Below are 60,948 nucleotides of genomic sequence, written 5' to 3' on the forward strand. Positions count from 1 at the left end.
TGGAGGTTCTGTTGAATGGAGATCTGATGCGGGACAGAGGAAATGCTATGCTTCTAGCTTTCATTCATTGCAGGTTTTTAAGCAGAAGTAGGATAGCCATGTGTCATTGATGCTTTAGTTCTATGATTCTATTAATGAAATGTTAAGATTGCATGTGACGATCTAGAAATCTTTATAAGTGCATATTGCTTTTCCATGAAGATTGTTCATGAAACAAGATACTGATACTTTACATCTAAAACCAACCACATATCCAACAGTACAGACATCTATTGCCCAATGTATCTTTTTATCTATTGACAAATCCAACCAGCTTGGACCTATTGCTCTTCATAGTGAGGCATTTACATTGAAACCTTGTTCAACAAACATAGCAAACCTCCTTGCTTGAGATAAGGACAATACCATCAGCATAAAATAATTATAATAACAGGGAGATTTAACAGTGGAAGAAATAAACATTAAAAACCCATTAACTTTATTGTTCACATAACAGTTCCAACTAAAGTTTGCCAGAAGGCATTGCTGTTTGACATATCTGGGTGCTGAATTTTTATTAGTCAATTGACCTCTCAAGCCCACCAAAGCTTTCAAATGTTTCCTGGAATGCAAAATTTGACTAGAAACAGGAGTTTTGGTATCAATATCAGATATGATAATTCAAAGCATCTTCCTCATGTGCAAATCAAATGCTTCAGTCAGGTCTACAAATACAACACATGAACACTCTACTGATGCAAGTGTTGTGCCGACACTATCTATTAGCTTGTGGTGCAAGGAGCCACTGGGTACTTTTCCCCCGTGCCCACCATCCTTATGGCCCCATAAGTTCCTTGCAAGGTATGTTTGCACTGCACTGGAGTTTCCCCCAAACAGAAAGGTACCCCCACCAGGTTGCAATGCTGGAGAGAATGCACAAAGGAACTCTTGCATTATCGTATATTCTGCTGCCATAGGATCAGTGTTTTATCATGCAAATGTAGAAACTTGGAAATGGGGCTCCATGGACACATGGGAAACTAGCTAACCTCATGGACACTGTATACTTCACTCAGGGCACATTACTTATGCTTCTGGGACTGCCTCTCCACTGCCAACACTTGCCATCCAACACACATGTGCAGCATTTCTCCTCTCCCGTTACTGAACACATTTGCCAAGGAAGCATTTGCGCACAATTCACACAACTCAACGCAAATTCACTCTACATGCTTGTATACTGGAGCCCAGCTTTGGTAGGGTATGAGCTCGTGCAAATTGCAGTCAAATCTGGAATGAAAGGCGCTTATCAAATACATTAGTTAAAATTCTCCACTGTTCATCCTGACCATCATTATCTGGTGAAACACAAAACTAATGAATAGCTTTGCAGCTCTGGCCATGAATATGGATCTTGCAAATGTTTTGCAGCAACTATGCTTTGCAAAAACCCTGGGGGAAATGTGATTTTTATATTGACTTTTCATGGGAGCCTTATAAATTGGCACATTTGATTTACAGAACTTGAAATATTCCATTATTTTTAGATATGGCTCTTTTTGGCCTCCATTCCAGGTTACAGTCATTTATTTTAATTGACTGGTTTAAGAATTGCAAAGGCGCGGAGTTACTTGTATCTATTAACTCTGCATCATTTCAGGCTACCAGGGCCAGTCCACATTCTTCTCTAGATAAACACCTTTAATTCTGGAGTCATGCCATTCTTACTTCATTATTCTCCTCTCTGTCATATTGATCCTGGCCCATAATATTTATCAAGTGAAAGTGGCCTGAAAACTAATGAATTGAAGCTATTATTCATGGGAAAGATATAAAACATGCAACCATAAGTTACAATCTCATGCCAGAGGATGGATGGGAGGTTGGATTGGAAAGATTTAGGGGTGAGATCCAAAGAGTTTCTTAAATGAGCAGAAGGCACATATGCCTATACGCATAGGGGGTTATCCTTCAGTACTGCTGATTCTCCTTGTAACTGCAACCCCAAGCCATTCTGTCTGGTTCTCTGACTATCCAGAGCAGCTCTTCAGGGAGTACAAGGGGTGGGAAAGCTCCAATCCACAAGCAGAACTCTGCTTCTGCTTCTCTGGAGACAGGTTAGGGTTCCTTGGAGGTTGGTCCATTAGGGCACTACTCCACCAACTCAGCCAACCCTCACCTGCCTGATTTCTTTCTTACAACCAGGCCAGGGGGCAGCACTGCCTGTCAGCTTCATCCTCCTTAGCTTCAATGTGGTCCATGCAGAACTCAGCAGGAAGGAGGATGGGTGAAACTAGAATCCATTGGCTCTGCCTGCCATTGACTCTGACTCCACCTGCCATTGCTCTCCCCACCTTCCACCCTACCACTCCCAGTGGGTGCCAGCCAGCACTGCTAGAGTTAGTAACCACTCAGTCAGCTATTCAGTGTACCAAGACTTGGTCATTTACATGGGATTTTGGTCACCAGAGAAGTAAGGCTGATAAGAATACCAGTGGCTTCTAGCCATGATGGTTGTGGACTATCTTCAGGGCAGAGTGCCGCTTATGATCAGTTGATGGGGAGCTGTCAGGCTTCAGGGGCTCTGCTTCTTCCTGCCTTGGCCGTAGATAAGCAGTACAAAGAGAAAGCAGTCTCTTACCAGTAACAGAAATGTTTAATGAATGCAGCAAAAGAATAAGCGACCCTTCTCTTTTTTTTCTTTTTTTTTGATAATATTTTTATTAATTTTCATCAAGAAAAATACATATCGCACCGCATTACAACTTTAACAAATTTTTCGTTTTTGAACTTCCTTCAGCCTCTCTGACAATCATCCAAATTAACCTTTTTAATTACACATTTCTTAAATTTGCTATTGCCTTTTGACATACCCTTCCACACCTGTTTTTCTTTCTTACAATATTTCTTAAGTTTTTACAGAGCTTCTTTAAATGCCACTAACGTTATTTCATTATCACTTATACATTCCCAATACTCCACTAGCTTCCTCCAGTCCTCGATGAACTTTTGATCTCGTAGGTATCTGATCTTCCCTGCCATTTTATCAAGTTCTGCATAGTCCATCAGCTTCATTCTCCACTCCTCCAATGTTGGTACTTGTTCCTGTTTCCATTTCTGGGCCAGTAATATTCTTGCCGCTGTTACTGCATATTGGAAAAGTTTGCAATCCTTTTTATTTATTTCATTTCCTATAATTCCTAAAAGAAAGGCCTCTGGTTTCTTAACAAATGTATATTTCAACATTTTCTTCAATTCATTATATATCAATTCCCAGAAGTTCTTCACTTTCTTACATTCCCACCACATATGGTAAAAGGTGCCATCCTTTTCTTTACATTTCCAACATTTCTTACACGTTTTATACATTTTTGCAAGTTTTACCGGTGTAATATACCATCTATACATCATTTTCATAACATTTTCCTTTAACGCAGTACATGCGGTAAATTTAATATTCTCATTCCATAATTTAATCCAGTCATTAAATTGTATATTGTATCCAAAATCTCTCGCCCATTTTATCATAACAGATTTAACTTCTTCATCCTTTGTATAAGCGACCCTTCTCAGAGCACAGATGCTCCCAATTAAGATTCCTCCCACTTCCCTCTAGTCCCTTCTGTCATCCCGTCTCCTAGCCACCTGATCTCTCAACCTTTGAATGTTTTGTGCAGCCACCTTATCTAATCTCCTAGCCTTGGGACTGAGCAGCTGCACATCTTCCAGTGAGAAAGAGTTGGTTAGCTCACTCTCTTCCTGTTCTTCTTGCTGTTCACCTTCCAGTTCTGCCCAACTATTGTCTTCCGAACTGTGCCCCTCAGCAAACCATTTTTCCAAATCAACACTACTCCACTGCTCCTGTGGAGTTTCAGGATCCTGGCCATGAGGTGTAGGTTCCCACCATTCCTCATCAGAGTTGTACTCCTCAGCCCAGTCTCTGACAGGAGCACAAGTGGGGAGAATACTTTGGCACTCATGTCCTGCTTGCAGGTTTCCCAGAGGTATCTGGTTGGACATTGTGAAACAAGGATGCTAGACTAGATGGACCCTTGGTGGGAACCCAGCAGGGCTCTTTGAAGCTCTAAGTGAAGTTCTTCAGTTTCCCCCAAAAGGCCTCTCTTTTGGCCACCTGCCTTTCTGTGATTCAAAATGTTGCTCGTGTGTTTGTGAAAATTATTCCCGTGGAGATTTCTTTAATAAAAATCACCATTATTAAGGAGGAAACTCTCAATGGTAGCACATCACTCAGGCAATAAGACAAAATCCGATGAGTGCTCTCTCGTTCAGTTGTTGCTCAGCTGACAGGTGATATGTTGACCGGTGAAAATAACAAGATCTTCACGTTGTGCCCAAAATAGCTCTCCGAGGATAAGAAATACTGATAACAGTTCGAATCCACAGCTCTAAATTATATATCTTTCTGGTGGAATGTCTGAAATTGTAGGTGCAGCCGATACAATTAGAGAAAATACTGTGATTTCATTCTATATGGTAACGGAAAGTTCTCTGCTTGCCTCTTCCACTTGCCGTTGCAGCACATGCCTCATGGTGCTAGTGACCAGTACATTATTATTTTCCATGTGCGCAAAGCTTCTGTGTTAAAAATACTACAGGAACAAATATATCTACGGTGACTTGATGCAAAGGAAGCATAAGGACTCTTTATATATATGTATAGATGCAGAACAGGGAATTTTCATCAAGTGCTGCACCTTGTCTAATTCCCACTTCCATTAAGGACATGTTCTCCTTTGCATTTAGTCATGTGAAAGCTCTCCCTTACTAATCTGTTTGGGGTAGGGTGGTGTGCATAGGACAGAGGAGGGCATAGCTTGAAAACACAGCTCAGTAAAAGTGAATCTAAGTGAGGCTGGCTGGAGACTCGAAAGATAGTTGGCTCTAAAATGGACTGATTTTAGAAGGGGGAAACCAAGGAGAGCACTTAGAGGATTTTATCATTTGCAGGTCACATAGTGCAGGGGCAAGCAACCTAAGGCCCAGGGGCCGGATGCAGCCCAGTCGCCTTCTCAATCCGGCCCGTGGATGGTCCGGGAATCAGCATGTTTTTACATGAGTAGAATGTGTCCTTTTATTTAAAATGCATCTCTGGGTTATTTGTGGGGCCTGTCTGGTGTTTTTACATGTGTAGAATGTGTGCTTTTGTTTAAAATGAATCTCTGGGTTAGTTGTGGGGCATAGGAATTCGTTCATTTCCCCCCCAAAAAAATATAGTCCGGCCCATCACATGGTCTGAGGGACGGTGGACCGGCCTACGGCTGAAGAAGGTTGCTGACATAGTGGTTCCGTCCAGTGGCATCAATCCCTTAATTGGCATTTATCTGTGGATATGAACGTACTATATATAAAAATAAATAGTCCCTATGTCATATTTTTTCCCAGGCAAGGCTAACCCATGAAAGCTAGATTTATTTAAGAAGAGCATAAATATTCCATCTGCACCAGGTGCTGTAAACTGCCACACATAGATAAGTAATTCACTTAGATCTCCAGATGAAGTCTCTGAGTAATAGATTTTATGTGTTACTTTCTGATTTAACTGTTAAGCTATACCCAAAGAATTCTGCAGCTACCTCCCAACAGGAAAATGCATAAAATGTATCCCAAGTAAAGATGGTAGTAATTCACATTTACTAACTTGTCATAAAAATTAGGTTTCTACACTTCAGCTGAAGAATTTGGTGGTTTTCTGCTTGTTTACCCTGTTTCCAGACTTGATAGTGTGGCTGTGATATCAATGCGCTTACAGGTGTATTAACTGTATCACAGACAGTTCTGAGCATAAATAAAAGCATACACTATGTAACCTGAGTTCCATGAACCAATATGATAACAGTCAAATATTTTCCCCCAAAGGCAAATAGCCATCACAGTTCTGCTTTCATTTTCATCCAGGCATTGTTATTCAGGTCAGTACCTACTTAGCATCAATAATGGTACTGCATTTTATTCTCCTTAGCTTCTACCTCCGAATCGTCCTCCTTCCCCATCACAGCTCTGGGCAGGGGGGAAGGAATGTTCCTTCCTATATACTGAGCCTCTAAGGACTTCTAGCAAATGCACTGCTCCATATGGAGAAGAGGTGCCTAGTTTTGGCAGAGAGCTGTTGAGTCAGTGGAAGTGGTTCACAGGTCAGTTCAGGCCATGTTTTCGCTAGTCTATTCACTTGAGTCTGAGGAAAAGGCAGCTATAATTTTGGATATTCTCATGTTGGTTTGCTTTTCAAAATCAAATTCTATTCCAAGCGAATCATTAGACAAACACTCAAGCAAGGTTCTTTTTTTTAAAAAATGACAAACCTTCTGTTGTCTTTGAGGATCTCCTGACACAAATAATTTGTTTGACTATATTTTTTTCTGATGGAAAAATAGCATATGCCCCCTTTTTCTCTCCAAATGCTGCAATGATTTGCAACCTTTTACCATGCAAAATAAAAATAAAAATGAAGTATTAAAAAAAAATCCTCTTACAAATCTCTGCAGAATGAAAACGTTAAGGAATACTTTTTCAAAATGCAGGAGAAAAACCATATGCAGCTTGCTCTCTTCTCTCCGAATTCCCTCTGTTGCAAATCCTGAGATTCTGAAGCATCTGGGATCTCTTACACTTCTGTAGTTAACCTTGAGCTGACACCTATTCATGGTATTGTTTCTGAATACATACCATCTAATGAAGCCTTTCTATACAATGCGTCTGAAATGGTGAGGCCTTTTGTAATGCAAGTTCAGAGTTTCTAGGGAGTGGAAACTGGACTAGTAATTTTATGATTGGCAGAAATTCAGACAAGACACAAGTATTGTTACTCGACCACTAGTTCACTTGACCAGATTCTTGCAAATGGGCTGCTCCCCTTAAAGGATGGGGGACCTGAGGACTTCCAGATGTTGTTGTGTTACAACTCCCATCATCCCTGGCCATTGGCCCTGCTGGCTGGAGTCAAAGGGAGTTGGAGACCAAGCCCATGCCCTATTCCTGGCTGAAGTGGAAGGCTGGGGATTGCTTTGAGGTCCAACTTTATCTGTGATGTCCAAGTTGCCTGGGAGACCTGTGTTCGAAACCTCACTCAGCCATGACACTCACTATATGACACTGGGGTAATTTCTAAGGTTTTATTTTGGTGAATGAAGTTTGCTGCCTGCAATCCTCTGTCCATCTACCTGAGAGTCAGTTGCATCAGGCCCCTCCCTTAATTGAACAGGAAAAGAAGCCATAGAATGGTTGACTTAGTACAATAAGCCTGCAACTTATGCAACTGTGTGCATTCAGTTTTAAGCACATGGCAAAAGGGGGGGGGCAGAAAGCTGGAATTACTCATGAGGGAGGAAGATGGGAACCTAGGCACCACGCACATGACCTCCTAGGTGCCCCACAGGTTGAGGTTCCACCAACCTCCATCTCTGCTTTCATTCAGATAAAAATTTCTTTTCCTCAAACCTATCCTTGATGGCAGTTTTTCCATTAGTTATTCTGGTTCTTGTGTTAATCAGTGTTTAAGCATTCTATGTTATGATTTTACATGAGCCACCTTGAGCATTGAGAAATGGATGGCATGGGACTATCTGGGAAGCACTATGCACCTAGGCTCATTCCCTATAATGGCCACTGGAGTAAACATGGTACGCCGGCTGTAGATGATGGTCCATTCATCGGTTTTTATTATTCCCACTAGCAACCAGGCTCACCCAGGTGGTAGACAGAAGGCAATCCTTCTCCTTTTCATGACTAAACAGCAGGCAACAACAGTGTTCTCCCTCAGCTTTTGCCCAAGCAGCACGAACAACTTTGCAAACTGACAGCACCTTCAGTGCAGCTATTGCCAAAGCTTGGCAGCTTGCATAGTATGGAAGCTTTCTGGCAGAAAGCAGCTTTCTCGTAAAGCAGAAACACAACACAGCTCATTCACCCTGTTTCTCACCGCAAACAGAATTTGGAAGCCTCACCGGCTCAGCAAACATGCTTTGGCAGTGAGATCCTTGAAAATTAGGTTCACCATTGTGCTCTTGAGTGGAGACCATGGGACCATATCCAGGATGCCAGAAAAGGCATCATGGGATTTTTGAAATGACCAGCCTGATTCTCATGCAACTTCTTTGAAAGATCAATATGCACACTTCAACAGTGTTTACACCAGCACAATGTTTCCAAGAACAGAGCCTATGTGACACTGACTTTTAGTGAATTTTAGAAGCGGACAGGGTTAGTCTAGTTTCACTGATTATGCCAAGGCAAATTATGAACTCATCCGGTTCAGAAGCCACCCTATTATGAAATGCCCCAAAGCCCTCTGAATTTTGCTGTGGCTTATAATGAGGTTTACTGACATTATCAGACCTCTGCTGCTGCTTCTGCTGCTGCTCCCCATTTTCCAACAACAACAATCTTACACGTTAGAAGGAGGATGGGATGATTGGCATAGGAGGCAGTTTGCTAGGGAGTGGATAGGCTTGTCACTGCCTGCTTAATAGGAAATAATACTCCTGAGTGTCTGGGTGGTATCCCGCTGCCTTGTGGAATATCTTCAGGATAAGAAAGGGCTAAGGAGTCAACCCTACACAAATCTAGAGTGGAGTCCCTAAGACAGTTGGATGGGGCCTTGCACGCCTCCTTCCAGCAATTCCTGCAGCCAAGCTGGGGTCAAATATATTGCTCTGCTTTCCTTTGGACCATATCAGTGAAGCCAAGAGGGGGTCTTGTCATCGGGGCAGCACACAGTGCCCGGGCTTCCACCCAAGGGAGGTCACATCAGTGATGCTAACACAGCCATTTGACTTCACCCCTGGAAGAATTGCCAACAACACCACACCTCCATAGCCCCATTTCCTGATGTTGGAGCATGGGATCTGCAGTGACCTCAGCCTCCAGAAGACAATACAGTCATACCTCGGGTTACAGACACTTCGGGTTGCGTGATTTCGGATTGCGCACCGCGCCGAACCCGAAAGTACTGGAAAGGGTTACTTCTGGGTTTTGGCGCTTGCACATGTGCAGAAACACCAAATCATGACCCGTGCGTGCGCAGACGCAATGCTGCGGGTTGCAAATGCTGCGGGTTGTGAACATGCTTCCCGCACGGATCACGTTCGCAACCCGAGCGTCCACTGTATTTGAAAACTGCCCTCTGCAATGATCCCATATCACTGTATCATAAGAATAAGCTCAAAGTGGGCTGCAAGACTGTTCTAGTGCAGAACAGAAATCCTTCCCTTGTGATTATGCTAAAATGTGTATTATGCTAAATGGATCATTGGGTGGGGCTACCTTGGAAATTATCTGAAAACTGAAATGAAATCATTAATATGTGGAGAATGATGCATTACCAAAAATGTAGGAATGCCAGGTTACAACTTGCATATCACTCAGAATATAGCTGCCGCCTCAGTATTTACCAAACCTGGGTCTCCAGCTGTTGTTGAACTACAACTCCCATCATCCCTGACCACTGGTCCTGCTAGCTAGGGGTGATGGGAGTTGTAGTCCAACAATAGCTGGAGACCCAAGTTTGAGAAACACAGGCTGATGCATGTCATATAATTCTTAAAGCTGCCCTTACACACAGTGCATGTTAGCAGCTGAATCTGCAGCTCATGGCCTAAATGGGGTTGCTGGGTGGCCTCGGGAGATATGGACCCTTAGTTGTGCATCCTCCAGACTAAGAGTGTCTCTCCCTTGCTGTAAATGCTGCTTTCCTCACCTTTTTCTTCACGGAGTCTGTCAGGAGCTTTCGTGAATATGGGAAAACTGCTCTCTGTCTCGTGCCTCCCTTCTTCCTCCTTCTGCAGAGACCGCTGACAGCATTACAAAACAGCTCAACCTGGAAATGCACTTTAACTCATCTTGGAGAACAATTTAGGCTAGAGCTGCCCAGATTCCATGTTGGATGACATGCTGTAATCCTCACTAATTAAACGAAGTCAGTCGTTCATTATGGTTAATTTCATATTGCAAGTCAGCAACTGTCACTCTCCGTTGCAATATTCATGGCTAATAGTCAGGAGGAAGTGAAAAGCAATCCTTTTGCTTTCCCTCCATTAATAAAATTTGGGCTGAGCATGTTGATGCACTGGATACACATTATGGGCCCAGGTAGGGATTCCTGCATATATTGGGAGTGTCCTTAGGAGATGTCCCACCCACCTTGTCCTTTCCTAGGTCTTGCACTCCCTCTCCCAAGCTGGAATTAAGATTGCTGGAAGAAATATCAACAACCTCAGATGACACAACCTTGATGGCAGAAAGTGAGGAGGAATTAAAGAACCTTTTAATGAGGGTAAAAGTGGTGAGCGCAAAATATGGTCTGAAGCTCAACATCAAAAAAACAAAGATCATGGCCACTGGTCCCATCACCTCCTGGCAAATAGAAGGGGAAGAAATGGAGGCAGTGAGAGATTTTACTTTCTTGGGCTCCATGATCACTGCAGATGGTGACAGCAGTCACAAAATTAAAAGACGCCTGCTTCTTGGGAGAAAAGCAATGACAAACCTATACAGCATAATAAAAAGCAGAGACAGCCCCTTGCCAACAAAGGTCCGTATAGTTAAAGCTATGGTTTTCCCAGTAGTGATGTATGGAAGTGAGAGCTGGACCATAAAGAAGGCTGATTGTTGAAGAATTGATGCTTTTGAATTATGGTGCTGGAGGAGACTCTTGAGAGTCCCATGGACTGCAAGAAGATCAAACGTATCCATTCTGAAGGAAATCAGCCCTGAGTGCTCACTGGAAGGACAGATCCTGAAGCTGAGGCTCCATTACTTTGGCCACCTCATGAGAAGAGAAGACTCCCTGGAAAAGACCCTGATGTTGGGAAAGATGGAGGGCACAAGGAGAAGGGGATGACAGAGGACGAGATGGTTGGACGGTGTTCTCGAAGCTACCAGCATGAGTTTGACCAAACTGCAGGAGACAGTGGGAGACAGGAGTGCCTAGCATGCTCTGGTCCATGGGATCATGAAGAGTTGGACACGACTCAACAACAGGCTCCTATGATGTAAGTAATGGGCCCTGCCTGCTATATAAAGGGCCCCATTACCTTCAATAGCTTAGGGCCTCATCAAACATAAATCCAGCCCTGCCCTCTCCTACCCATCTGCTGTGGAGCAAAATTGACGTTTGTCTAAAGGGAAACCTTGCAGGAGTTCTCCATGTCAAATTCTCATTCCTGACAGATTAGGAACATAGGAAACTGCTTTATACTGAGTCAGCATATTAGTTCATCCAGCTCAATATTGCTGCCACTTCCTGGCAGCTGCTCAATGGAGTTTCATGCAAAGGACATTCCCAGTCCCACCTGGAGATGCCAATGATTGAATATTGGACCTTCTGCATGCCAAGCAGATTCTCTACCACTGAGCCACAACCCTTGCTCATACTTTATCTTAAGCTGGTCCCCGAAAAGGACACGGGCACGTGAGGGGAGTTTTGTTGCCTGAGGCTGTGAGCAGAACTGATTCCTCCTGTGACCCAATGGCCTCACGGAAGACTGCATCCACAGGCAAGAGGAAAATCCACAAGAAGGGAGCCGCAGCACAGGTAGGGAGAGCAGATGGCGGGAGAGAGAGAAGGAGGGAAGGTGTTGGGGTGAGGGAAGGGAGGGAGGGAGGGAGGGAGGTCGGAAGGAAGGAAGGAAGGAAGGAAGGAAGGAAGGAAGGAAGGAGAGAACTTGGGGCATTCATTATTTTTTCAATGAGTTGTGGGTTAAGAAAAGCACTGCTGGATTCTATAAAAGGCACATCAGGTCCAGCAGCCAGTTCCTATAGGCCATCCAGATGTCTATGGGAATCCTGCAAAGAAGGACCTGAGAAGAACAGACCTCTCTCCACTTGTGATTTCCAACCACTTCTATTCAAAGACATGCTGACTCCAACAGCCCGGGCAGAACATGGTCATTGTGGCTAGCAGGTATCGATGCTGGTCTTAACATCAGAGAAAGGTGCACATCTATGGAATAAGAGCGAATCATCATCGCAAAATTATTCTTCTCATTTTGTGGCTGTTTCCTGCTTATGACCTCTCTTGAGATGTGCCACTTGCGCTCTTATTCATCAAGAATGCAGTCAAGTATAGCACAATCCGGGCTGCAAGCAAGTTGTTTACTAAAGGAGCTGCTCCTCCTCGATACTCTCCACCAATCTGGCCGTCTTGAGGGATGCCACATTCCCTTACATAAAAGATGATGCGCCGGAAACACAGCCGGTTGCTAATGAGGCACCTGACTTTGATTCCTCTGCTTTTCATTTCAGAAGGATGGGGTGAGAAATCAAGATCCTGCGTATAATGAGAAATGGCTATAATTTAAATATGAGACAGCAAAAAGTGGTGGATTCCAAAGAGGAATCGAGAGTGGTGAGTAGGAGATGAATGACAAATTGGGAAATTTCCCCCTATTGTGAAATAGCCTAAGAACATAACATTGCTGGGCTTTGTGCTCAGTGGTTCCCAATAAGTACTGTTTCTCAAAAGCCAAGCCATGGACACCCTGCAACTAGTGTCCAAATGTCTAAATTTGAACTCCCTCTTGAGCCTGATGCCCAGGCTAAAAGGCCTTCCTGCCCACTTGCCCCCCTCTTACTGCCTTCCAGGAACTGGACTGAAGAGGGAGAGATTGAGGAGGAATGGTGGAAGTCGCCCCCGCTCTTCTCCTGGAGCTTCCAGAGGAGAGGAAGGCAGTATTGAATTAAAGCAGTGGTTGGAGGAAGGTCACAGCTCAGAGACAGGTGAACAGAAGAGTTGGGAGGTGTTATCACTGGAGAGTATGTCTGACACACACACCCTTCTCCCAGAACTCGGCATTCATTGAGGATACAAGAGCAAAGGATTCAGAGACAATTAGCCCCTGGCATCCACCGTAAAGGGGAAGTGCTGTTGCTAGGAAAGGAGGCGGGAGGAGCTCAGTTGGAGCAACGCTATTAATGGGAGGCAGACTGCATTCCTTGCCTTTTGCCATGAAGATTGAATAAATTCATTAGTAAGAACTCTTTGTTTTTCTCTACTCCTTGCGGCCACGGGGGGGGGGGAGAATTCCCTGGAGTGTGACAGCCAGGAAGGGACAGTGGTGGACTTTGGGCTTTCACATTTCAGCAGCACCCAGTGTGATGCCAAAATTCAGCACCCCCTCACCTCTCGCCTTCAGTTCCACGTAACTGTTGCGCCGTCCCCTCAGCTCAGAGCCCAGCGTGAGCAAACCACTCACACTTTCCTAAATCCACCTCTGGAAGGGACACCATGATGTTCTGGTTCACCAAAGAAAGAGGTGCACAAACTTTGCAGTAATAGTAGCTAGAATACTATTAGCCCAAAAATGGAAGCAAGAAGAATTGCCAACGATTGAAGAATGGAGGATGAAGTTGATGGACTATGCAGAATTAGACAAATTAACAGGAAGGATCCGAAACCGGCGGGACCAGAAATTCACCGAAGACTGGAGTAAATTTACGAACTATATGAAAAGTATTTGTGATGATCAGACGACGTTTGCAGGTTTGCAAAAAGTTCTGTGAGGAGTATTTTAGGAAATATTGTAAAAATGGAAAAGGGGTGATGATAAGTTAAGTGAGGTAAAGACAATATAAAATTAAGTAATGCATAAAAAGAGGTGAAGATGGAAGATCATCGGAGGGGCTGATGGAAGTCCAAAAAGAGTGTATTTGTAATAATTTGTGTGGTACGTTTTATAATTTGTATGTTAAAATTAATAAAAATGTATTTAAAAAAAGAAAGAAAGAAAGAGGTGCACGAACTTGATTTCAAGGTGACCCCAAGGCCATGTTCCCACTGAGGCAAGAATAAACCAGTGTCTGAGCTATGCCATTTCACACAGGTGAGCACTGATAGAAAGGTCACAAATGGATGTGACCTGATGCTCCATTTTGAAAAGAGAAAAAGAAATTACCTTCACAGGTAATTGTCACAGGCATGTCAGGAAGAAGGGTTGTAGGTTAACCTTCTCAGTGACACCTAATTTCCTGTACGAAGATAACTGGGATGGTGGGTAGTATCATGAAACATGTAGAGGTCCCACTCAGACACAGGTTTTCCACCTCAGTGAGAACAGAAGTTGCTTCCAGATTGTGTTTTTGTTTATTTTGATGTCGTTATTTGGTTAAATTGGAATTTTTATTGCTGTAGTTTCTCGTGCTTACTTTATGATAGAATTGTTGTTTATTGGACCTGTTTCTAGGATTGTGTAATTTTCTGTATATTGTTTTTCTCTGTTTATTTTTATTAGTTTGTTTCCTGAACTAGGATTGAAAACATTAAATGAAGAACGGGCTGGAAATACTGCAACTAAATAAATAAATCGTGAAAAGTCCAATCTTACGAGAAAGTGGGTTTGGTGTGCAAGGGCTCCAAATCAGTTTTAATTTCACAACACGAATTTACCAGTGTGGTAGAATCCCACCTGAAAACAGCAACTTTGTAAGCACCCAGTGTCTGAAATGCACAGGAAGGCACTGCTTCCCTAGGGACCATTCTTTGGCCTTTTCAGCATCAGATGGGAGACCTGTTGATTTTCCCAGGTCTTTTAAAACTATTTTTTGTTTCCTTTTTAATATTCTCTGGTTTTGCTTGTGAGTTTTGTTATACTACTTTAATTCTCTGCTGCTGAAGTTTTTATGTTGTCATATACTTTTCATGGCTTATAGTTCTTTAAGGCTTATGATATTTTGGTTTCTGTAAGCTGCAAATGAGTTGTGAAGGTGGGCAACAGCAACTCCGCCATGTGGGAATCCCTTGCAGATGACTGCAGTGCCTGGAGACAGGCTGTCAAGTTGTGCATCCATAGCAGTGACCAGAGGAAAAATGACCGCTGGGAGGAGCGCAGAGAAGAAACACCATGGTGCATCTGCAGCAGCACAACTGGGCACCTTCATCTGCCCCACCTGCAACAAAACATGTTTCTCCTGCATCAGTCTCTACAATCACAGCAACCATCCAACAGCTTGACCTCACTCCCATAGGCACACTCCTCCATTGTCTTCTGAGACAGATGGATGCCCACCAACCTAGCCAATGACGTGCCCTCTATGTGGCATTCCCCTACAACTCTCATCATCCCTGACCATTGGCCATGCCAGATGGGGCTGATGGGAGCTGTAGTCCCGCAATATCTGGAAGGCTCCACATTGGCTACACTTCCCACTGCAGATGTTTTGCTTCCAGTGCGTAGCGGGCAGTGGAGCAAAGCAGTGGGAAAATGACTAAGGAGGCAGAACAAGCTAGTGTAGCCCCTCCCTCATCATTTGATTCTAATTGCAATCCTAATTGTTTGAGGAGGTGAATTTCTGAACAAGACTTGTATGTTTTGAGAATGCTGTCATTATTCTGGCACTGACCTGGTTTGCATGTAATGGTAAACCATGGTTTGCTTAAGCCACGGTTTGTTTAAAAACTGTGAGTTAACTGGAAGCTGTTCCACAGATGATCAAACAAACCATGGCTCATTTTTTCAAAGTCTGGTTTCTTCTTTAGCTGCCCTTCCCTCATGCCTTTATAGTTTGGTTTGGGGTGAGATGGTTTTTTAAATAACGGTAGTTAAGAAACCCAGGTGGGGTCCTGGATTTACACATAATGTCAAGCCATAGTTAAAACAAACAAAGGCTTAAAAGCCAACAACAAACCAGGGCTGCAGATCGTAGTTTGTTGGCAGTAAACAAACCATAGTTAAGCTACTAGTCAAGGTTCACACAATGCTAAGCCATGTTTTAATAAACCATAGTTGAAGAAACCATGGTTTAGTTTTATGTGAGAACAAGGCTATTAGCTGAGATGGAGGTGAGCACTGATTTAGCCTGCCTTCCATCCAAGTTTCTTCCTCCTAGTCTGGCAGGTTTATTAAGTGCTAATGTCCAAACACGAAAAGGCATGTACAATTGTTTCAGCCATACTTCCTTCAAGTTCTGAAGGTGAAGGACAGCCTGTTTATCTGAATGCAGTTGAAGTGTGTGGGGGGAGTATATTGAAGTTCATGCGGTGAAAGAACACCAGGCTCATTTCCATGCACTTGTGAAGCCCTGAGATGAGCTCTGACTCAATGACTAGCTGAAGGAAATGAGTCATTTAAGTTTGAGTGCCCCAAAATGCATTTAGCCACTTTATTTAAAAGCCCAAGTAACTAGATTCCATTTTGATTAAATTTTCTAAAGAGAGTTAATGAAATAACTCCTGATGATGATAGCTGCAAAGTTCACCTTTAAGAGGGGGGTGACTGGAACTTACCAAAAAGCCATTATTGCTTTTATTTCATTTTGTGTGTGCCTTAAAAGATAACAGCACTCCAATTTAGTCTATCTCAGACACAGCCATCACCAAATTTTGAAATGTGGCTGGCGGTTGAGTAACAAAGTTCCCCAGCTTGGTGGGGAGGGGGAACAGCCTAAGAAGTTTCTAAACAATCCCAGAGCTTAGGCCCACCTCATAATGACTGCTTTTGGTGCACCCCCCCCCCAGATCTCCAACTTTGTTCCCAAAACTTATCTTGATGAAGGATGGGCAGCCAAAACAAGACAGTTCCTACCCACAGGCTTACAATCTCCACCACACAAGGGGAAAGGGACAGGACGGGGAGAGGAAAATCGAACTCCAAACTCAGGCACCAATTTCTAAACATTATGTTCCTATAATGACCAGCCAGCTCAGTTCTGGACAGGAGGTACCTGATGGAGCTGGGCTTTCAGCAGAGCTGATAGAATGAGCCCTGCTTCCTATCTTTCCTGCTAAGGTGGTTTGATGCCCCTCCAGATGACAGTTGAAGGAAATGAAGCCTGATAGAGCTAGTCTGTCACAGCAGAGCTTTTTACAGAACTGCCCCATGGCTCTAAGATGCATTCCCCCTCTAGATTGGTCTACCTGGTGTTTGGGCTGCAAATGCATCTCTCTCTTCATTTGAAGCTGGCCACCTGTTTGTTATACTGGTGTTTTGTTTTGCTTTGTTTTTGTTGCTGCTGTATGGCATTGTTGGCCATTGGCATTGCTTTGCTTCCATTTATTTCTCACTGAGTGCTGGAAAGGTGGCTAATCAATTATTTGCACACAGACAACCGAGAGTTCTAAATTGACTCACAATCTTGGCTGCGCTCTAGTAAATTGTTTTTGTAAAAAAATGGCATTTTAAACTAAATGAATACCGTGCACACAATCAACACCATGTTTTCTCCCCTCAGCTTTGGAAACAAATCTTAGTTAAAACAGAGCTAAGCAAATAACCGAAGGATTGCTTGTTTTTAAGGCTTGCAGCAGGAGTGGGGGACCTGTGGCCCTCCATATCTCGTTGGACTCCATCAGCCACAGCCAATGTGATCAATGGTCAGAGTTGATGGGAGCTGGGATCCAGCAGGATTGCCAAACCTTGGGAGAAAGCATCTACACAACCACAGAACCTTCCTGGCCAAGCTCTGGGAAGCTTCCTAACTTTAATCCAAACACCCAGTACAGCTACAAAGGCTTTTTACAGCCATCTATCCTCCAACTGCATCAGTCCCAGCCAGCACAGCCAAAAGTCAGAAATGACTGGAGTTGTAGTCCAAAACATCTGGAGGGCACCAAGTTAGGGATGACTTTCTGAGCTTATGTTTTTAACACTGCTTTGGCTTAGAGTTAGCCAAAACAAAATATTGCCTTATCCATTGTCCATACAATGTTCTTCTCTACATCACTGCCTTCCCACACTTTCTCCTCTCTCATACCAGAGATACTCCAAAAAGGAGAGGTTATGAGGAAAATCTGGCTTGAGGGGAAAGTGTGGGGAGGCAATGATTTAGTGAAGAACATTATATGGACAACAGAGAAATAACAGAGCTACAATAAGCTTGCCACCAGCATTAAACAACTGTGTGGATGAACCCATAATAGTTAACAAGAACTAAGGCTTGGAGACAGCATCTACTTTACAAATAGCAAACCTGAGAATCCTACAGAACTGCCACACGCTTTTGCTACCCAACCTTGTGAGGTGGATTAGGTGGGTCAAAATGTCTCCCAGTGAGCTTCATGGCTGAGTGGGAGGTTTGAACCTGGGTCTCCCTCGTCCAGGTCTAACACTCTGACCATTACACCACTGTGGCTCTTTACTAATGCTGCAGTTACTTGCTGCATTTACAGAAAAAGGCAGTACTATTGTGGTCTCGAAATAAAAAACAAAGCAAAACAACGAACCAAATCCCATCTGATTCATTGCTGAATCAGATTTCACCACAGTGGTAGAATAGTCACAGTACAGTTGTACCTTGGAAGTCAAATGGAATCTGTTCCAGAAGTCCGTTTGACTTCCAAAGCGTTTGACTTCCAAATCACGGCTTCTGAGTGGCTGCAGGAAGCTCCTGCAGCCAATCAGAAGCCACGGAAGCCCCGTCAGACGTTTGGTTTCCAAAAGAATGTCCGGAAACCAGAACACTCACTTCCAGGTTTTGATTGTTTGGGGACCAAATCGTCCAAGTTCCAGGGCGTTCGACAACCAAGGTGCAACTGTATATCCTTTGTCATTTCAATCTATTGGACCAGAGATTCAAATAATAGTGTTGGATGACACCCCAATCTCCAAGTGGTGCGAGATTCCTGGAGCTTAAGCAGGGTTCATGTTTCCTTTTGGAAATGAGGCACAGTGGAGACTGTAGTGTCTTTAGGATATATATATTATTCATGGCTCATCATTCAAGGTGATCTCATCAGGAAGCTAGCTTGGCTTATATCTGAACACTTGCTGGGTCCAGGAGTTAGAAAGGTATGGCACCCACAAACTTATAACAATACTCTTCAAATGCCCAGAAGTGGGGAATGACTTGTTCTTTGCTACCCCAGAGGACAGGAGTAGATCTGCAGGGTTAAATGACAGCTGTGTAGATTTTGGTTGATCATAAAGAACAGACTCTTAAAGGTACGGGCTCTCTCCAAGCTGAGCTAGATGCTCTGATGATTCAGTTGTTGTCTTCTTATGTTCTGTGCGTCTGATTTCAGCTAGATAATGCCCTCAGCAGGTTTGTAAAGTGCCCCAAAGAAAGGAAATCAATCTTCTATCACATACATCTTGAAGTATTATGTTTCATCCCACAGTTGTCTGGCTTTGGTAGACACCCCACTGAGAGCATAGCATGAGGTCCACAGAACAGGCGGTTAAGGATATAACTTTTTGCGCTTGCAAGCTTGAATACATTTTCTTCAGAAATGAATAGATCACATGGAGTGTGGCACACACCACACAGATCCTATGGCACATTTTGCAGAACCAAAGATTGTTCTTAATCTTTCCCAGAGAGGAATGATGGCTTACCATGTATTTTGGTCATGACCAAAAGGTCATGACCAGACCTTTCCTAGTCATCTCAGCTGGGCTTCTTTTATACCTTTTCAGTCCCAAAGGGCATCACCTGGCTCAGCTCTCTGTGGTGTGTTTTAAAAAAACAAAAACAAAATATCACTTCATTTTACAACTTTATTTATTTATTTATTTTAAGGCAGAGAAAGCCTTTAGAATTTCAAATGGATGCATTTGGAAAGGTTGAAAATTGCAGAACCGACTGGCTAGAAAATAAGAAATGGTGAATCTTCATAACACTATTACAAAGCAGCTTCTTCTGTTCCACTAAAGCCAATGTCAACACTCCTGTTTACATCATTACAACTGTGCTAATTGGGCAAAGGTGTCTTCTGTCAAAGGCACGGACCTAGCATCTTTGATAGGACAAGAGCTTTTATAAAATCCGAATTGTGTAACCTGCTTAGCAGAGAGCTCTCATTTGTGTCCCTCTAGGAGCTATTAATAATGGTGTGAAGAGAAGAGTCCTCTGAAAGATTCCTTCTCCATATTCAGCTTTGCACCTAAATCGAATGAGTTCTTATAATGAAAATAGAAATTTAATTACTTCTTCACACAAGCTTTTCCCCTTGAGCTTTCTCCAAGGCTTCCATGAATGACTAACACAGCAGAAGCTGCAAACAACGCTGGCAGTCACTGCTTGCTACCCTGTTAAGAGCAGTGACTCACTGGTACATGACGTCAAACTTCTGAAAAGAAAGGAGAGCTTAAAACAAAACATCATAACCTAAGAACTTCCAACTTCCTGTAACATGTGCACAGAGCCTTGACTTCTTGTTTGATTTGAAAATTGATTGGCAATGGAACATTCCATGACCCGAAGCTCTGACTCATAACCGAGAGTGGCCTCGGGTTACGCAGCAGAGTAGATGAATGACTTGCACTTTTGCTTTTCATTCACTGTAATATCTGGAGGGGAGAACACAAGGGAGATACTGATTTAATTTGTATCACTTATCTCTCTCTCTCTCTTTTTTCTGGGGAGCCTAAACTGGATGGATTAAAATGGTTGGCAGTCCATTGGCTCTACTTAATCTAAGTCTCAGGCACTAGACAAGTCAAGTTCAACTTTATTCATTTATTTTGTCCATTTCTAGTCCACCAAAGGTAATTACAAACATAAACCATTCAACACAATCAAACCCCAAGACTGATAAAATTTAAAAGTGAAAACATCATGTAAAAAGTATAAAACAGTCTCACTACAGGTGGGTCACCTGTTAGCCGTCTTGCATAGAACTTCCACAACAGCCTGAGCAAAGAGATTTGTCTTTATCTGTTGCCATAAAAAAATTAAACATTTTCATTAGTCGCTGCACAGAGGAGAGGACATTCCGCAATTATGGTGCCACCACAGAGAAGACCCCACCACAGAGAAGTAATTATGCCACGGCCAGAAGAAAAACGATAAGTTCCTTGTGTAATCTTATAATAAACTTAAGCATGGGCTGAATTTTACATCGTGGTTCATAATTTTGCTTATGTGAATACCCTTTTCCTAAATAGTTGCACTAATTCACATGTCCACCACATATGGTAAGTTGTGCCAGTTACCCTGAACCCTCTCCAGTATGCTGAAGAGGATGCTTGGTCTATATAGTTGAGTCTTGTAGGTGTTAGATGCCATCTATGTATTAACTTAAGGTGGCGCTGTGGGTTAAACCTAGGACTTGCCGATCAGAAGGTTGGCGGTTCGAATCCCCACCACGGGGTGAGCTCCCATTGTTCGGTCCCTGTTCCTGCCAACCTAGCAGTTTGAAAGCACGTCAAAGTGCAAGTAGATAAATAGGTACCGCTGTGGCGGGAAGGTAAACAGCGTTTCCGTGCACTGCTCTGGTTAGCCAGAAGCGGCTTAGTCATGCTGGACTCCCGGAAGCTGGACGCCGGCTCCCTCGGCCAATAAAGTGAGATGAGCGCCGCAACCCCAGAGTCAGTCACGACTGGACCTAACGGTCAGGGGTCCCTTTACCTTTTTGTATTAACTTACAAGCATTTTCTCTAATGCAGGTTGATGTTGATTTTAAAGGGGGCCCTTCATAGATTGCGCCAATCTGCTTCTTTTATTTCTGTACCTAGGTCCTTTTCCTGAGCATTGTCCAATGCCTACGTCAATGAGTATTTTGTATAAAACTGATAGTATTTGGGGGGTGTTCAGTCATATTCAGAATCAGTTTTTCAATGGTGTCAGCTGCTTGAGATTTAACTGTATCACCTGAAAGATTAATAGCCAATTCACATTACATCCCTCCATTCTTTCCATGATTTGTCCTGCTGTGAGAGAAATGTCATTTTCATAAAAGTGAATCAATCCGTACAAGCCTTTTTCTTTCCATTTCATATCCATCCGTTTTCTATCAAGTGTGTAGAAGGATGAATCAATGGTGATTCAAAGTGATGTTAATTTTGATATCCAGGCTTGCCAGATCTTCAATTCTGCTTTTTGTAAATGGGTTTGTTATCATTTCCAAGATAGTTTTGTTATGAATCGGAAAAGGGATGCCTGGTACTCTGTGTTGCACAGGTCTTTCAAATTCCAATTGTATCCATATCTTCTATTTTCCATGGTATATCATACTAATGACATTTTGTACATGGGCTGCATCATGGTATCTTTGCAAATGTGGTAGACCCAGACCCCCTCTCTGGGAATGTTGATACAATACAGTTAGTCACAGTCTAGGTCTCTTGCCCTGATGATTAAAGCTTACCATAAATTTTTGCCATTTCTTTCAGGTCCTTGCTGAAATACATTTAGGTAGAGTTTAAAGATTTCTTAAAGACTTCAAAATAAAACATTACAAAGAAGGGCAACTACAGAATGCACATTTAATGCAGCAAAATTAACAAAAAAAATTATCTTAAACATCATGTGTGACCACCTTATTAGTGTCATGAGCAGCATGAATGTGTAACAACAACAACAACAACAACAACAACAACAACAACAACAACAACAACACAACTTCTGTTGGGGCCCCTTGTCTTTGGAACTTTAGCCAAAGGAAGTAGTGAAAATTGGAAGTGAGACTCAAATATGCATCTGTCTGCTACATCTTCCAGCAACTTTTGATGTTGCCTCAGTACGTATTGATATCTCATGGGACCCTTCAGTCTTAAAATAAAACCTGATCAAAAAATCCACCTTCACCTCCCCAATCCTTCTGCTTCTTCTTTTTAAAAAAGTAATAATTCTAACAGTGCATAGAAAGTTAGGATTCTTTCCTGAGTTTTAGGCTGGTATGCGTATGTGTGGCCTCTTAAAATGGGGTGGGGCAATTGGGTAGGAGAATAGCTAAAAATATGCTACACTATATGATGCGATGCAGCCTGATAATCAGGGCACTTGTAAGCTAATGCAAGTCCTTGTCAAAATTCCAAAATATATACATTGGTGCTGCAGCATTTTATTAAGTTAATGTTATGCTGCTAATTCTCCAACAATAATAATTCCATGCTAATGGCGGTGCTGTAAAGACTGCTGAATTAGTTTATGGCAGGGGTAGGGGAAACTATTTTTTCACACTGAAGGCCACATTCCCACATAGGCAACCTTTCGGGGGCCACATGCCAGAGGTAAAAGAAAAGGGACGCCTGACCATTAGGTCCAGTCGTGACCGACTCTGGGGTTGCAGTGCTCATCTTGCTTTATTGGCCAAGGGAGCCGGCGTACAGCTTCCGGGTCATGTGGCCAGCATGACGAAGCTGCTTCTGGTGAACCAGAGCAGCGCACGGAAACACCGTTTACCTTCCCGCCAGAGTGGTACCTATTTATCTACTTGCACTTTGACGTGCTTTCGAACTGCTAGGTTGGCAGGAGCAGGGACCGAGCAATAGGAGCTCACCCCGTCGCAGGGATTCGAACCGCCGACCTTCTGATCAGCAAGTCCTAGGCTCTGTGGTTTAACCCACAGCGCCACCCGCGGCCCTTGGGCATGCCAGAGGTGGGCAGGGCCAAAGGCAAAGGTGGGCTCAGCAATGGATGCAAGTGTTACCTCTGTACAGTAGGCTAGTTTCCACACACCCTCCATCCTCCATCCTGGCATTTGCCAAACAAAAACATTCAAGAAGTGTATGAAGTAGTGCTGTCTCTCTGAGGAGGTGGTGTGGACTGGAGGCCTGGAGATAGTTCCAAGGGCCACATAGAGAGGGCCTGGGGCCACATATGACACCAGGATGTGAGGTTCCCTACCTCTGCATTATAGTATGGATTTGTAGCTCTGCATGGGGGAAACTTTGGTGGTTTTTTTAAGTGAGTGCTTCTTAGTCAACTTAAGCTTGTGTCCATGTGAAAGCTGCCTACCCAATTCCATAATTCATAGCAAAAGAGTAAGTGGTGTCTTGCACTGGAAGGAACATGGGGAGTTCCCTGCTACCATCTCAGACTCTTGGCTGATCCAGTGCTTTCTTGTCTCCTGCACTGACTGGCAGTGGATCTCGGGCATCTGGCCTTTCCCATTACCAGCTAGCTGGCTCTTTAACAGGGAACTAGCACCCACTGCAAGGCACGCGGGTGGCGCTGTGGGTTAAACCACAGAGCCTAGGACTTGCTGATCAGAAGGTCGGCGGTTCGAATCCCCATGACAGGGTGAGCTCCCGTTGCTCGGTCCCTGCTCCTGCCAACCTAGCAGTTCAAAAGCATGTCAAAGTGCAAGTAGATAAATAGGTACTCTGTGTGCTGCTCTGGTTCGCCAGAAGCGGCTTAGTCATGCTGGCCACATGACCCGGAAGCTGTACGCCAGCTCCGATGGCCAATAAAGCGAGATGAGCACCGCAACCCCAGAGTCGGTCACGACTGGACCTAATGGTCAGGGGTCCCTTTACCTTTAGCACCCACTGCAGGCAAAGCTGAGCTATGGCCCCAAGCCAACCTAGCAAAAATCAATGCAGATCCTTATGTGCAGCGGCAAGTTGCACACAGAGTGCTATGCATGAGGTCCTTTCCTGCCAAAGAAATAAAGCCACCATCTGTTTTGTCGGTGCTGAGGAGAGTAGCTGAAACCAAAGTCCCCAAGCAGGTGATCAGAGTGCCATATTGTGGATCGAGGGCCCGACCCCCGCTATGTGAAATAAACACACAAGGACACGTGATATAAGGTTAATGGGCAAGAAAAGGCCACAACTTTATTGATTACAGCAGTGAAAAGGTATTGGCTTAGGCATTGGATGACTATAGGAGGTGGGTTTATTCACCAGTAGGTGGAGCCTGTTGATGCTAATCCAACTATAGGCTCACCCCTGATGTCACCGAGGGTCGTGCCATGGCCTCCCGTCAAGCAGGCATCGGACGGAATACACGACCGCCAGATTCCTTTAACGGAATAACCCACGGTAGATAGCATAGGCGATGGCCACACCTAGCCCTTGACACACATGAATCCAATGCCTAACCTACCCACCAATACCACAAAAGTTGTGACGATTGCTACGAGGTAGGCGAAAAAGCCAAAAAGCCTAATGCCAAATGGAAAAATTCCTACCAGGCCCCCCAGACAACCGGGGCGACCAACCTAAGGTCCATAGCAAGGCCAAAAAACCTAGACCCTGAGCTAAATGGGAGTGGAGGGTGGGTGACTCGCTGCGGGACGACGACGACTGAGGAGGAGGCGGAGCTGGAGCCGCAGCATTAAGCTGCTAAACACGCCCCCCAGAGACACCTGGTTGGCTGCCTCCGGTGGGCATGGGCGCCAGCCAGGTGAGGAGGGGCGGAGCTCGGGCTCCCGCCCACAACCACTCCCCTCTCTTCCAGGGAGGAGAGTCTTTCCCACAGATGTTAGATGATGCTTCTTCCCCTGCTGAACCAGCCTTCCTACATCACAACAACTTAAATATAATGACGGTCAATGTAATTTGGGCAAAAGATTCCTGCATTGCAGGGGTTTGGGCTAGATGCCCCTCGTAGTGCTTTCCAGCTCTTCAATTTTATGATGCTATGAGTCCTGGTCATAGACTGCACAGTCCATGCAAATGTGTTTGTTGGCTATATTGGGACAGATGCAGTGGCCAAAGTCTGTTTCATTTTAGCTTTCAGATTTTCTAGGATAATTATTGGGAAAATTAAAAAGCACACGCACACACAAACACACACACAGAGAGAGAGAGAGAGAGAGAGAGAGAGAGAGAGAGAGAGAGAGAACTATAAGATGGTCTGGGAACTTTCTTTTCTTTTCCTTACAACTGATGAGGTGATCTGAGAGCTTTCCAATTGATGAGGATGAGTCGCTAGCACACAGGACTCCTGCCACCATTTATACCTTGAAACAAATGAAACACACACACACGGAAGTGATGGCATCAGAGGATGGCATCAGAGGGTGAAATTTTATCCATTCTTCAAGGTGCAAATGGCAGGAGAAGTCCTCTGTGGTAGCCTCTTGCCGTTGGATCACCCCTTATAGGGACTCTGGCACAGGAATTGAGAAAGGGAAATATTGCAGACATCAGATGCCCAGTTGAATATACTTTGTCCAAGAATAATTCCTATGTGGACATAAAATAGATATGGACTGTACTGGTACTTGGATTTGCAACACAGCCTATTTTAGCTCAAACCAGCTACAGTCACATCTTTAAAATTAAATGCATGATCACAATAGAATTTATAACCAGTAAACCAGGACCAAGGCGTGAATACGTTTCATTTTGATTCCACTCCTGTGCAAGTCAATGAAAAAGCTGACAAAACAAAATACTATTGTGTGTGAGTGTAGAGAGACAGAGAGAGGGAGGCCAGAGAGCAAAGCATATATTTAAAAAATCAGTACTTGCGAGAAATTCTTTTGCTTCATATCTATGACATTCATTCCACATCTGCAGTGATATGAAATCAAACGTGTATATGCTGTATTCATGCCTCATTCCTGTTCTTGGCGAAGCAATAAAACCTAGACGGCAGTTCCCTCAGGCAATGCTTTACAAATAGAAAGCTTTCTCCTTTCCTACTCTTAGATATACAGCATAATAGTGGGATGGGATAGAGTGAGCATTGCTTGTTGCCAGAGGTCACCCAAACTGCTTTGTAGAAGGGAGATTTGCTAGATCTTCACAGGAATATACCAAACAACCAATGATTGGCAATGATTGACTGGAAAAGGCACACACAAGTGTCTGTCTGCCCATTACTGCTCGCCGTACATGCTTGTCAAACTGCAAACATCCAAATTCAAGACAAAACTGTTTAAATTTTGGGCAAATGGATCATGTCTGAGACAGACTGGAGCAAAGTTAGAGAGGTGGCAGAAAACCACAGGTATCTCCCTAATAATGTTGGCTTCTGCTTGAGAACTGAAAGCACTTTGCTGTGCTAGCTTAGGAAGGCAAAAACTGAGGCACAGCAATACAGTCACAGGCGCCATCTGTCTTATACACTTAAAGCAGTGCAAAGTCATATAACAGTCATGGCATCCCCATAGAATCGTGGGAGCTGTAGTTTGTGAAGGGTGTGGAAGATCCGTAAAGGTAAAGGGACCCCTGACCATTAGGTCCAGTCGCAGAGGACTCTGGAGTTGTGGCCCTCATCTCGCTTTACTGGCCAAGGGAGCTGGCATACAGCTTTCGGGTCATGTGGCCAGCATGACTAAGCCGCTTCTGGCAAACCACAGCTGTGCACGGAAACACCATTTACCTTCCCGCCAGAGTGGTACCTATTTATCTACTTGCACTTGACGTGCTTTCGAACCCCTAGGTGGGCAGGAGCAGGGCCTGAGCAACAGGAGCTCACCCCGTCGTGGAGATTCGAATCGCTGACCTTCTGATCGGCAAGCCCTAGGCTCTGTGGTTTAACCCACAGCGCCACCTGCGTCCCTTAGGAGACTTCTATTCTTCTCACAGAGCTGCAATCATCAGATTGGTTTAACAATCTATCCCTTTCCCCAGGGAACTCTGGGAATTGTAGTTCTGTGAGAGGAATAGTGGTCTCTTAACAACTCTCAGCACCCTTCACAAACTACAACTCCCAGTATTTTGGGGGGTAAGCCATGGCTTTTTAAAATGGTATAAAACTGCTTTAAAAGAATAGTGAAGATTGGACCTCAAAACAGTAGTTTTGAATACTGCTTATGGTTTTGAAAAGGAGCCAGAGGCAAAAAGTCAGGGTGGAACTAAGATATCAGAAACATTGGGCTGCCGATTAAAATGGTGGCCTTCTGGTGTCTTGCCCTGCTTGGGGTCTGGAGATTAGCTTTATGACAAGCTGTGGCTGGGATTCAATTCTGACCTGGGTGGGTGAGGGTTGAATGGACCAGAGACAAGCAATGTGGTCACAGGTGTCTGCCTGGAGGCCAGGCAAACAAGGGATTCTAGTCAGCTTTTTGCTCAGAGTTAGACCCACTGAAATTTACGTTCATGACTTACTTAGGTCCATTAATTCCAGAGGGTCTACTCTGAGTGAAAGTTTTAACAGTAACTTTTAATCTTTCTTGTAAACCACATAGAGGTTTTGTTGCAATCAAGTGGTGTACAAATTCTGTAAAATAAAATAATATATAAATGTTAGCTGAATACAGCACAAGTCCAGAAAAGCCAGAGACAGCAAGATGACCCGATGGAAGATGAGCTGGTGGTCAGATATTAGAACACGCAGGCAGGCAAGGCTCGATGGGACGAGGACAGAAAGATGGTGTTAGGAATGTCAGAAACTCTTTTATACTGAATCAGACAGTTGGTTCATCTAGCCCAGACTGACAATGGTTCTCCAAGGTTTCCCTACCTGGAGATTGAACCTGAGATGTTCCTCATGCAAAGTAGATGTTCCACCTTTGATCCTTGGCCCTCCCCTGTGTTGCTTGCCATCCTGTATTCCAAGCTTCTCAGACTGAAAAAATGACAGCAAAGGTTTTTATATGGATTGATGTGCCACCCTGACCTGTCAGGTCACCTGACTGGCTTCAGACTTTGGGTCCAGAGCTGACAGTCTTACAAGACGCTCTTGGCCCACAGAGCATAGCCTGGCTGGCTGGGAGATCTACTATTACTGGGCTCTTCTCCATCCTTTACCTTTTAAACATGCTTAAGCATTTCCTTAGTCAACATCTCTCTTAATTTTTAAGTGGCAATTTAAAATTCCAATCAACGCCTCACATTACGGTATGTAACGAAAGACAGAAAGATGAAATGCCAATCCGCTTGCATTTAAAAACGTGCATTAATATATTAATAAAGTGTCTTCAAAGCGTTTTTATTCCCAGAACAAATTCCACTTCGATCAGGAGATCCGTGCAGGCTCAAAGAAAAAAAAACTTTTGGTCCCTTGCATTTAAGATGAGACAAACTCAGAGGATTTGTGGGGGTAGGATACTGACATTCATTTCATCAATTTCAACAGAAGGAACTGGTCCAGGTGGAAAGGCGGAGGGAAACTGTGGAGCGAGCGCTTTAGGCAGAAGCTGTTCCAGCAAGCATCAAGGAAGACCGGCAGACTCAAATTGAAGAACGTCTCCCTGATCCCAATAAATTATACATTCCCTCATTAGAAGAAAATACTGTCTAGATGAAAAGGAGCAGAAAACATGACCCCACTAGACATTTCAGCTGTTTGCAGTGAGAGGCGGTTCCTTTAAGGGGAACTGTTCACCCACCCACATGGGGACTAATTGGCTGCCTTCTCAGCTTGTGAGGGGCTGCATCAGATGACCAGCTGAAATCTAGCAAGAAACCAAAGCCTTAATTTCAAGAGAAAGCAGGAAATGATTCTTCCTGCCTGCTATCAACTGGATCAAGTTAAGCTTCTTCGGAAGAGATTTGGGGTGCTCCCACTTGCAGCTGATGAATCAAGGCCCAGCCCCAAAACCTGCCCTTTAACCAATCATTCATCCTCATCAGGTGAAACCTAAATGGGTGTAAGGTGCAAGGGCCCAGTATGTTGGCTCCACCCTCACTGTAGCCAAGTACATCTTCTCCATCACCACTCCCCTACTTTGTGTTGAAAGCCTAACCCCCATCATTTAAAGAGGGGAAATCGGGGCACCCCACCATCCCTCTTGCTTACCCCCTCCTACCTTTGCCCACTGGTGTCCACCTGGTCTTCCTTCGCCAGCCCTGCAGACCATGACAGATAGAGGAAGAAGAGTGGCAGAGTCAAGGTAAGGGGTTTCCCCCATTTTTTGGTCTCATACTCTGGTGTGAGCCAACTGATTTGCACCACAGTGCGGAGCCCAAAAAATGGCCATCTAGAGCACAGGAGCCGGGGGTTGGAAGCTGGGGCAGCTTCCATCAATCCGGGATGTCTCGCTTGAAACAGGACACTTGGAGATTATGTGAAAGCGGCTTCTGCGCACCTTTGACTGAGCATGCTCAGGAAACTCCTCTTCACTGGAAACTCAGATAGTTCAGGACTCCCTGCCACAGAGTACATTCTGCAGATGGGAGCCTCCTGCAGACCTTTCCTTCCACCCAACCTTGCCATGTAGGGGGCAAGATGGGTGTGAACGCTCCAATGTCCCCCCACACAATTATTCATTTATTTGACTCCATTTATGAATCGCTTCTCCAAAAACATCTCAAAGTGATTTAGCCTTACTGTGATCAGGCTTAGTTTGAACAGAACCAAGGAGTGGCAAGTTTTTATTATAAGTAAGTCTATCCAGTTATATTATTTATATTGTGTTGTGTGGTTGGTCGCTGTGAGAACAGCAGGAAGGACAAGATGGGCTATTGGCCTGATCCAGCAGGCTCTTCTTATTTATTTAATTGAATTTCTTACCCACCCTTCACCATCGGGTCTCATAAGTTAGTTGCTTAGCATAATCTAGTATTCCCCCCCCTACCATTTTGCTGATTTTATCTGAGCATGACTGCTTATTATTTTATATTGTTTCAGGTACACCCTATAGAGATTTATCTTTATTAAGCGGTTTGTGAATTTTCCTAAATACATAAACCGACCTGCTTAGCACTCCAGGCCATTCGAGGTATGTTGCTGCAGCTGAGGAGAGACTTGTGAAAGGGTGCTTTTGATGGAGCATACTTTCTAAATGTCAGGCACAAGCTTCCAAAGTTCACAAGCCTTCCTTCTCATCAAAAGACAAGGTTGAACCACAATTTACCCGAATTTCTCTCAGAACAAAGTCATGTTTCTTAATGCCCTGGAGAACCTGCCAAAATTTCTTTAAAAAGTGAAAAGGTTGCAGCTCAGTGCAAGAGGACAGTCATACCTCATGCTACGTCCGCTTCATGTTACGTTCTTTCAGGCTACGTCCCACAGTGACCTGGAAGTGCCGGAAAGGGTTACTTCCAGGTTTTGCCACTCACACATGTGCAGACACGCAAAATGACATCACACGCATGCGCAGAAGCGGCGAATTGCAACCCGCACATGTGCATACGTGCCGCTGTGGGTTGCGTTCTTTTCATGTTGCAAATGGGCCTCCGGAACGGATCCTGTTTGCAACCAAAGGTACCACTGTATATGCTTTGCGCACTGAAAGTCCCAGGTTCTATTCCTGTCATATATTTATAGAGTTTGAAGGGACGGTGAGTTTTATCTAGTCCAACCCCCTGCAAAGCAGGAATCTTCTGCCCAACATGGGGCTCAAACCCACAGCCCTGAGATTAAGAATCTTGTGCTTTACCAATTGCACTAACCAGTCTGGTAGGGCTGGGAAAGTTGCCATGTCTGAAATCCTGGAGAGGTACTGACAGTCAAGGTAAACAATCCTGAGCTGGATGGATTGTTGGCCTGACAAGGTAGAAGGTAGTTGTTTGTATGCTGAGAATTGACCATCTTCAGGCTATCTTCAGTCATATAATTTTAAGTCTATATTATTTATGTCCAGTCAGTGCAAGACTAGGCAGAAAAACACAACCTGCCCTTAGGCCACTGCAAGTTGTTGTTTATTGAATTTGTATATCACTTTTCATCTAAAGATCCCAGGGCGGTTGTGGTGTGGGGAGAGAAATTCCTACCAGCTACCACTTCCTTAAGAGGTGATTGGCTTTTTGGCTTAAATTGCCTGCTGATTCCTAATTCCCATTGCTTTTTGGAGCCTGTGGTCACATAGCTAACCTTCAGGGCTTTGTCTGACTTCTCCCTCTTACCCTCAAATGCATCCTCTCTGCCTGTCTGGGGATGAGAATTCTGCTGCTGCATGTGTAGTTCAATGCAAAACTGAAATGGAAGTTTATGGCTGACACTATTTGGGTGGGGAGCAGAAAATGCGGCTCCACAGTTTTAAAACAACGGCACACAGCTGTGCTCCGTATCTCTGCAGCTGCCATTTGATTGTTTGAATGTGTGAAGCCCAATCACTTTCTCACTTAATTCAAACACAAGCGAAAGAAGGCTTGTGGCAACTTATAGCATCTATAAGACTAGCAGATTTACAGTGGCATAATACATCTGTCAGCTATACAAAGGGGGGGGGGGTTAATTCATTGGATTGTGCTCATGCAAACTGGCTGTGTCATAAGCTTTCCTAGTCTAAACTTCACTTCTTCAGATGCAAATAACAAGCAACTGCTGTGTATTTGCTGTATACATCATTCCTTTGACTGCATTTACTGGTTTCTTAACCAGTGCCTGCTTCTCTGATAATAGGAGTGGTGCCTGCAACAAAAGTCAGTCTTCAAGGTGCTAGTAGAATCTTGCATGCATGTGCATTTGTCTTTTCTGAGGCAAATCTCACTGAGTTCAATTCGACTTGCTCCCAGAGAAGCTTGTATGGGATTTCAGTCAGTTACCCCCAGGGAAATTGTTTTCTCTCCCAGGTTGTCTCCCCTTGTTAAGTAGCAGGTTGGTATGATTGGGCAACAAGATCCAAGGCAGGATACATCTCACCTTTTCAGTCATCAAGAAGAGCTTGCAAATTTCCCACAGGCACCTGGTCAGCCGCTATTGAGAAGAGGATACTGAATTAGATGGGCAATTGGCCTGGTGCTGCAAGCTGTCTACTCTTAGCAGCAGTGGCACTTAGGCAGAGGTCTCTGCCATTACCAGCTACCTGATCCTTCTAACTGGAAGCTCCAGGATTAACCTTGAAACATTTGTCATGCAAAGCATTTGGTCCGCCACTGATCTATGGTCCCTCTTCCACCAGTGGAAGAGATGCAAATTCACAGCTGGATTCTAAGGCAGATGCAAATTGCACTTCTCCAGCTGCACCCACAGTGCAGATGAAAGCACATCAGATGGAGCCATCCCAATGTGCATTATCCAATATGGAACAATGCCCATTTATCTTTCCGTATATCTATCCCCATTTGTTTTCACCAAGTAGACTATGGTAATTTTATTAACCCATGAACTCAAATCTAGGCCTTGCTCTTCTCTTCCTGCTCCTCCTCGTTTACCAGGTCTGTATATTTATAAAAGATTAAGGGACCAAAGAACCAAACAGATTCTGCCAAGAGAATAAAGCATGTTCATATTTTATTCCTATCACAGAATTTTGAGGCACTTTCTAATGCAAATATGCTGCTCTAAGTGCTTGGAAGATTCTGGCATAAGTCGTTGTCTTCTTGTGGGCTGTTTTGCATTCTTCACAAACGAACCAGGGAATGACTATACTTCTGTCATTATCCGTACATTACCAGTCTCCTCTAAGCCCTGTTTGGTGAAGGCACTTTCTCCTCTTAGCCTGCACCTCATTAGTCATTCTCCATGCCCACAGGTTTCCATGACAGCAGGCAAAGGAACAAAGCAGAATCGAATATGTTCTGCCGTTAGAAAAATGCCAACCTTTATGTTGACTCTGAACTTCCGTCTTTCATTGATATTTCAGGGTGATCTTCTGGCTTGACAAAAATAGAGACCTGTATATTGTTTCTTCATACGTTACAGGAGAAGCGAATGGACGATTGAACAAATGGACACATCAGACCGTGTTTTTATTTTGCCTTTGCTGAGCAACGTTGTATTCTGACGCAAGGGTGAAATTACTGACGATCGCCATGGCTGGAGTCTCAGGAAGCAGCTTTACACCTTGTGAACTGTCTAGTAGGAAGTTATGTTTCAAAATAATACAAAGCACAGCCTTCCCATAGAAAGTGAGGGAAGAATAGCTTATTTTGGAGATCTTGTGGAACACCGACAATGGTATTTATTCGTTCTCTCTCTCTCTCTCTCTCTCTCTCTCTCTCTCGGAGCCATTGACGCAAAGCAGAGGTCTCCATTAAATAAGAAGAGCTCTTTTGGTGTTGCTGACAAAATGATGAGAGGGATATCAAATCCCTCATGTGAACAGCCCCCCCCCCCCAATGCTGCTGTAGCTAGCAGATACACATGATGGCCTGGTTCACCCACCACATTATTTTAACTATGGTTTATTAAACTATGGTTTAATGTGAAGAAACTGCAGGTGCTTTGTTCCTTCTCTTGCAGCGCTGCTAGAAAACTAGACATAATCCAGCTGGTCATGTTGCCTGAACCCAGGCTTGTGACTTCTCTCCCCTCCACTCCCCAATCATGAATGCCAATTCAAGAACAAACCTTCTTTGGAGAGAAGATGGGTCATGTGCCTGGGTTTGGACGATATGACAAGCTAAACCGTGGCAGCACAGCAGCAGTAGAGGAGAAGCCAAGTGCTTGCAGTTTCAGCAGCGTGCACCCACTGCTTGCTCCCATTAAGCCAATTTACTTTAATTGTGGCTTAATGTGATGTCTGAACCAGGTGATGAGGAAATCGAGAACTGTGTGATGTGCTCCCTTCTCCCACCCCAAAGACTTGGACATGCATTCTATCATAAGAACAACATTTTAGCATGCACATAGATTCAGACTCATACTTTAAAATTAACAAGAAGCAAATTGAAAATGGGGGTTTGTGTGTGTTAAATTTCTCTTTTCCCCCCTCCCCTGAGTCCCAGATAATTGGCACAGGCAATTTTATTTTCCCCCTCTTTCTTCTCTTTCTAGAATACGCAATTTTCTTGTCCGAAGAACTGCAATCTCACTCTTACTTTGATGGATCCATTTCAATTTGTTTTACTTTGAACGAGAGACTGGCAAAAGCATGCCACCATGCCAAAGGGAGATGTTGGGGACTTCCTAGATTTATGGCTAGTTTTCATAGCTATTTGAGATTTGGGCAGTTGAAGGAGGCCAAATTCACAAACCAGTGAGAAGTCCAGGAAGCCCTAAACTCCTTTTTTTTTGGCATAAGTCAAATGATGGCAGACCTGTGATCTCATATCTTAAGTGTTATGTACTGAAGTTCTCACCCTGGGCCAGCAGGGGGATACTGTAGATAGTTATGCAAATAAGGGATCGAAAGTGACGTTCAGTGATTGGATAGTTTTAGAAAATTGTTACAGTTACATTGTACTGGAGCTCTATATAAGCAGGCTGGCGGAACCCTTCAGTTCTGTTCTGTTCTGGCCTGTGAATAAACAAGAGCTGTTTGAAGAATCGCTGTGTCGTCTGATATGTTCACCCACAACTTAACATTAAGCCTGTGGTTTTACATTCTCATATGAAGTCAGGGGAAATGTGCACCTGTAAAATTCACCCAAAGGGTAAGTTATGCTTATGGTGCTTATCTAACTAACATAGTTAAGAACGTACGATGCTGTCACTTTTGAAGCAGAGGGGAACGCTCTGACAGGGGCAACTGCAGACGTCTGTTGGAAATGCACCCAGAATATCAGGATGACAGATTCTGGACTTCTGCTCCCAACAACCCACAAAACAAGGGTGTTCCAGCCCACAGTTTTACAGTTCTGAAAAAGAGGGAAAGCTAAAAAGGCGTATTGACATAGTTCCACTAAAAATATCTGCCGCAGTCCTACTTTTGCTTAATCATTCCTCTGCTGTCAGCGAGTTCAGGCTTCCATCATCCATTTTTACTTTAAACACATGGACTTTGTTTCCAAGTCATGAATAAGCATCTGCACATTTTAACACACCAAATGTTAATCTGTAGTTATTTATAGGGAACTATGCACAGCCCTTTAAAAAAACAACACAACAACACAAGAAGCTGGAAGCTTTCCTTTGACATAATACGGAAGAAACAGATGGAAGGGTTTTTTTGCGGGGGGGGGGGGTTCCAAGGGCAGCATTATGCTAAAACTGCAGAACAGGCTCTCCCGAGAATTTAGATAATAGCGGCAAGGAAAGAAGTGATGCATGAAGTTATATGATGCTTCTGGAAGCTACAAGCAGGGCCCATCATTATTAACATTTGCATTCCATCCTTCCTCCGAAGAACTCAAGGTGACCCATTAAAGGGCTGGCCCATTTTCCCTCTCACAGCATACCCACAGAGAGAGGTTAAGCAGAGAAATAGTGACTGGATCAAGGTTACTCTACAAGCTTCATACTGAAAGCAGATTTGGACCCAGATCTCCCTGATCCAGGAGCCACTACCCACACTGCCTCTCTAGGAACGAGATCATAATTATTCCTCTTTTCCACATTTACGAACACAAGACTGAAAGTGATTTGCCCAAGGCATCGATTGAAATAATAACAGAGAAATAATAACTTGAGCTTTGCGTTCCATGATTTACATCCAACACTCTTTGCACTGGAACATGCCAGCTTTCAAATCAATTTTGCTTCCCCGTCCCCACAAGGTTGTAAAAAGTTCTGTGGACTGGACCAAGAGGGAGAGAAAAGTAAATGGGTAATGGCAACAGCGGTGAGGAAGAGGTGGGTGAACTAAGAGAAGGGGCCTCACTGAGAACATTTTGCCACCTCTGTTCCAGGCAATTAATTGATCATTATTCCACAGAGGGCTCTGACAATTACTATTCTACAACCTTTCCTTCCTCTCTGCTTCCAGAGATTGGGGGGGGGGGCAAGGGAAAGGAAAAGTTCCATTATTCAAGTGCAAGTCCTCGTGCTAACAGCATGACTTTTTGGGATGCAACCCATTATATAGTCCCACGTTAGTTCTATCTTAGTTGTGAAAAATGTTTTTTTTTTTTGGGGGGGGGAGGATGTGGCGTATTAACATTCTCATTATAACTCACTACACTGACAAATCAATTAAGCCTGCCAGGGCCAGATTTAGGTTTGATGAGGTCCTAAGCTACTGAATGTAATGGGGTCCTTCAGCTGTCCTTTGTCAACAACAAATTGTCACTGTTTTTTGTGTTGAATATATGGTAATTTATGGACCTAATAGGTATCTAAAGCCATTTGCACATAACAAGATATGTATTTTATCAAAGTAATTGTTGAACTGAAATACAATTAAGAAGAAGTATATTAATAGTGAAATGGGGGGGGGGCTTCCAAGAGAGTGGGGCCCTAAGCTACAGCTTGTTTAGCTTATAGGTAAATCCAGCACTGAAGCCTGCTTTCAGAGCAATCCGAAAATGAGAATCCATCAACACTTCAACATTTTTGCAAAATGGTTGTTATTAATCCAAGAAAAATGACCACATTCAAAATAAATGTTTTTGGTTGGTTCATTATTATTATTATTTTACAAAATTACACTGAATTGGTCAAAAACTGACCCAAAGTCATATAAATATATCCTTCAAGTGTTCTAGTATCCGTTCCTTGGAAGTGAAAGGCAGGTAGCTAAAAATTGCCGTAAAAACAAACATTCAATCAGGACAGCCAATAAAGTTTACTATCATGCTCATATAAAATAGAATACATGTTTGCGCTATTATGGCTGACCTTCATTTTGACTATTGCATAGACAGCCCCCTTCAGGAGGGTTTGAGGTGGGAGGGGTTCATTGTTAAATAAAATCCAGGAGCAGGCAGATTTTTGCATATACCATTGGTATGGAGCCTCGTTTTCTGTTTATGTAGGTTCTAGTTAGAAGGCAGGCTTGCTCATATATTCTTCCATTGTCTGCAACAAAGAACAATTAAGCTATTAACTCAGTTATTAAAATTACGCATAGACGATAATGTGACAGCAAGGAAATTGGTTCAGTACCAAGAGGTGCTTTGTAAATGATGAACATCTAGAGCACTGCAGCTAATTTGCGAAGCTAATTGGAGATCATTAACAGAATTTGTATTAAAACTTGCATAAGTAGACTAATTCCCCTCTCCAGCTTAGTTTCCTAGCCAGGTGGGCTGTCCATCAAGCCAAGGGTTCAAAAATCACAGGGAGGTATATTTGGCCTAGTTAAGTGTCGCTCGCTCCGTTTACAATAGTCTAACCTAGTTCCATTTTTTTTCAGCTGCTTGTACTAAATTCCTAAGTCATTTTTTCCTATATAATAAAAAACATCCAAAACTCCATGCATGTGTGAGATATCTATCTATCTATATGGGAGGAGATATATATAAATAAATGCTAAAACCCTAAAGCAGGAGTCCCCAAACTAAGGTCCGCAGGCTGGATAAGGCCCAAGGGACCTGTTTATCCGGCCCGCGGCAACCTCCGCCGCCGCTGCCGCCCACTCTTACCGGTGCTGCGCTGTGCGGCTTCCCACTTCCGGGTCAGAGGAGCACTGGAAATAGCTTGTGCGCATGCGCAAGTGTTATTTGTGCATGCACAAGCATTATTTCCGGTGCACATCCGGGTCAGAGGAGGCCCGTGCGCACAAGCTATTTCCGGTGCTCCTCTGACCCGGAAGTGCGCCGGAAATAGCATGTGCACATGGATATGGGCACGCACTCCCCCGCCCTCCGCGTGATCGGCACTGGAGACACCAGCCCGAGGCGCGGTAAGTTTGCTGATCCCTGCCCTAAAGTGTGTCTGAGACCCATTTTACTGTCCTATGTGCTACATTTACTTTGATTCCCACCACACAGGGCTGAATCGCACAGAAGACATTTCCCCCATGAGGCATCCTGACTTTCTTTGGATACATGCCCTCAGGGATAAATGTGACACACTATTCACAGAGTCATAGATACGGTTCCCACCAGCTCCTGGTATCATGTTGGCTAAGGGTTCAAAGATATCCAAGTCCAAGAGACGGGCATTTTGCCCAGCCAAAATGATCAAACAGATGCAGCAACCAGCCTAAGGAAAGCTTACACAATTCGGGACTTTTGTATGAAAGTATCCATTGTTTTTTCCCTCCCTGTCTGAGCAAAACACCAGAACTCATGGAGGTCCAATGAATATGACAGCTGGCAGAAAGTACAGTCAAACCTTGGTTGTCGAACGTAATCCGTTCCTGAAACTTCCGAAACATTTGACAACCGAGGATCAAAGGGCAGTCAGCAAAGTCAATAGAGAAAAAAGAAAAAAACTCCCCGGAAGCCATTCAGCTTCCAAAAATCATTCGAAAACCGGAACAGTTATTTCTGGGTTTTCGGCGTCCAGGAGCTGAAACGTACGGTAACAGAGGCCTTCAGGAACCGAGGTTTGACTGCACTTCTTCACCCAGAACATACCTATGCTATGGAATTTGCTCCCAACTAGAAGAAGTGATGAGGGACACGGGTGTTGCTGTGGGTTAAACCACAGAGCCTAGGACTTGCCGATCAGAAGGTCGGCGGTTCAAATCCCTGCCACGGGGTGAGCTCCCGTTGCTCGGTCCCTGCTCCTGCCAACCTAGCAGTTCGAAAGCACATCAAGTAGATGCAGTAGATACTATTTATCTATGCAAGTAGATAAATAGGTACCGCTCCGGAAGGTAAACGTCGTTTCCATGCGCTGCTCTGGTTTAAGTGGCTTAGTCATGCTGGCCACATGACCCGGAAGCTGTACGCTGGCTCCCTCAGCCAATAAAGCGAGATGAGCGCCGCAACCCAGAGTCGGTCATGACTGGACCTAATGGTCAGGAGGAAGTGATGACCTTTAGAGGAAGTGATGACCACCAACTTGGATGGCTTTTTTTAGAAGGATTAGACAAACTCATGGTGGATAAGGGCTATCAGTGGCTACAAAGGTAGCTGGATATGCTCTACTGCTGCCAGAGGAAGTTTGCTTCTGAATACCAGTTACTGAAAACCACAGAAGGGGTGAGTGTTGTGGCACTCAGGTTTCGCTGGCAGGCCTTACACAGGCATCTGGTAGGCCACTGTGTGAACAGGATACTGGACTAGATGGCCCACTGGCCTGATCCCACAGGTGGTTCTTACGTTTTTATGTCCCAGGATCACACATTTAGATCCCTTTTTACTTCCATCCACACAAAATGCATTGCCTGGGAAGGCTAGCCACTCTGATGGGCAGGAACTTTAGTGTATGAACAGGTCCTTAGGAATTTGTAATATGTTTTGGATTGTGCTCTCTCTGTTTGCACAGCCAGCAGTTGCAATTACCACAGCTAGCTTATTCCAGTGATATTCACTCTAGGGCACGTAAGTGAAGCATTGAATACTGCTGGCTTATTGTCCATAACCAGCTTGACCAGAGCAAAGGTGCCAAAAACATCTCCCTTAGCATTTATTTATTCATGGCACTTTCATGTCCACCATATCTGACTGTTTAAAGAGGGAGCAACATTCCCACAAGGCTTTTGAATAACAGGCCCTATTCCATGCATAGGCAAACCCGGCCCTCCAGATGTTTTGGGACTACAACTCCCATCATCCCTAGCTAACAGGACCAGTGGTCAGGGATGGTGGGAATTGCAAACTGGAGGGCTGAGTTTGCCTATGCCTCCCCTATTCTATTTCAAAGGGGGATTTACCGCAAGGTCTGTTTTTGGCCCAAAACTGGGGTTACCGCAGACAGCTCTGCTGGTTTTGAAGCTAGCAGGCAGACCATTTATGCTTCCGCTTTGCTGCGCAAAATAAATCAATAAAAATAGCCAAGCACTTTTTAGACACTAAAAGGGCTGAAATGAACATTCCATCAAGGATTCAGCAAACGGTGTGAGTAACGGTGTAGGTCACTTTTCCTATAAGAAAAACAACCAACACAAAGAGCTTCTGAGTAGTTCGAGCCAGGGTTTATAGAATGCCAAATGCGGGTGGGAAATCACACAGCAACAGTCATCTATTTGCCCACCAGTCTGCTATTTATAATTTGCAAGAGTTAAGCTACTACTTACACCAGAAAACCAAAAGACATTTACTTAGGAATAAGTCCACTGAACTCCATGAGATTTCTCAGTGAACATGGATAAAATAGGCTGTAAAACACGCACCTCCTAATGCTCTTTGACTTTTGACTTAGACAGCAGAACATTTATTAGCAAATAAAATCAAGCACATTATTGGAAGATTTGCGTCATTTCTACCTGCACCGGGGGGGAGGGAGGGAAATTAAGTTTACGCTGTATGAATGAATATTTACAGTGAAGATTGTTTAAATTGGTTTTCACCAACCTAGTTTCTTCCAGGTGTTAGACTACATTGTGCATCATCCTTAACCATTGGTCACACTGTCTGGGGCAGATGGGAGTGGGGGAATCCAACAACTTCTGGAGGAACCAGGTTAGGAAAGGCTGTTTTAAGGATATTTTATTTTAGGGGGGGGGGGTTGTTTGTTTGTATCTTTGTACATTTTTGTGGTCTGCCTTATTCCATTCACCTGGCATTTGTAGACTTCATTTGGTTGTGACCTACAGCCCAAACAATAAAACTTGAGCCAAACTGGGCATCAAGAGTAAAAATAAAATGACAAGAGAGTAGAGAGACCTGGATTTAGCTTCTCTCATACCTCTCTTACCTCTTCTTACCTCTTGTAACATATCAGCATCTTCTATAGCTTTCACTGCAGATTTTTTGGAAGTCTCTTGAATTTCCCCTCCCATCAGAAACTCATCAAGAATAAAGTACGCCTTTTCAAAATTGAAAATAATATCCAGTTCACACACCTGGTAAGGATTACAGAGAGAAATATTCAGGCACACTTATTATGGCATTGAGTGTGGTTATATGCACAGCCTCATCAAAAACCTGTTCTGTGTGTGCACCCTGGTGGCAGGCAGAGAACAATGGAAACACAGGACTGAAAGCATTAAGGAGGTTTCAACATGATAATATTTCAAAGGTGAGGAAGCATGCCATGATCATTTTACTTCCTTAACCACCAAGTTATCTTTTCAGTTGCACACACGTGCACCAAGTTACCTCTGACCTTTCACTCAGGGCTTGCATTTTCCTTCAATCAGTTTTGTCCTATAGGTATAGGGTTAAATCAGGGTTTCCCAAACTTGGGTCCTCCAGCTGTTGTTGGACTACAACTCCCATCATCCCTAGCTGGCAGGACCAGTGGTCAGGGACGATGGGAACTGTAATCCAAAACAGCTCAAGACCCAAGTTTGGGAAACCCTGGGTTAGACCAAAACAACGCCATACCTATATATCAAACTGACTTCATCATACATCAGGCATTCCCCTTTCTCCACACCATGCAGAACAGCAATGGTAACCAGAAGGCTGGCATTTGGAGCCCAGCCAGGGTTGGCTGTGGGCAGGATTCTTGCATTGCTGGGGGTTTGACTAGATCACCCTTAGGATCCCTTCCGTCTCTGCCATACTATGAGGCAGGGTTAGGGTTAGGGTTAGGGAACCCTAATCAGGCACCTCAGACATTGCAATGCTCCAGAAATGCCTGGTGCATTTATTCAGTTAGATTTCCCAGAACGGCTGACCCCACTGATGGCCCAAACTGATTTTTAAACTCCTCTGCCACTCACTAAGTGACTTCTATCCCACATCCCCTCCATGGTACTCAAAGTGGCATACAGTGGTACCTTGGTTGTCGAACTTAATCTGTTCCAGAAGTCCCTTCGTCTCCCGGAACCATTCAAAAACCAAGGCGCGGCTTCCAATTGGCTGCAGGAGGCTTTCTGCACTCAATCAAAAGCCGCAGAAGCCACGTCAGATGTTCAGCTTCTGAAAAACGTTCGCAAACTGGAAGACTCACTTCCGGTGTTGCGGCACTCGGGAGCCGATTTGTTCGGGAGCCAAGCTGTTCACCAACCAAGGTACCACTGTACATGGTTTGCCCTCGCTTTCCAACTCATATACCTGTGGGCTGAGAGACAGTGACTGGCTCAAAATCACCTCATGAGCTGAGTTGGGGTTTGAACCCTAGTCTCCCAGGTCCTGGTCTTGCATTTTAACCGCTACACCACAGAGGCTCTTTAAGTACTGGGTGAGGAGAAGCTATTGCAGGGGAAGACAGCCAAATTATTGTAGACGGGCATGGACGATACCATGCAAAAGCAGTTGTGGGGTGTCATAGTCATCATGTACTAAACATAGTGCGCTCTGTGCACGAAAGCCAGAATTAATTTTTACTCCAAAACTCACTGTTGTGCATGTGTACCTGATTGTTTTTTTAAGTGTCATATTTATTAGCGCTCACCATTTTTTCTGTGACACATTTGTCTTTCTTGGCGATTTCCAAGTTGTTTTAGCATTTCCGCTAATCATGTCTTCCTTCCAATTAAAAACAGCTTCACCCAGCCCCAGATGTCTCAACGTGAACTTTGCTCAGTTGCCCATTTATCTCCATTTATGCTCCCCGCTGTTTTTGCTCTCTCCTCCTGCTCTGACTTTTATAAAGGCTTAGCCTTATTTGTACGTGGAGGACCAGAGAGGAAAATAATCAGCCTACAGACAGGCAATGGGGGGGGGGGCAAACAGCCCTGGAGGTGGCTTTGCAGTACCAGAAAGCTGGAGTGGAATGTTTCTCAGCTGTTGGTGGATTTTATTGCTGCAAAAGAAGCGGTCTGTGGAATGAAAGACCTTCCTAATTAACAGGAGCCTCTCGCTATTTATGCATTAAATTATTGTGTGGATTTCTCTCCCACGTTTCTCAATGAAACGGAAAAGTGAGTTCCAATATAAAGGCACAATGAAATTGTAGAAAGCTCCAATGCAGCCCTACATTAAAAGCCCTGCAGTAGTCAATGCTCTAGAGATTACCAGAGCACAGATAACTGTGACCAGGTTGTCTCTGTCCAAGAAAAACAGCAGGTTGAGAATCACTGGGCTTCCTATGCTTCAGACTTACCGTATTTTTCGCCCTATAGGACGCACTTTTTCCCCTCCAAAAATGAAGGGGAAATGTGTGTGCGTCCTATGGGGCGAATGCAGGCTTTCGCTGAAGCCTGGAGAGCGAGAGGGGTCGGTGCGCACCGACCCCTCTCGCTCTCCAGGCTTCAGGAGAGCCCCACCGCCAGCCCCATAAGCTCGGGGGACAGCAGGGAGGTGCAGCGCGCCATCCTGCTGTCTCCCGACGTGGTTTGGAGGCTTACGGCGGGGAGAAGCGTGCTTCCTATGGGCCGGTGTGTCCTATAGGGCGAAAAATACGGTAATCTTTTAGGGAAGGCAAAGAGGACCTGTGGCCCTCCAGAGGTTGTGGTGGTTGTTTTCATAGCAAAGTTTCCCCCCCAAATAACTCTTTTCAGTTGAAACAGAGTATCTTTACAGAAAATGGCCCAAACCTGTTATTCTAAAAACAAAACACAAACAAACCTTGCAGGGAATTTAGAGTCATTTCTGTGGACAGAAGAAACAACAGACAACACTCAACAAATATCTGACAAGGAAAACAAGTGGAGGCAGGTGTTTCTGGGGGAAGCCTAGTAAACTTACATTGCCAAAATATCTATCCAGTAGCTCTACATAACGATGGACAACTTCTAGGGTCAAGAGTTCGTTATCCTGCTCTTCAACTGCACAGCAGAAATATAAACTAGCGTACCTGAAATTTAAAAATATGAAAATATATTGAGACCTATCAGCATTAATATTCACGCTCTTTACATGGTCAGTTACCCTGAAATATTTCCCCCCCCGGTTGCTTTTTCACATAATGAGTCAATTTATCTCAAAAGCAAGGAGAATAGCCCTTAATTAATTAGGCCTTTCATATAAATCCATCTGACTTCCTTGCCAGCACTAATGAAAATGACAGGATGAACATCATTTCAGATATGCAAACGTGGGCAGTTTTTGGTGCAATAATCAGAAGTAATGATAATGGAATCGGAAATAAAAGCTTGCTTTTTATCACATAAATCTCTCACAGCTCTGCATCCGATGCTATTATAATTGTGTTCCTTTTCATTAAGCTTTCATACAGGCCAGGTATTATATCTTCTCCTTTTCTCAAAGGCACAGGTGGAAGGGAGTAATGGTCACTGTGCATAAAGATGCTGGGGTGCGACTTGCCCACACAGCCTCATGACTGTTCTCACCAGTGCTTTTTTTTCCTGGGGGGGGGAACCCCTAAACATTTTGTGAATCAAAGTTTGGCCTCATTGAGGGGCAGTATTTCAATATGAGTAGGGAAATGAGAGTATCCCTAAACATTTTTTTTGGGGGGGAAGCTCTGGTCCTCACACATCTTTTCTGTGACCTTAAGCTTGGATATAGACAACAGCTGTTGAAAGAACTGAAGGCTGTGTCACAGAAAAGCATTTCCCCCTTGTGACAAGCACTGACGTATATATTTTCTATCCCATTACAGGAGGGAAGGGGAACATTTTTCAATCCAAGGGCCACATTGCGTCATGGGGGTGGGCCTTCTGAGGGCCACATGTCAGTGGTGGGTGTGGCAAAAGTAGGATAGGCCGGACAACACCACTCTCTGTTTTCCATTCTGCAAGCAAGAGTGATCACGGTTCAAGGACACATTCCAGCCAGGCAAAATAGCTAGGGGAAGGTACCCAGCAGGGTCAGTGAGGGATGCAGCCTGGGCCACGTCCAGCTAGAGGGCTGATTTGGCCCTGGGGCCTGTTGCATTACACAATATGGACACAAAACTTGTATACGTTTTTGTAGTGCTTCATACTGAGGACCAAACTCCAAATTATATTAAATATGTCCTTTTCCTTGTGGGTCTGGTTTTCCCTTTCAAAATAGCATATGGATGAGGGGTGTTCATGGATCAAGTGCATTTAACTTGTCTTTTTCTGCACAATCACCCTGACAAATTCCACCATGGCCATCAGACTGCTGGAGAATAAACACCAGAGAATAAACAGCAGTTTCATCCCACCCCAACCCCCAGATTAGAAAGGAAAACACAAGCAACACAGGGGAAAAACTGTGTTTACCAAAAACCTGTTAATTTGGCCCTAACATATGAAGGGGATTGATCTGTTTTATAGCCACAAGCAACAATGGCCTTATCATATCGCCTTCAAGGTTTCGCCAAGCTATGATCTTCCAAACGTTCTTTCACACACAATGTTCAGAAAGGGAGCTTCAAAAAGTTTGAACATTTCTGTACTTTCCTTTAAAACTGGGACAGCCTCCAGCATTCAGAAATACCCAGTGGAACAATACAGAGGAAGATCAATGCACTGGCATCCCATGAAAATCATTGCGAGTCCAGCACTTAATGGCAACTCTTGATGCCCATTCATTTAAAAGGCACTTCAGTAGATTTTATTATCTCAGGGAGGTGCTCTCCATGTTCATTCCTCATCTCAAATGCTGGCTCCAATTAAGTGATGTAAAACAGGAGTAGGGGACCCGAAGCCCAGGTGCAAAATGTGGCCTTTTTAAAAATCTGGCCCTTGGGACTCTCTCCATATCATGCTCCCTCCCTGGGTCATCCTGCCAGAGGATGTCAATGCACCTCCTCTAGCCAAATTAGTTGGCTCCAGCTTCAATTTCTTGTTTAATGCTTCATTCCCTTGATGCATCTGCCACCCCCACTATCTTGAATAATGCTCCTTAAAATTAGAACTATAACTGGGATGCAGCCCTCCAGACCTCTTTCTCTGGCCCTTGGGACTCTTCTCTCCCAAACCACATGCCTCCCCAGCCCTACTTTGCACCCTCAAGTGTTTCTGCATGGCTGGAATGTGTCCTTGAAATCCCGATTGTGCCTTTTGCTTGCCTGGGTGCAGGACAGAGGTGTGTGAGAGTTTGCATAGAAACTAGCCTAACATATTTACATTTATTGCTCCACTATCAACTTCTGCCTCTGGTCCCATCCATTGGCATGCAGCCCCCAGAAGGTTGCCCAGAATGGACAGTGGCTTCTGAGCTGAAAAATATCCCCACCCCAGTGTAAAACCTTAATCATTTGATATAAACAAGCATGCCATGTTTCTTGTGACAGGAATTAGTGGAATTCACTGGGCACAGGCTTCCTTCAAGAGATCATGCCTGCTGCCTTTTTTCTTTTTCTTTCCTACTAGTGGTAAGTACTACAGACATTTTGAATGATGTTCCTCTTGTTTGTCAGTTCACTCCACCAACGCAAACTAGATTGATTTTGTTTTGTTGTTACTTTGTGCTGCTTCACAACATGCTTTGTGTAAAAAGCCGACTTGTAAAACTACTCACACCTTTTGTAAACAAGCTTGAGGTCTTTCCAGTCAACAAAACTGCTCATTTTCTGGTTGCGAGACAAAATAATCTGCACAATTTCTCGGGTGATCTTTTTCTTCTCTTTTTCAGGCAGTGTAATAAACCATTTCTGGAGTCTTAATTTCCCTTGCCGGCTGAAGAGCAGTATAAACTGCATCTAGAGTAAAGAAAACCATTTGGGGTAATATTGAGACAAAGACCAACACAACTTGCATTAACGAAACTGCATTTGAGTGAAAATATCTGCCCTGTTATCAAGGAAAACACTTAAAGTTCAGGAAATGATGAATAATAATGGTTTCAAGAGAACCTAGGGTTGCCCTGGGCTGGTTCAGGTGTAATGTTAAATCATAGCAGAGATTGCGTACTTTAACCAAACGCAACTAGCTGTCTTCCTGAACTTTTAAACAAGCAATTGTCATGTGTTGTGCAAGTTCAGCTACATTTGGTTGCTTCCAGTCAGGGCCATGTCAGTAGTCCTTCAAAAGATCTTCAGCTTATCGTTTTCCCATGTAACCAACTGTGCTGTTTTTTTATACAGGCTGTAGGTGAAGATCCTGCAATGGCCTTATTTATCAGGTTCATGCCTGCAGTAACCAAACACCACTATAAAAGAACAGAAAAACAGTGCATACCTGTGACTGCTGAACACACCTATCTGGGTAAACCCAAATACCCCCAATGCAAACACTGCAATTATCAAAAGATGACGTCAGATTTTGAACAGGATTGTTCAGAATACACCCCAGTCAGAGTGGGGTGGGCCACCTAAAGTTGCAGGATTTGAGATTTCATTGAATGCATTTTATTTAATATACATTTAGCACTATGGACGATGCCACTTTCTTCTCCAAGAGCAACATATCTTGCATGACTTCCCAAGTCATGACCCATCATAATTATGTACAAAAAAACAGCAAATATTTTGTATCTGTTAATCCCTTTTCTGCTTGCAAAAAGATCTGTGTGTTATACATTGGGATTGTCCACTTACCAAAACACTTTGGAGTTAAGTTGATTGTGACTGGCTCAAGGTCATGCAATAGGTTTCATGGGTAAGCAGAGACACTGGCTGTTACATGACATTAACCAGGAATGGGAACCTGTGGCCCTCAGTCAGACTGCAACTTCCATTTGCCCTCACCAACACGGTCAATGGCAACGATGGGAGTTGTTGTCCAACAACAACAACAACAACAACTGGAGGATCATAGGTGCCCCATCCCTAATGTAGATTTTATTCCAAAGATGGGAAACTTTTCCAACCTGGCAGGCTGGATCCTTATCTCCACAAGCTCCGTGGGCCACCCATCAATCACCAAATGTCCTTATGACGGCAGGTGACAACAAACCTTTTGAAATGTGTTTCCATGCAGTTTATATTGAAGTGAAGGCTGTAAGTTTACCTGCCTCCCACTCTGTATCACATACAACGCCAGGGACAAGACAAATAGGTGTGGTTTATGGAAATAACCCAATTGGGCCAAATTTGAACCCCTGCCACGGGCCAGAGGCTGGGCACTGCTGCTCTAGTCTAATGATGACAAAGGTCACAATCTGCTCCAAGATGAACAAAGCACATGACTTGAAATTGTCTCAGCTTTTCAGGTAGACAGAATTACTGTATTTACATATAACAGGAAGTCCATCTGAAGAGGGTGCACCCACTTCCTGCTTCCTGATCTACTGCAGATACCCATAAATCCCTGTCTATCTTCCGCTCAGTCCCGAGTTCAAAGACACCAGTAGCATAGCCCTCAAGAGTTCTTGGCAGTCTTCAGCTTGTATTGTGCTCTAGGCCACAGTCTTCCTGGGCTGCCGAGCAAAAGTTTCTGTTGATTTAAAGAACTGAGTCACTTTGGGTTCAGTGACATCTCATCCGTTCGACAATATTTCTCAGCCTGAGGCGATCGATGCGTGGTCCAAGAGGAAAGGTTCAAAGCAGCGAACAAGAGAACACAGTGTGCTTTCCTGTTCCCTCTCCTAGCGTGCATCACAGTGACATAATTAAAAGGGAGATACAAGTGGCTTAATTAAGTAACAGTCGTCAAAATTAATTTGGGCTCCTGGCTCTCAGTCAGATTGCTCATCCAGTTACACGGGATACTTCACCTTGCGTCTCTGAAACAGAAGTACCGCTATCTGCTTGCAATATGCTGTGTATATGGAAGGTGGGTGGTGAGAGGAGGAAGAGAGCATAAGAGACACTTGTTGCCATGGGAGACACACAGCAGCTACTTATAGTAAAGCCACCAGGGCAGCAAAAAATTCAAGGTTTTTGTTGTTGCTGTTAACGCTATTTTTTTCTCCAGATCATTTCACTTTATTAGTACAAGCAGCACATCAGCAAGCTCTAAAGGCAGGACTAGAATTTTGTTATCCCTGCTACGCGACAAGTTATTTTTATATTTTTCCAGCCCCACATTCAGCAGCGTAAGATTTTCATAAGCATTCCATCTGCTGGGGGAAGTGGCCAGCCTTAGAATGATCGCCAACATTCTGACTTTGTACGTTGAAGTGAAAGAGTCAATAGCTATGGAAACCCTCCTAGAGCATAGGGTCAAGATCAGCTGACATGGCAAGAGAAAGAGAAGGAGGCCTGAATAGGTCAGTGGAACGGCGACAAGGGCAGCAAGAACCAGTGCACTTATCCTCAAAATCCCCCTTGCATATTAATTTAAGAAACTGTATTAGTGCCTGAAGAGGGCTTGGAAACCATGTGTTGTAACGAGAATGCACTACGGTGAGCCTCTCCTGGGAGGGGAAGAGAACGAAAGATTCCATCTGGGATTTGTAACAAGCATCAGTTTTCCATTATGTCCAAACAAAGGAAACTTCGATTTTCACAGGCAACAGTTGTTAACAAGCCAGGATATCACTCCAGGAGCAAACTGTGGTTTCCTGGTTTCCTGCTTAAACACAGGCTTTCCTACTTAGACACAGCAAAGAAGCATTTCAGTTAAACACATTTTAAACTTTGTATGAGAACTTGTGTTGGCCAAAACAGAACTCCACTGCGCCATCTGGTGTCACAGTGTTATAATGTATACACAACACATATAAAAAGCCTTTTCTTTACCAATCTACTGAGTCCATAGTTTGCGCAAACCACGGTTTCCTGCATTTCTTTGTAGTTTTTGTGCTTTTGTCCAAACTGCAAGTGGAAGTCTCAGCTCTTCTCCCCCTTGTATGTAAAAAAAAAATGGGAACAGGAAAGTCTGAAGCTCACCACAGCATGTTCTTATAACAACAACATCAGAGTTGGTCTTTATGTCTGAATGAAGCTTAAATCAGGACAACACACACCAAAGCAGGGGCTTAAGGAAATAGCAAGAAGGGAGTGAAGAGGCAAAGGAAACTGGCATACCTATATCAGAGAGATATAGGTTTGCTAGGCTCACAGCTTTGAAGAACCCTGATCTACAGGAGTGTGCTCACATCAGCGCCTTAGAGCACAGTGGAGATATGTGTGTTTTTAGTGTGTTTCACAGTTTCCCCTTCCCAGCTGCTCAAATCAGTGCAACTTCGCTAGTGTCGGATTAGTTTTCGTTAGTGTTGACAGCGGGGATTGTCTGACCTTACACACAACTGTTCACATCTTAGCTAGAGATGCATTTGGAACAGCTTATAAGGACCCCAATCAGCATGAAGCCAGATTGAGAAGCAACATATCAGATAGTCTTTTATATCAAAGTGCTAGATACATATGCAGCATTGTGAACATGGATTTAAAACCCAGCGCTAGAAACACAGTGAGTACAAAATAAATCCTTCAAAACAACTAGTTCCTGAAATTCATTCTGATTGCGCAGATAAAATATAACAGATAGAGTTCTACAGGATGTGTTGTTAGTGTGTGGAAACAGTTAAGATCCAAGGATCCCCAGCCATGCACCTTCAGATGGTAGAGGCACCAGGCACCATTTTAGCTCCTGGGTATCTTCACTTGTTAACAAGTGGCCAATAGCCAGGTGCAAAATGCTCCTGGCGCCTGGCAAATTTTGATCGCTGCTTGGGGCGTAATCTTCTGCACCCCCTCCATGAAAGGTTCTAGGTGTAAATGTATGTAAAATAAGCCATATTTCTTAAAGGCCTCCACTGTGCCTCCATTTCCCAACAGAGACACAACCTTGGGTGAGCACCTGGAACCCTCTGGATTCCTGCCACTGCGTCACATATATCATATTTGCTTTTTTAAAAAGCTCTTGTCTACCTGCGGAGTCTGACCTTCCTCTCCTACCCAACCCACCTTCACTGGCTGATCTGGTGCATAACTCGGGCCTCCTCAAAAAGGGCCAGGCTCAGTAACGGAATAATTTTTTTATTAGATAATGTTTCCATGACAGAGTGAAGGACAAGCAATGGAGAAGAGCACAACATTCCCGTGGAAACTGGGTACATGCAAGGGGAATCAACAGCTGGGATATAGCAAGGCATGTGGCTTGCTTCCAGGGAAGGTCATACTAAATGCTGCAAAACCCTTGAGAAAAGCAAAGAAGGCATTTGGCTGGCAGCAAAACCTCACACTGGGCCCAGGGACGAGGGGGGACTGTATGTTGTCTGCAGCGACAGGAAGACAGAAGTTAGCAAAGCAAAATCAAGAACAACAGGCAAATGAACATATGCTTTGATATATTAGAGGGGTTTTAAAATAAAAGAGTTGTATTGATCCAAGGACACAGTAAATTCAGATAATAAATTGTTCCTGATAACAGAGGATCAGATCATTGCAACTACATTATATACAGACTGCCATTGCTATATCACACTACCTAGCAGCAACTGTTTTATTCAACAGGGTTAAGCTGTCCTTCCATCTCTCCCGCTGCCACACATACACCTTTCCCCCCCTATTACGGTATGTTCCTGTTCTGTTATCTCTCCTGCAGAGATTGCATGTACCCTGGAGCTAAAGGGCCATGTCTTTTTGTCAATCTAAATTTATTTGAATAATCAAAGGGCAGGCAGCTGGTATGTAAAAGAGCAAACAACTACCTAATATAAAGCTGTGAATTATCAAGCAGGCAGACCAGAAGGGTTTTCTCCAGCCTTTCTCTAAATGAAATTTATATTAAGACAAATCTCCACGTTTTGTACCACTGACTACCTGGTGCTGTGAGCAAACAGGAAGAAGAGGAGGCCTGATTTTTCTCCCCTCCTTGGCTGACTAAGGTCTGAGGATGGAGCCTGACACAAAAAGACACAACACTTGTGCTACACAGTGTTTCCTCAAACTTGGGTCCCCAGCTGTTGTTGGACTACAACTTTCATCATCCATAGCTGGCAAGACCAGTGGTCAGGGATGATGGGAGTTGTAGTCCAACAACAGCTGGGGATCCAAGTTTGAGAAACACTGGAAAAACAGAGGTGGGCAACCAAAATGACCGTGAGGCTGGAACTCCTTGTGAGGAAAGGTTTGGAGATTTTTTTTTGGGGGGGGGAGTATTAGTTTAGGGGTGGGGGAAATGAGAGTAAGAGCAACTATGAATGACATGTATACATTATGAACAGTATGGAGAAAATTAAACTATAGACTGCTCCCACATGATGCAGGGATGGCTCTAAAGACCAAAGAATAAGGATACCTGTGGCTATCTGTGGCCACAATAACTATGTTCTGCTTCCACTCTCATAGGCAGCATGCCTCTGAATATCATAATTTCTTGTCATGGGACAATGGGGGAGTGCTTGTGAGCTTCCCACAGGTCAGCCACTGTGAGAACAGGATGCTGGACTAGATAGGTCATTGGTCTGATCCTGCAAGGTTCTTCTGATGTTCTTATAACCGTGAGGATATAAACATTGCTTAACCAACAACCTGATCCTATGCATGCTTCCTTGGCACCAAGTTCCCAATAAGTTCAATGGTTCTCACTCTCAAGTGGAAATACAGTGGTACCTCTGGTTGCAGATGGGGTCCATTCCGGAGGTCCGGTCAGATCCCAAGGTTGCCGCAACCTGAAGGTCTATCACTTCTGTGCATGCACGCATGGCAAAACCCGGTAAAATACTTCCGGGTTTGCTGCACGTGCATCCCGAAGTTTACGTAACCAGAGGGTTATGTAAAGGGAAGTTTGACTGTAAATCTCTTGCTACATCTTTCCAGAAAATGTCTGGGATTGCTTTAGTCTCCCCTGAGGCTTGCCTTTCCAAAAACAGTCAATGCTCTATAAGGCAACATGCGCATTTTGATTTATTTTACTTTAATAAAAGTTTACGTGTCTGTAAAATTTCAACGTCCACATTAGAACAAAACCTTTATTAGGATGAGCTAAGTGTCACAAAATAGCCTGCAAGCTTTGGGGTTCGCCAAAACTTTTCATCAGGCTAGATCAGGGGTGGGGAAGTTTTCTTTGACCTACCTCATATGCCAACCTTGACAGGAGGACAGGACAACCCACCTGTCAACCACTTGGCATTGTTATGAGGTCACCTGAGAGGGATTGCCCCACCCACCTGTCAAAATCCCTTGTGAGAGATTCCCAAGCATCTGTCAGCCAGCTGGCTGCCAGGCGCATGGGAACCACAGTGCAGGAGGCCCCATGCCTGGCACTTTGGGAAGTGCTGAGCATAGGGCTGGCAAAGTGCTTCATTCTCCCCTCCCTGTCACTCCCATCTTGTCACTCCTTCTTAAAATCTACTCAGATGCAGACATGGATAGCTTGACTAAAACCAACCACCTTTTTCTCACTCCTAACCTTTGCATTCTGTCAACACATAGCCAGATCAAGAGTTCTATTAAAAAACACACAAACCCACCCAAAACTTGAAAGCTTTCACACTATTTTGGTGACATTTTGGTTGCCCTAATATAGTAGTAGTAATAATAATAATAATAATAATAATAATAATAATAATAATAATAATAATAATAATTTATTATTTATACCCCACCCATCTGGCTGGGTTTCCTCAGACACTCTGGGCGGCTTCCAACAAAAGATTAAAAATACATTAAAACATCAGTCATTAAAAACTCCCCTAAACAGGGCACCCTTCAGATGTCTTCTAAACATCAGATAGTTGTTTATTTCTTTGACATCTGATGGGAGGGCGTTCCACAGGGTAGGCGCCACTGCCGAGAAGGCCCTCTGCCTGGTTCCCTGTAACTTCACTTCTCACAGTGAGGGAACTGCCAGAAGGCCCTTGGCGCTGGACCTCAGTGTCCGGGTTGAACAATGGGGGTGGAGACGCTCCTTCAGGTATACTGAAGGTATATAGACTTTGTGAGTCTTCCCTACAGACCAACATGATCACCTTTCTTCTTCTATATGTTTGTAAAGTTTCACACAGTTGTTTGGAAGCTTTCAATCTGAGTTATCAATAGTTTCAAGTGGGTGGGGGGTTTTTGAAAATGTTTTGTTTTGATGTTTTATGCAACAACCAGTGATCAGCAAAGTCTTAGGAAACTTTCTTACAAGTTCACTTTCCTGAAAGCATTGTGCTACGTTGCCCAGAGATAAGCAGATGAAATGAGAAATCCATGTGTTTGAACTGGACCTGAAAGGCCTGGGTTCAAATATTAGCTTAGGTATGGAGTCGCTCAAGAAATATGTGCTTCTCGGAGGAGAGTACACATTTACGACAGCAAAACACAAAGGCTGCTGTTTTTGACAAAAGCCCCATGCAGTGCTTTTTTTCTTTAAAAAAGTGTTTAGGGGTACTCTTATTTTGACTCAAGAAAAATCACCATTTTATAGTTCAAATCGAGGGAAATAATGACAGTAAATGGACAAAAGTACAAAGATTCACAAAATGTTTAGGGTATGTGTCCCCCTGCGTCCCCCCAGAAAAAAAAGCACTGGCCCCATGCCCTCTCTATGACACTGATTGATTGATTGATTGATTGCATTGCATTTATACCCCCTTGCCCCACCCCTAATGAGCTCAAGGAGGCACACATGGCTCACCCTTCTGCAGTTATTTCCCACAACAGCCCTGTGAGGTAAGCAAGGCTGAGAGGCTGTGACCGGCCCAAGGTCACCCAGTGAGCTTCATAATTAAGTGGGGATTTGAACCCTGGTCTTCCAGGTCCTAGGGACACGGGTGGGCTGTGGGTTAAACCACAGAGCCTAGGACTTGCCGATCAGAAGGTCGGCGGTTCAAATCCCCGCGACGGGGTGAGCTCCCATTGCTCGGTCCCTGCTCCTGCCCACCTAGCAGTTCGAAAGCATGTCAAAGTGCAAGTAGATAAATAGGTACCGCTCCGGCAGGCAGGTAAACGGCCTTTCCGTGCGCTGCTCTGGTTCACCAGAAGCGGCTTAGTCATGCTGGCCACATGACCTGGAAGCTGTACGTGAGCTCCCTCGGCCTATAAAGCGAGATGAGCACCGCAACCCCAGAGTCGGCCACTACTGGACTTAATGGTCAGGGGTCCCTTTACCTTTACCTCCCAGGTCCTAGTCTGGCAGTCTAATCACTCTGCCACACTAGCTCTCCATGCCATAAAACACATCATAAAATGTAGTCCATGTCCCGATTTCATCACACAATGCTTTGCCCCACATCTTTGGCAGCTACTTAAGGAAGGGGAACATTTAGAACACAACTAATGGGATAAGGAGCTGACGCAGGGTTGATGCATGGTTGAATGCTGCTGTATTCTGGCTGGCTGGTAGCATTCCATGATTTCAGACTGGGGGCATTCCCAGTCAGACCAGGAGATGGGACCTGGGGCCTTCTATACGCACAGCAGGTGTTCTACGACTGAAGAGAAGTGCATGGATTAAATCTCTTGGAAAGCCATCACCAGGCTGCTGATTTAGAAAAGCAAATAAGTTGGCTCCACCCAGCCTCCCATTGATTTGGTATTTTAGATAAAACTACTCACATTACCATTAATTGAAGGGCCTGTTTGAACTACACAAAGCAAAGTCAATATGAAAAGGGAGAGGGAGAGAGGCAAGTGAAACCACATGCAAATCGAGGGTCAAAATCCACCTGACAATAAGCCTCCAAAGGAAATGTACTACACATACCAGTGAAGTAGATAGGCCAAGGGGTCACCCATTAAGAATGGAACCAGGAGGAACCTGATTTCAGCTCAGGAATGTCGTCAGGCACCCTAAACTCTTGGCCACCTCATTCGTTGCTCAACAGATTAGCTCTTTTACTTGCTCTTTTATTTGAGCAGTATTAATGCATTGGCCCAGTTCTGCCCGCCAACCTTCGCAGACAAAATGGATTTTAGTTTTAGCGGATAACTAAACCACATCTGCTCAGAAGTCAGACCCCGGTAAGTGGGGTTAGGGTTGCATCTGGAATCAGAGGATCGCCACAGAGGTCCAAACTTTGAAGGATCCCCTCTGCGGGTTAAATGCAGGCCACAGCACACCACAAGCAGAAGCTCAGAGTGAATGAGGAGCCACCACACTAAGGTGCATGCAAATCAGACAGGTGTAGGTGTCTCAAGCCAATGAGACATGGCGCACAGCACCACTGTCAGAAAACTCTTGGAGGTTGTGAGGCATTTCTAGCTAGAAGAAGGTTCCTTTCTGACCTGTGCTGATTTCCCAAACCCAGATAGTGAAATAAGACCTTCCCAATTAACCCCACTCCCGACCAGGGAAGTTTTATTGCAATAAATTCCTGTATCTTTATATAGCAGTTTCTAGCGTCCCAAAGTACAAAGAGGATAAAATAACCCACCCAAACCTTAGCTGGAGAGGGGGAGAAACCCTTTGCTAACTTTTTTTCTAACATAGGTGTAGCATTCCCCTACTCTTCATACCTGCATGATAGACAGAAACCTGTCAGGTACAGCTTTCACCATGCCTGTACAGTGGTACCTTGGGTTACATACGCTTCAGGTTACAGATGCTTCAGGTTACAGACTCCACTAACCCAGAAATAGTACCTCAGGTTAAGAACTATGCTTCAGGATGAGAACAGAGCAGCGGCAGCAGGAGACTCCATTAGCTAAAGTGGTACTTCAGGTTAAGAACAGTTTCAGATTAAGAACGGACCTCTGGAACGAATTAAGTTCTTAACCCGAGGTACCACTGTACATTCAAAGCTGAAGGGGGGACTGCCCCTGATGGAAACCTGCCTATCACACCTGCCTAAACCTGCCTAAAAGCTGGCAGCCCTCTCCTGATATACCCCTTGCACAACTTCCAAGTGGCACTTGATTGTTTTAGTTCTTTGTTGACAGTGCTCCAGGTGATTTATTTAAGGGACACGGGTGGCGCTGTGGGTTAAACCCCAGAGCCTAGGACTTGCTGATCAGAAAGTCGGCAGTTTGAATCCCCGCAACAGGGTGAGCTCCCTGTTCGACCGTTCCTCGGTCCCTGCTCCTGCCAACCTAGCAGTTCGAAAGCACATCAAAGTGCAAGTAGATAAATAGGTACCGCTCTGGCGGGAAGGTAAACGGCGTTTCCATGCACTGCTCTGGTTTGCCAGAAGTGGCTTAGTCATGCTGGCCACATCACCTGGAAGCTGTACGCCAGCTCCCTCGGCCAATAAAGCGAGATGAGCGCCGCAACCCCAGAGTTGGTCACGACTGGACCTAATGGTCAGGGGTCCCTTTACCTTTACCTTGTGTTGACCACTGCTCCAGCAAAGTTTGTTCCCAACATCCCTCCGTTGAATTGAGTGGAAGGGAATGGGGGCTGGGCTTGAACACAGAAACTGGGTGCGGTGGTCCCGGTTCCTGCAGCACTTGGCTCTTATCTCCCCGCCCCCTTGACCCTGAACCAGCAACAGGTGGAGGAAGATATGCGCCACCCAACTCCTGCCCTCTCCTCTCTTGCAATGTCAGAAAGGGAGAGAGTGCGCGTTCAATACCAGCGCAAGGAAAAAACGCGGAAAGGGGGGGGGTCGATTAACTCTATAATAGCCGGTTCAAGCCCAGAAAGAGAGAAAAGCCCCCTGGGCAACCGACCGACCCATCAACTCCTGGAAACTTTGCGTCCTGTTGCCGTTTCCTTGCAAAAAAAGGAGCAGGAAAAGCCCAGCAGATGTTCTGTGCGCTTTTCAAGGGCGAGCCTTGCCCGACCTGCCTCTCTCCTGCGCGGAGGCTGCTTTACCTGGCGCCAGCAGGTAGTTCCTCCTCCCGGCTCCCCGGAGCCTCGGAGCTGTGTCAGCCCAACCAACCCCGCGCTCCCCCTCGGGGGTACTCACCATGGCTGCCAGAGAGGCGCTCCCCACCCCGGGTGGCTCCAAGCCCCGTGCCCTGTGCGGGTCTTCCCCCCTCCCCCCCGCAGGCACAGGTGAACTCCCAGCCGCTCGCCCTGCTTTCCCATAATGCCCTAAACTGAAAGTTATTAACTCCTCCCCACCCCACTCCTCCTCCTCTTCCTCCTCCCGGGTCACTCCGGCAACAGCCCCGGGGGCGGGTTGGAGAGGTCGCTTTGCACCGAGGGGGAGGGAGTTTCGCGGGGAGAGGATCTCTCCTCCACTTACTTGGGGACTGGCGCTCTCTAAGCGGAAAGATAAGAGTCTCCGGAGAGTTTTCCTCCTACCTGAGCGATGCTGCTGTTCTGGAGCGCTTTGCAGGAGAACAGAAGAGGCAAAAGGTTGGGTCTCGGCCCCGAGGACACTGCAGTCGTGCGGTCTCCTTTGGGGAGAAAGTTACAGGAAAAGAAGCAGCGGTAACGAAGAGATGGAAAACATAAGTACAGTATCTCTCACTTGTTCCGAGTCAGGATATTGGTCCACATAGCTCATTGTTGTCTACAAGGCTCTCCACGATTTCAGACAGGGGCTTCTCCCAAACAGGTGTGCCAACTTGAATAAAAATATTGTGCATGTAAGCCCTGCCCCGCATAATCATTTTTTTTAAAAAAAAAGAAATTTATTTATTTGGTTTTCCAGATTGAAATTTTACAGTCACTTATACAACATAAAAACTAGATTCCAAGGAATCTCTTGGACTTCCCTCCTCCCCTTTGTGGATCCATTTCCTCCTGCATCTTTCATAATAATCCAGATCTTTTATCTCTCCATTGTATTCAAAATTCACCTTTAAACTACAAGTGATATTCCAATCCTACTAACGATTTTAACTGTTTACAATGGTCTTTAAGATAAGTTATAATTTTTTCCCATTCCTTATTAAACTTTTGGTCTTCCTGATTTCTGATTCTATAGGTCATTTTAGCCATTTTGGCAGAATCCATCTACTTGATCTGCCATTCTTCTCTGATAGGGACTTTATCTGCTTTCCATCTCTGGACCAGTAACATCTGCGCATAATCGATCACACGATGCAGTGTACACACACCATGGGAATGGAACTGTCCATCAACTTTGTGGAGGCCAGCCCCCGCAAATATTTTATTGTGGGGGGCGAAGCCCCTACAGCCCCTAGGAGTTAGTTCCTATGCTGTCAAGCCTGCCTGATGATGATATATATAATTTTTTTCCCATTTAATATTATACATTCACATCATCATTATCCACTTTACCACTTTGGCACTTTAGAGCCTATCAACTTCCCTCCTGCCTCATAGCTTTCAAAATTAACCTTTATAATTCATTGCATTTTGTACGTTTTCTAATTCTAATTACACTCATTACAAAATGGCTCAAAATTTAAATAAACATAGAAAGATAGAAAATTTCTTGTTACGAGTCCTCAGACAACCCTGCTAGCGATGTTAATTGCTTACAATAATCTTTCAGATATCGTATAAATTTACTCCAGTCCTTTTGGAATACTTGCTCATGCTGGTTTCGGAATTTTCCTGTCAGCTTCGCCAGTTCTGGAAAGTCCATCATCTTCATCTGCCACTCTTCTTTCGTTGGTACTTCTTGTTTCCATTTTTGGGCTAAAAGAATTCTTGCCACAGCTGTTGCATACATAAAGAGTCTTTTATCTTCCCTTGGTATCTCTTCATTCACTATACCCAGTAAAAAGGCTTCTGGTTTTTAAACAAAAGTATTTTTAAACATTTTCTTTAGCTCATTATATACCATTTCAAACCTGGGACTTTCAGCTTGCTGCTTTGCACGTTATGCAGAGGCACAACTGGGTTTGCTGCTGAGTATTTGTGTCAGTGCTAGTTTAGGCTGTTGTGGGGCTGTGGGACAAGATGTGCACAGTGGAGCCCCTTGTCTCACAGTCTTAGACTCATAGAATTGCCATGCAGGAATCTCAACATGTGGTTCCCCAATCCAATTTGAAACCATACTGGACCCTGCTTAGCTTTGCATATGTGCCAGCAGTTTCATTGCTACACCAGTCAGAGGTGGGTGGGTGAGTCGCAAAGCCTGTGTGTTCTTATGGATCTTATAAGAATTAATTATTCTTTGCAATCTTACAAGTTTTGTTTTGTTTTGTTGGCGTATGATAATGCTGCGTTCACACTTCGCAACCAAATGTTGCAAAGGCTCAAATCCTACATTTGAACTTGCTTGTTGTAAACTGACCTGTGTTCCTCTGATGAAGAGTGGTATAGACAATCAATCAATCATCAACAACAATAAATACTTGGCAGCTGGTGAAAAATCTGGTGACAGTTTGCCAAAAGGTGCTCCTGGGTCTGAAGTAAATTTTTGCTTGGATGCCTCAAGAGTCATAGTTCTAAAAGCAGCAAACTTCCAGTAGTAGTAGTAGTTGTAGTAGTAGTAATAGTAATTTATTATTTATACCCCGCCCGTCTGGCTGGGTTTCCCTAGACACTCTGGGCGGCATCCAACAAAAGATTAAAAAGACATTAAAACATCAGTCATTAAAAACTTCCCTGAACAAGGCTGCCTTCAGATGTCTTCTAAACATCAGCTAAACTTCAGTCTACCAGCTCCATCTGGTACGCAGGCTGAGACCCTACCTGCCCGCAGACTGTCTTGCCAAAGTGGTGCATGCTCTAGTTATCTCCCGCTTGGACTACTGCAATGCGCTCTACATGGGGCTGCCTTTGAAGGTGACCCAGAAACTGCAAGTAATCCAGAATGCGGCAGCTAGACTGGTGACTGGGGGCAGCCGCCAAGACCACATAACACTGGTCTTGAAAGACCTACATTGGCTCCCAGTACGTTTCCAAGCACAATTCAAAGTGTTGGTGTTGACCTTTAAAGCCCTAAATGGCCTCAGCCCAGTATACCTGAAGGAGCATCTCCACCCCCATCATTCTGCCTGGACGCTGAGGTCCAGCGCCGAGGGCCTTCTGGCAGTTCCCACACTGCGAGAAACAAAGTTACAGGGAACCAGGCAGAGGGTGCTCTCGGTACTGGCGCCTGCCCTGTGGAACACCCTCCCATCAGATGTCAAGGAAATAAACAACTACCTGACATTTAGAAGACAAATCAAGGCAGCCGTGTTTGGGGAATTTTTTAATGTTTGACATTTTAATGTATTTTTAATGTTTGTTGGAAGCCACCCAGAGTGTCTGGGAAAACCCAGCCAGATGGGCGGGGTACAAATATTATTATTATTATTATTATTATTATTATTATTATTATTATTATTAGTTGTTTATTTCTTTGACATCTGATGGGAGGGCATTTCACAGGGCAGTATAATGCAAAGCCATTAAAAGATATATGGCTGAGTTTATATCGTTCCTGTTTCTGTTCCTTTCTGGTTGCCCAATATTATAATCTGTGTAAA

At 44.3% G+C, this 60,948-nt stretch overlaps 1 protein-coding gene across 2 annotated transcripts; it reads right to left on the reverse strand.

The window, feature by feature from the left end:
* Positions 1–36,580: 36,580 nt before the first annotated feature.
* On the reverse strand, positions 36,581–57,624 carry AP1S3 (adaptor related protein complex 1 subunit sigma 3). Of its 2 annotated transcripts, none has more exons than XM_053390026.1 (5): positions 57,519–57,624; positions 46,376–46,554; positions 43,665–43,773; positions 40,793–40,930; positions 36,581–37,050 (listed from the first exon to the last, which is right to left on the reverse strand). In XM_053390026.1, exons 1-5 carry the CDS (start codon positions 57,519–57,521, stop codon positions 37,015–37,017), a joined length of 465 nt encoding a protein of 154 aa, XP_053246001.1. In that variant the 5' UTR covers positions 57,522–57,624; the 3' UTR covers positions 36,581–37,014. The 2 variants fall into 2 exon arrangements, with proteins under 2 accessions (XP_053246001.1, XP_053246002.1); XM_053390027.1 differs by lacking the exon at positions 57,519–57,624 and adding an exon at positions 56,934–57,026.
* Positions 57,625–60,948: the final 3,324 nt, after the last annotated feature.

Source organism: Podarcis raffonei, chromosome 5 (assembly GCF_027172205.1).
Source record: "Podarcis raffonei isolate rPodRaf1 chromosome 5, rPodRaf1.pri, whole genome shotgun sequence".
Classification (NCBI taxonomy): domain Eukaryota; kingdom Metazoa; phylum Chordata; class Lepidosauria; order Squamata; family Lacertidae; genus Podarcis; species Podarcis raffonei.

Bases quoted from the DNA above. Each gene is read 5' to 3' on its own strand.
- AP1S3 (XM_053390026.1), bottom strand. The intron at 43,774-46,375 runs GTGTGAGTAGTT...TTTAAATTTCAG, and splicing joins CTCAAGCTTGTTTACAAAAG to GTACGCTAGTTTATATTTCT. The intron at 37,051-40,792 runs GTAAGAAGAGGT...TCTTTGTTGCAG, and splicing joins ATGCTGATATGTTACAAGAG to ACAATGGAAGAATATATGAG.